The sequence below is a fragment of the Rhineura floridana genome, chromosome 20 (assembly GCF_030035675.1).
Source record: "Rhineura floridana isolate rRhiFlo1 chromosome 20, rRhiFlo1.hap2, whole genome shotgun sequence".
In the NCBI taxonomy this organism is placed as follows: domain Eukaryota; kingdom Metazoa; phylum Chordata; class Lepidosauria; order Squamata; family Rhineuridae; genus Rhineura; species Rhineura floridana.
The window spans coordinates 2,506,358-2,560,837 of NC_084499.1; the positions used below are offsets into that span (position 1 = coordinate 2,506,358).

Consider the following 54,480-nt stretch of genomic DNA (forward strand, 5'->3'; position numbering starts at 1 on the left):
ACCTGCTGTGCCCTCCAGATGGCTCAGGTTACCAGTTCTATCAGCCTCAGCACCACACAGCTGTGCCAGTTCAGGCTGATTAGTAGTCCGAAACATCTGGAGGGCACGTCAGATCACAGGAGGTTGGCTCCTAGTCTGTTCCAGGACGCAGTACAAGCTGCTCATTTGGACTTGTAAAGCTTTACGCCACCTGGCTCCTCCTCACCTCTTCGCTCTTATTCCTTCTAGCCCTGCTCAGGATCTCCCCTCCTCAAACTCTGGGCTTCTTACCTGTCCCAGCGTCGCTTCCTTTGTAGCTCGACTTGGCCCATTTTCTCTCGCTGGTCTGTATTCCTGGAATTGTCTCCCAGAGCGCTTGTGGACGGCTCCCTCAATGCCAGTGTTTGAGTCTTATTTAAAAGCCTTTCCCCCCCCCAAAGCTTTGGGAGTTTCAACTTACTTTATATATATATATATATATTATATATATATATTTGTAGACCTCGAGTATGTGTATTTGAAGCCCTCGCTTTGTCCTGTTTCCTTCCTTTGTTGTTCTTGTTTAATTTTATTTAGATTGTACACCTTTGGGGGCTAAGCGAGAGCCAGTGTGGCATAGTGGTTAGAGTGCTGGACTAGGACCTGGGAGACAAGGGTTCGAATCCCTGCACAGCTGTGAAGCTCACTGGGTGACCTTGGGCCAGGCACTGCCTCTCAACCTCAGAGGAAGACAATGGTAAGCCACCTCTGAATACCACTTACCATAAAAATCTTATTCATAGGGTTGCCATAGGTTGAAATCAACTTGAAAGCAGTCCATTTCCGTTTTTACACCTTTGGGGGCAGGGACTTGTTTTCATTGCTTTATTTGATATACAGTGCCATGCATCTGATGGTGCTATATAAACAGATGATGACGATAACAATAAAAACGCTGGCTTACTGGGGTAGCTTGCCCATGATGGCTGGCCGCAGATCCTGATTCTCAGAGCAGACTGCCTTTGGATGTGGATGACCGTCTTCTCCCATATGCAGCCTCCGCATCTGCTCTGTTCAGCAGCTGAGCCTTGTCCCAAAGTTCAGCCTGTGACCATCCAGAGCAGCAGGGCCTTGTCCACAGTGGCAGCAGCTGCAGAATCCTCCCCAGGGAAGCCTGCCTTGCTCCATCCCAGTGCAGCATGACTTCATATGCTAGGCCAAAACCTGGCTCTTTAAGAAGGCCTTTGTGGAATGTAGAGAGCTGCCTCATCCTGAGTCATTGCTTCTTTTGGCTCATTATCGGGGGAGAGCATCTGCTTTGGATGCAGAAGGTTCAATCCCCAACAGCATCTCAGGTAGGACTGGGAATGTCCCCTGCCTGAAACCCTCCAGAGCAGCTGCCAGTCAGTGTAGGCAATACTGAGCTAGATGGACCAGTGGCCTGACTTGGTATAAGGCAGCTTCCTATGTCTACACTGACTGGCAGCAGCTCTCCAAGGTTTTGGGCAGGAGATTCCCCCTAGTCCTCTCTGGAGATGCCAGGGATTAAATATGGAACTTTGTGCATGCAAAGCATGCTGTCCTCCAAGGGGTGGAAGGCCCTCCCTTAAAGACAAAGCAAGATTCCGGTCTACAAGGGCAGATTTAAATAGGAACAGAGGATTTTAGAGAGGAGTCGTTCCAAGCGGCACTTGGAGACTGATACCTGGGAGGACCTTCTGACCTCAAAGCAGGCACTCTGTCCTGTTTTGTTAATTAACACTGGTATTTTGAGTTTTCTGCCAACATGAGCACATCATTTATGCGTTTTCTATCCTGCTGATGCACTTTTGTTATCGTCCTGCTTTGTATTTATTGTGTTGTGCTGTAGTTTGATGTTTTTTGTTTCCATCGCTTTGCTGTTAGGCACTTTGAATTGTTTAGAAGATAAATCGGGCTCAGTGGTTTCACAAAATTAAACAAACCAACTGAGGCTTTGTTCATGGTTAATGGCTGTGGACAGACTTCTTTCTGTCTATTTAATGCCATTTAATAAGAATGACAGGAGCCTCAATCTAGACAGAGGTAGACTGCCCCTAAATGTGGAAGCTCCATTTATCGAGCATAGCAACATAAGAATAGCTTGGCTGCTATTGGGTCCATCTAGTCCAGCATCTTGTTTCCTAACCAGATGCTTCTGGGAAGTTCTGAAGGAGGTTGTGAAGTCAAGTAGCCCACACCCACTGATGTTTCCCAGCAACTGGTACTAAGAGGTAGACTGTGTCTGAACCAGGAGGTTCCATCAAGCAACCATGGCTCATGGCTGTTGCTATTGTCCTCTCCTCTGTGATTTTGTCTCACCCCCAAAAGACAGCTGGCTCCCCTGCTATACTGATCTGGCCCTGCAGTCCCATTACAGCCATAGAACTGAAGAGTTGGAAGAGGTCCCTAACCCTCTCATTCAATGCAGGGTCCAGGTACAGCACCTCTGACAGGTGGTTGTTTGAGGAAAGTGTTGGGTGTGTTGTAGGGTGCGATCTCAGTCCCCCCCTTGCATGAATTCAGAGTTCCCTAAAAAGCTCCCCTGCAAAATTCACTGCTCCATACAGCAGCGGCAGCAGCTGGGTTCCTTAAAGGCATGAAGTTTGACAGTCATAACGCTGGGTCTCAAAGCACAGGATTTGAACCCATGACCCCAAGGGCACAACCAGAAGGAGAGCACCTGACTAAACCAAGGAGCCATGCAATCAGGCTGCATGCATTCCAAAAGACCTTAATTCTTTCACTGCTAGAGAATGGCGACTCGCCTTGTGCTTCTTTCCCAAAGCAAGTTCCTTCCCCTGATTGAGTTGTGCCCCTTAGCTCAGTTAAAATCAGAGCTTGGAAAAGTTACTTTTTTGAACTACAACTCCCGTCAGCCCCACCCAGCATGGCCACTGGATTAGGCTGATGGGAGCTGCAGTTCAAAAAAGCAACTTTTCCAAGCTCTTGCGTAGCCTTTTGCTCCGGGCCTGATCCTGCTGGCCCAGCCCTACCCGGTGATGCTATTGGGGACTGAATCTGGGACCTTCTGCGTGCAAGGCAAATGCTCCAACACTGAGCTACGGGCCCTCCCCCTAATCCCATCCATCTCATCCCCCTGCAGCTCTGGCTGCAAGAAAGTCGCAATGATTGGTTGCTTGTATTGCTGAACATTTTTGGCACCAGAGGTGACGCTCCGGGATGGGCCAGAAGCCCAGATCTCCTGTCCTGTCCTAAGGTTTTTTGTGGGGGTAACACCTTGCAAAGTGCAGTGCTTGTGAAACCACAGCCTCCAGCCATCTTAATTTACCCATTCAAAGGACTTGACTCCCCCCCCCAAAAGAATCCTGGGAACTGTAGTTTCCCCACAGCACTACAATTCCCAGCATCCTTAACAACGACAGTTCCCAGGATTCTTTGGAGGAAGTCATGCACTTCACATGTATGGTGTGGGTTTAGCAATGTGCCTGTTTGGCACCTATCTGGGATGGGGCGTGTGTGTTTGCAGACATGTTGGGTTTACCTTGGGAAGAGGCCATCCCTTCCACTGTTGACACCTCTGTTTCCATCCATTTCCTTCTCAACTTTCCATTCTTTAACTCAACAGACACTCCTCTGAGAATCCAGCACTCTCTCTGTCTCCTGAAGGACCCTAATTCAGGGAAGGAGAACAAGACAATGGAACGGAATGTCCTTTGGACTGTAAATAAAAAATCTGCTGCTGTAAGTATGGGAAGAAAGCCAGGAGAATGTGTACAGTTTGGCTGTAGAATTTATCTCACCCTTCTCACCAACTACGAATTGATACTCTGGATTGACAAAGCCAAGATCACTTCACTTGTATTCATTTGTTTGCAAAAATAATTCCATAGCACCAACGTTAAAAAATACTATGGTGGTAAACAGCATAAAATCAACCATAACATTACATTTATAAAAACAAGTACAAAATACATCACAAATAAAAAATGAAAGAGGTAAGGATAAACATCTGGATTTTTGTGCTAAAATAAGGTTCTCCAGCCTGGATAACAAACAGGGCAAAAAGGAGAGCTATATGCTGGCTTTTCTCACATTGCTAGAACTTGGGTCCACCCAATAAAATCAAAAGGCAGCAGACTCACGGCAGGCAAAGTTTCCCCAAAGCAGTTTTCCCAAAGTTCCCAGAGATCTACAGTAGGAGCCCTTTAGCTCTTTCACAGTTGTGTCATAAAAAATCTGGCAGCAACCAGCAAAAATCTAACCAAATCAGCGTTCACCAACCTGGTGCCCTACAGATGCTCTGGACCACAACACCCACCAAGTCATAGTCCAAAACATCTGGACTGGAGGGCTCCAGGTTGGCAAACGTTGACTTAAATACTGTGTTTTCCACCACCACCACATCAACTGGTGAAAGCAGCATTAATTTTGGTATTTTGACAATGGTTTGCCCACTCACTGCTCACTACCTGTGGGCACTTCCATCATAGGTGAATGTGAGTCCCCACACTGAACCTAACCTCTCCAACAGTCTGGGGACACTCTACCCAAGTGTATGTGTCAATGTCACTGGGCTATAATGCCATCTGCGGATTGTTTTTAATGCATTTTCTCAGATATATGCAGAAACAGAGTCTTTTAAGTTCTTAACAACACCTCTGCTGAGTCAGACATAAATAGTCTGACCTGGAATAAAGCAGCTTCCTACATCTCTGGCATTTTCTGCCTCAGATCAAAACACCCTTCTTTGCCAAGCCCAACAGTGGGAAGTGATGAGTTAGAGGCTTATCGCAGTGCAGCAAGTAAGAGATCTTAACAGACATGGGGGATGTTTGGAAAGAGAACGTGCAGAATGTTTTGCACATGCTGGAGCTGGCCGGAGTTCCGTCTGTCCTTCCACACAGGGCTCGTGCCTTCATCACACAGGCGTTTTTGTAAGTTGTTTCCTTTTCAGCTAGCTATAAGGAAGCCCCTGGCAAGCAAAGCCCTCCGCATCTGACAAAATAGCTGGTGCTTGCTCTTCTGATCTCTTGACTTTCTGCTACCATTGCAGAGCCCACCGAGAAGTGGAGTTGTAACTGGGTGGTAAAGCACCTGATTTGTACACAGTCAGATCCACAGTGCCTCACAGATAGAGCCCACTGGCCATCAAAAATCCACGGATTGTGTTCAACTAAGCCCTCCTCGGGAGACTCACTAAATTGAAGGAACCTAAGTCAGCCATGTCTATTAATTTCAGTGGGTCTACTCAGAGAGCAGGACTAGCACTGAATACTACTTCATGTCTCTCCAGCCCCATTGTTGGCAGTACGCCGTTGTTTTTGCATCCACCAGCAGCAGTGATTCAACCTTCCTTACAGATGAGAATGAAAAAGAGAGAAGTGGGGGGGGGGAGGATAAGAAGAAAAAGAAAAAGATTAGCTAGAAAACTCTGGATTAGGAACATTCCTAGAGTCTTGTGGTGAGGACACATCATCAAGGAAAGATTCTCTTGAAGAGCTTTTCCCCACTGTGGAAAAGATTGTGATTTTGAACCATTTTCTCACTGCCCTTTCAAACACATGGTTCTAGACCTTCACAAAGGCTAACCTGCTGGTTTTCTCCCCGGTGCAGCTGACCTGGAAACAACGCACTTTGATGCTCGGCTCCAGAACATTTCCCCAGAGCCATGATGCACAAGGCATAACGATCAACAGTTACTGAAAAAAATCTGCAGGCTTTCAAGTCACACCACATTCTTCATCAGGCAAGAGACAGGTCAAAGGACGGGCTGTCTTGCCTTGGGACGGCTCACGGCTTGGGACCACAATGCCTGATGGAATGGCTCTCCTGACACGAACCCACCCATACACTATGCTCAGCATAAAAGGCCCTCCTCCGGGTGCCTACTCCAAGGGAAGCTCAGTGGTGGCCCCCAAATTATGGAATGATCTCTCTGATGAAGTGCTCCTGGCACCCACACTGTTATCTTTTTGATACCAGGTCAAGACTTTCCTGTTCTCCCAGGCATTTTAGCATGTGTTTTTAAATTGCTTTTTAAAAAATGTGTTTTTTAAATTTGTATATTTGTTTTTAATTGTAAACCGCCCAGAGAGCTTCGGCTATGGAGCAGTATATAAATGCAACAACAACAACAACAACAACAACTTGTAGCTCTCCAGTTCAGTTCAGTTCGAGGGCCAGACAGACTGTTGCTTATGCTGGTTTTATTTGTGTGTATTTATGGGTTAAAAGCCACTTTTGATACTTCTTGGCACAAAAGTGGAATAGAAAGATTTTGCATTGTTCAAAAAAGTGGCCTGACTTGCTGCAGAACTGTCTGGCACCACCATTAACCATAAATAAATAAACACTCAAATGGAGTCTCTTTAGACAAACTCACCAATTAAAATATGCCCCCAATCAAAACTGAATCGAACAGATTTCCTGTCCCTCTTGAAACAATTTTATCCTCTTGGTTTCTGAGGCAGCTTGCAACCAAATTAAGAAATAGCGCAGAAAAAAATGTGGGATGCTAAACCCCATGAAAAGGCCTTATGAATAGCTGTGTTTTAAGTGGCATCTAAAAATCATGAAGATGATGTTGAGCAAATGAATGGGGAGGGGAGTATTGTGTAATCAAAGTCACCACAGCCAAGAAGTCCCTGTTCCATTCACCACCACACCATCAGTTGGAGGGGTGTGTGCGCTATTCTGAGCAGGGCCTCTGGGGAAAAAAATAGTAATAATCAGACATGCTTGTAGGGATCAGAAAAACCTCAAGATACTCTGATGCAAAGCTGTGTAGGGTTTGAAAGTTTAAAGCCAGCACAGTGCTTGAATTATACTCAGAAACCAACCTGGGCACCAGGGATGCTCTTTACAACATTTGGGACTTTTTAACTGTGAGAAAAGGGGGACAAGTTAGAGTTGTATAAACTTATGCATGGTGTGGAGATGGGGAACTTTTTCTTCTCCATAGTACTAGAACTGAGTGGGGACATCCAATGGAGCTGAACGTTTAATGATTTTGGGACAGAAAGAAGGAAGTCCTCCTTCACACATAATTAAGCTATGGAACTCGCTTCCACTAGAGGCAGTGATGGCCACCAACTTGGGCTTTAAAAGAGGATTAGACAAATGCATAGAGGATAAAGCCATTAGCCATGATGGCTATGCTCTGAATATCAGCCCACCTCTGAATATCAGTTTCTGGAAGCCTCAGGAGGGTTGCACAAGTTCTGCTTGTGGGCTTCCCATAATGGGCACCTGGCTGGCAAAGGTGAGAACAGGAGGGTGGACTAGATAGGCACTCTTTGCCCTAATCCAGCAGCCAGGCTCTTGTTACGTTCTTTAACAGCTAGATGCGTTCCCTCCTATCAAAGCAGGAGACCATCTAGGGAGACAATTGGACCCTTGGATGATAAGGGAGTCAAAGGTGTACTAAAGAACGATAAAGAGATTGCAGAGAAGCTAAATGAATTCTTTGCATCTGTCTTCACAGTGGAAGATATAGGGCAGATCCCTGAACCTGAACTAACATTTGCAGGAAGGGATTCTGAGGAACTGAGACAAATAGTGGTAACGAGAGAGGAAGTTCTAAGCTTAATGGACAATATAAAAACTGACAAATCACCGGGCCCGGATGGCATCCACCCGAGAGTTCTCAAAGAACTCAAATGTGAAATTGCTGATCTGCTAACTAAAATATGTAACTTGTCCCTTGGGACCTCCTCCGTGCCTGAGGACTGGAAAGTGGCAAATGTAACGCCAATCTTCAAAAAGGGATCCAGAGGGGATCCCGGAAATTACAGGCCAGTTAGCTTAACTTCTGTCCCTGGGAAACTGGTAGAAAGTATTATTAAAGCTAGATTAACTAAGCACATAGAAGAACAAGCCTTGCTGAAGCAGAGCCAGCATGGCTTCTGCAAGGGAAAGTCCTGTCTCAGTAACCTATTAGAATTCTTTGAGAGTGTCAACAAGCATATAGATAGAGGTGATCCAGTGGACATAGCGTACTTAGACTTTCAAAAAGCGTTTGACAAGGTACCTCACCAAAGGCTTCTGAGGAAGCTTAGCAGTCATGGAATAAGAGGAGAGGTCCTCTTGTGGATAAGGAATTGGTTAAGAAGCAGAAAGCAGAGAGTAGGAATAAACGGACAGTTCTCCCAATGGAGGGCTGTAGAAAGTGGAGTCCCTCAAGGATCGGTATTGGGACCTGTACTTTTCAACTTGTTCATTAATGACCTAGAATTAGGAGTGAGCAGTGAAGTGGCCAAGTTTGCTGATGACACTAAATTGTTCAGGGTTGTTAAAACAAAAAGGGATTACGAAGAGCTCCAAAAAGACCTCTCCAAACTGAGTGAATGGGCAGAAAAATGGCAAATGCAATTCAATATAAACAAGTGTAAAATTATGCATATTGGAGCAAAAAATCTGAATTTCACATATATGCTCATGGGGTCTGAACTGGCGGTGACCAACCAGGAGAGAGACCTCGGGGTTGTAGTGGACAGCACGATGAAAATGTCGACCCAGTGTGCGGCAGCTGTGAAAAAGGCAAATTCCATGCTAGCGATAATTAGGAAAGGTATTGAAAATAAAACAGCCGATATCATAATGCCGTTGTATAAATCTATGGTGCGGCCGCATTTGGAATACTGTGTACAGTTCTGGTCGCCTCATCTCAAAAAGGATATTATAGAGTTGGAAAAGGTTCAGAAGAGGGCAACCAGAATGATCAAGGGGATGGAGCGACTCCCTTACGAGGAAAGGTTGCAGCATTTGGGGCTTTTTAGTTTAGAGAAAAGGCGGGTCAGAGGAGACATGATAGAAGTGTATAAAATTATGCATGGCATTGAGAAAGTGGATAGAGAAAAGTTCTTCTCCCTCTCTCATAATACTAGAACTCGGGGACATTCAAAGAAGCTGAATGTTGGAAGATTCAGGACAGACAAAAGGAAGTACTTCTTTACTCAGCGCATAGTTAAACTATGGAATTTGCTCCCACAAGATGCAGTAATGGCCACCAGCTTGGACGGCTTTAAAAGAAGATTAGACAAATTCATGGAGGACAGGGCTATCAATGGCTACTAGCCATGATGGCTGTGCTCTGCCACCCTAGTCAGAGGTAGCATGCTTCTGAAAACCAGTTGCCGGAAGCCTCAGGAGGGGAGAGTGTTCTTGCACTCGGGTCCTGCTTGCGGGCTTCCCCCAGGCACCTGGTTGGCCACTGTGAGAACAGGATGCTGGACTAGATGTGCCACTGGCCTGATCCAGCAGGCTCTTCTTATGTTCTTATGTTCTTAGTACTTTGGTTGATTCATCTTCATAACAAACAGATTAAAAGATTGCAGTACTGTACTACTAAAAGCAATTAATTTCTTTTTAAAAAATACAAAAGTTCTTATTGCTTTTGCAAACACATTAAATGCTCAAGACACTTGTACAGCTGAGCAGAGAGTGGATATAGAGGTTTGGCCATGCCACACCCAGCTTTTCTGGAAGGACAAAATGATCTGTTCTTGCAAGGCAGACGAGGCTGTTGTGTTTCGCTGAGTGCTTTGTGGAGAGAAGGGCAGGATTCTGGAACGCTTACAAAGGCAATGTCCATGCCTTCAACATCGTGATTCTCGGTCAGGAATAAAGAATAAAGAACAAGAAAAAAACACATAGAAATGAAAAGAGCCATTGACAGGACAGCTCTACTGATCTTCGATATTCTGTGTGCTGTTTTTGGATTAACCAGATCTTTTTCCCCAAGAAGCTGCCTTGCTTTAAGAGATAAAAGTTCACCTGGGGACAGACTTTGTGGAGGGTGAGGAGAAAGGTGAGCCACAGGTAACTACGTTCACCGACGTAGGCTGGGGCTTTGTTTTTGTGGTTTTTTTAAAAGATAATTATTCATCTATGAACTTAAAAAAAAGAAGCAGCACCAAACAGCAGTGATTCACATCATAGAAAACTCTTATCCAGGTTGGGATCCAAATGATATCGCACCTTCAGGAAATGAATATTGGCAGAATGGATGCATCTGAAAGAAAGTTGGCAACAGTACCGAAGCTTCGTCCACAAAGTCTCCAAATCTGGGGTGGGGAGCACTCAAGATGCAGGGGGGGGGAGCTGAATAGAGCTCTCTAAAAAGGTAAAGGTGTCCCCACACTTGTAGTGCGAGTCGTTTCCGACTCTTAGGGTGACGTCTTGCGACGTCTACTAGGCAGACCGTATATATGGGGTGGGATTGCCAGTTCCGTCCCTGGCCTTTCTTTACCCCCCAGCATATGCCGGGGACTCATTTTACCAACCACGGATGGATGGAAGGCTGAGTGGACCTTGACCCCTTTTACCAGAGATTCGACTTCCTCCTTCCGTTGGAATCGAACTCCGGCCCTGAGCAGAGCTTCGGCTGTGTTACCGCCGCTTACCACTCTGTGCCTCTCTTAAGTGGCCCTCAGGACTCTTTCTTAGTCATATTCCCTTCTCCAGCCTGGTCTCCTCAATGGCCCTGTTCTGTGCTCTCCTCAGGTAGATTTTCTACATGAGATACAGAGAGCGTTTATTTATTTATTTATTAGATTTATATCCCACCTTTCCTCCCAGTGGGAGCCCAGGGCAGTGAACAGCAGCACTAAAAACACTTTAAAATATCATAAAAATGGACTATGTATATATATATATATACACACAGACAAAGGTAAGGATCTCACCTGTTGCTTCACCCACTTTTGCCTCTGGACCTGGCCCACCATTTTCAAGACAGAAAAAAGAAAGTCCTTTTTCACACAACACATAGTTAAACTGTGGAATTCCCTCCCACAAGAGGCAGTGATGGCCACCAACTCAGACACCAACTTTAAAAGAGGTTTAGACACATTCATGGAGGAGAAGGCTCTCAGTGGCTACTAGCCATTATGGCCATGCTCTGCCTCCATGGTCAGAGGTAGCATGTTTCCAAATACCAGTTGCCGGAAGTCGCAGGAGGGGAGAGTTGCTGTTGCGCTCAGGTCCTCCTTGCTGGCTTCCCACAATGGGCATTGGTTGGCCACTGCGAGGATGCTGGACTAGATGGGTCACTGGCCTGATCCAGCAGGTTCGTCTTATGTTCACTGTTGGCATCTGGGCCCCAGAAGGTTGCCCACAAGAGAATGTGGCCCTTGATCTGAAAAAGGTCCCCTGCTCCTGATCTAAGCGTTCACTACTTTCTCTCAGACACATCATATGTGCTCCATTTGCCTTCAGATCCAGCTACTCCCATTCCAATCATCCAGCTCAGCCTCCCACATGGCCTGGTGCCCTCCACATGTTTTGCTATGTATGGATGTGAAAGTTGGACAGTGAAAAAAGCGGGTAAGAGAAAAATCTCATTTGAAATGTGGTGGAGGAGAGCTTTGCGCATACCATGGACTGCAAAAAAGACAAATAATTGGGTGTTAGAACAAATTAAACCAGAACTGTCACTAGAAGCTAAAATGATGAAACTGACGTTATCACTGACCACAGTATCCTTTTACATCGCCTGGAGGAATCGGGAATAGGAGGCACTGTATTACGGTGGTTCCGTTCCTTTCTTTCCGACAGGCATCAACAGGTAGCATTGGGGGAGGAGATTTCAGACCCTTGGCCTCTCAATTGTGGTGTGCCACAGGGCTCTATCCTCTCTCCCATGCTATTTAATATCTATATGAAGCCGCTGGGGACAATCATCAGGAGATTTGGGCTGCAGTGTCACCAATATGCGGATGACACTCAGCTCTATCTCTCGTTTAAAACTTCACCAGAGTCTGCTGTGGAGACCATGTCCAAGTGCCTGGAATCCGTGAGTGGATGGATGGGAAGGAACAGGCTGAAGTTGAATCCTGATAAGACTGAGGTGCTACTCGTGGGAGACAAGGGAAGGCTGGGAGATGTTGACCTGGTGTTCGACGGGGTGAAATTGCCCCTGAAGGACCAGGTCCGCAGCCTTGGGGTTGTTCTTGATTCCAAGCTGTCCATGGAGGCTCAGATTTCGGCAGTGAGCCGGGCAGCTTGGTATCAATTACACCTCATTTGTAGACTGCAGCCCTACCTTCCTGCTCATCAGCTCCTACTGGTGGTACATGCCCTGGTCACCTCTCGGTTGGATTACTGTAATGCGCTGTACGTGGGGTTACCCTTGAAAACGGTCTGGAAGCTGCAACTGGTACAGAATGCGGTGGCTCGACTACTTACAAACTGTCGCCGCCGGGAACACATCACCCCAGTGTTGTTCGACCTACACTGGCTCCCAGTTATTTTCCGGGCCCAATTCAAGGTGTTGGTATTAACCTTTAAATCCCTATACGGTCTCGGCCCAGTTTATCTGATGGAGCGCCTCCAGCGCCACCAACCATGCCGCCCAACAAGATCAGCCACACAGGACCTTCTCTCAATCCCGCCAACTAAAACAGCTGGGTTGGCGGGGACAAGAGAGAGGGCATTTTCAGTGGCGGCCCCCACTCTCTGGAACTCCCTCCCGTATGACCTTCGACATGCCCCTTCCCTGAATGTATTCCGCCAAGCTTTGGAGAGCTGGCTCTTCAGACAGGCCTTTGGGACTTACGGGGAGGGTTAAATTTTTACGACGAATAGCCTACTACTCTGTACTGGAACTGTTTTATTGTTTTATTGTTATATTGTATTTTATGATGTATTTTATTATGATGTAATGTATTGTTGTTAAATTGTACGTCGCCTAGAGTGGCCATTGGCCAGATAGGCGACCCACAAATTAAATTATTATTATTATTATTATTATTATCATACATTGGACACATCATGAGAAGACATGATAGAAAAGACAATAATGCTGGGAAAAACAGAAGGGAGTAGAAAAAGAGGAAGGCCAAGCAAGAGATGGGTTGATTCCATAAAGGAAGCCACAGACCTGAACTTACAAGATCTGAAGAGGGTGGTTCATGACAGATGCTCTTGGAGGTCGCTGATTCAGAGGGTCACCATGAGTCGTAGTCGACTTGGAGGCACATAACAACAACAAGGTCTAGATTGTTTTTAACTGTTTTCAATTATGTGTTTTTAAATAACAACAACAACAACAACATTAATACACTTGCACTGGAAACTGTAGGATGACAATGGCTGGACCTGTTGTTGTATAACATCCCTGCAAACAAATCCGAGAATGAATGCTCATCAAACGGCCAGCATTGTATAACTTCCTGCAAACTTTGCACAAAGGAATCAAGATGAATGTTCAACAAACAGGTAAACTGGAAGTGAGCATACAGAGGGGGAAGGGGAGATTTCCAAAGATATAGGGAACAGAAACTCAAATTTTGGGAAGCAAATTCTAGAGAGGTTTGAGGCTCTTCCTTCCCAGATGCGCTTCCACTGAAGTGCATGGTTGAGCCACAGATATAGAAAGTACTTGTGGTGAGACCCAAAAGGGCATCCACAGAGGAAGTGAAAGTGTGGGAGTGAGAGAGACTCAAAATTCAGCACTGAGGAGGGGGAGAGAGTTGAAAACCCAGAAGACGGAAAGCAAGCTGAGATTTGGAGAGGAAGAGAGAGAGAAATTGCTACTGGAGTAAACTAAAAACAAAGGAGCTGCATACCAGGCCATCATGCAGAAAAGGATGCTTTAAGTCTCACACTGACTCATTTCCCGCCATGGGGCTCACAGCACTTTCAGGGACACAATTTAGAACAAGGAAATAGTGCAAGGGGAAGGTTTAAGCACTTCTCCCCCTCTGCTGCTGCCGCCGCCCTGGTCAACGACCCACCCACCCCCAATTTCTCCATTAGCCGCTTCTTAGTTCAAATGAAAACATTGGGAGATCCAGTGGCATAGCTCCCTCACCTGTCTGGGCCCTCGCTCACTCAGTCAGAGAGGAATCCAAAACTGCTCTTCAACAGCTGGAAAACGGAGATCCAGGGCTCAGGCCACGGATGTCCATGATGAAGGTGTGCAGAATGAGAGCCTGCTAGCCACCTTCAGCAACAAGTGGTCCAGACCGAAGGTTGTGTGGGATTTGTATATCAAGCAGTGGCCTGGGATTGGCTCTGTGCTGTCACCTGACACCCTACCACCCAGGCCAGGAGGATTCTGGCCTGTTGCGGCCAGTGCCCCCAACTCCATCTGTCTGCACCTCCCTTCTGCATTCAGCAATCATAGTTAGCTCAAAGTGCAGGAGACAATTACCCAGCGGCGGCTGGTGGCTCTATATCAGTGGGGCAGTAGAATCCGCTCCGGGTTTTAGTCCAAACCTTCAAGGAGCTGTCCAAGGTGCCTGACCAATGACTTGGGGGGGGTGGACTCTCCTCTTGCTGGAGATCTTCAAACAGGGGCTGGGCTGCCATCTTTTAGGGGTGCTCTAAGCCTCAGGTGGGGAACCTGAGGCCTAGGGTCCAAATGTGGCTCTTGAGGTCTCTCCATCTGGCCCTCAGAACTCTCGACAAGCCACACCCCTCACTGGCTTTGCTTCACAGCCTCTTTCCGGGTTTTTGCCCATCTGGGACTGATAATGAACTCCGATAATGCCTCTTGTAGGAACCAGCCTACTGTAACAACGACAACATTGCCTTTTGTTGCATACGGCCCTTGGAAGGTTGCCCGGAAGGGAATGCAGCCCTTGGCCAAAAAGCCTCCCCGCCTCTGTCCTAAGCTGACCGAGGGGCTGGCCCACTAGGGTGGCCCAACAGGCCCCTCCAACTCTGCCCTTCTAATGTGGCTGGTTTTGCCGGCATGCCTGGGCAAATATCACATTCCTTCAGCAGCTCTCAGTTGGTCTGGAAAGTCCCACAAGGCACAGAACTTCCCGGGTGGCCCAGAGTTTGGGCAGCGAGAGTGAACGGGTCATATCCTTGCCAGCATGCCTGTACTGGCTGTTAGAGCAGGTGTATTTACATGGTGGCACGCAGGGCAGTCGCTCAGTGGCAGAGCATCCACTTTGAAGGGGGAAAGTCCCAGGTTCAATCCCTGGCAGATTCTCTGCCCGAAATCCTGGCAAGCTGCTGCCAGTCAGTGTAGGCAATACTGAGCTGGGTGGACCAGTTTTCTGACTCAGTATAAGGCAGCTTCCTAGGATCCTGTGAAGTGGTCCCCGGATTCAGTCCCCAGCTGCATCTCTACATAGGGCTGGGAAAGACCCCTGCATGAAGTCTTGGAGAGCCACTGCCAGTCAGAGTCGGTCATACTGAGCTAGATGGATCGAGGATATAAATGCTGCCTCCCATGTCCTAAACTGAGAACCGTTTCTCTTTTTACAGGATGAAAAATGCTGGATGTTGCAGCAGACCAGATTGTTGTTCTAGCTGCAACTCAAATGCTTTCGGCAACGTTTACTCCCCAAGGAGGTAGTTTCAACAAAGCTTTTTCAGCTGAGACCTTATCCCAGTCTGCGTCTGTGTTGGAATGGTTTTCAAGATGTTTTGCTTTTGAAATGGTTTGAAAGCTTTGTTTCTAATGTGTTTTTAGCGTTTTATCGCATGTGTCCTTAAGGAGGCGAGACTCCCCAGCAGAAACACAAGTGATGGCATCACAAGGGCCACCTCCAGGGTCAATCTGAAGTACGAGTCCAGAGTCTTCCTCAAAACCAAGGGGGTCAGACAAGAATCAGGGTTGGAAGCCAAGCAGTCTGCAAGCAAAGCAGGTAAGCGGCAAGGCAAGAGATGGGTCTGGGGTCCACAGGTAATCTTTTGACAGGGCAAGCAGAGTTGGTATAGATGTTCCAGCAGCTGTTCCAGCCCAGCACTGGAGTCGTTATGCTGGAGTTGCTGAACCACACACCTTTATTCCCAAGGAGTCTGGGCTTGTAAGTCAGGCACTCCTCTGGATGGGCCAGGTCTCCATCTGGCGTTGGAGACGCCTCTCCCTTGGGCTTGGGGACTGTTCAGCCTCGATGTCAGAGGCTGAATTTGCCCAGGTACAGACGGCCTGTTCCGGGCCTCGGCACAGCATCCTGGCCGCTCCCTCTTAGATGGAGCTTGAACCAGGGCTAGGTCCAAGACCAGAGCCTCCTGGTCTTCCTCCAGTGAAGACTCCTCTGCCTGGGACCTGACACTTGTTTGCTGCCCTGGGCTCCGTCCGGGGTGAAGGGTGGAATATAAATTGAATAAACAAATAACTAAACAAGTAATAGTTACAGGAAACAGTAGAGAAATTAAGGCACAAGCATTATTTAAAATAATACTAATATCACTTAAAATCTTAAAAGGCAAAAGAGGACAGGGCATTTAACAGGGACAGAGACCAGAAAATCCTAGGACCTGCCTGCATTAAAGAGGGACACTTGCATCGTGTGGCAGCCGGCCCTCCTCACCTGGGCCAAGTGCTGGTTGAGGCAAGCTGGCTGCCAGCAGGCGACTCAGCGGGCCATGAAGTTTTGACAAACAGCCCAGCAAGAGGAGCCGGGCCTGACTCAGCAGCTGTGCAGGACCAGCCAGAAGGCTCTGGAACCGTTTTTCTCCCTCGTTGCCCCATACGAGTACAGGGTCCTGATAGGTTCATAGCGAAAGAGACAGTACTTAAGGCACTGAGGTCCTAACGTTTAATTTTATTACATTTTTATATAGCTATACACAACTTCAGTGGCTTCAGGCTGTGAAGCAGTTTATGAACTTCTGAAATAAAATGTTTCACCTGCCCCCGGTAGCCTGTGTCCTGATGTTACTCTGCAAAACTTGTTTCTCCCTGGAACAAGGGCTCCCTCGTGTGGACCAAAGCAAGAAACACGTGCAGCAACTTCAGCTGTCGACTGCAAGCCGCACCAAAGGATAGCTGCTCTTAGGCGGGAACTCACACAGCCCAGACTGATCTCTTGCTGCCTTGGACGTTTTAGATGGTAAACCCCTTGGGGCAGAGACCTTCCATTTCATATTTTTCATAAAACACCATGCATGTGGATGATGTAGTAGTTGTTTTAGGCTCATTTCAGCTTTTATTTTGGGATTGAAAGAGAACACTTCTCCACGGTCACAAAACATTTTAACAAGTATAAAAGAACTTCAGGCAACAGTTACAAATGCTACATACAAGACCAAAATGACATACAGATGTAAACATGTTTGGGGAGGGGGACTCAACGCCCGTAGCAGCTGGAGAAAGGAGAGGCATCTCTACAAAGCACCTTAGCCACATTACGGCACAAAATGACTGTTTGCAGAGACATCCTAAATCAAAATGGAAATGGACTGCCTTCAAGTCGATCCTGACTTATGGCGACCCTATGAATAGGATTTTCAAGGTAAGCGATATTCAGAGGGGGTTTCCCATTGCCTCCCTCTGAGGCTGAGAGGCAGTGACTGGCCCAAGGTCACCCAGTGAGCTTCATGGCTGGGTGGGGATTCAAACCCTGGTCTCCCAGGTCGTAGTCCAGCACCTTAACGGCTAAACCACACCAGCATGGCATAGTGGTTAGAGTGACAGAAAAGGAAGGGGGATAAGCCAAGACCAAGGGTGAAAAGCATCAGAATTGAGGAACAGGTGGGTGGAGGAGGCAAAATGCTGAGAAATGAGGGTGGCAAGAAGGAAACCCCTCAAAGAGGTCAAAGAGAAAGTACGTACCATTGGAAGGAAGGGGACTGTTAAGGCCAGGGAGCTTTGGAAGATGGCGGGCACACCTACATATGAGAAGGGGATGCTGAATTTTACATACTGCTTTGAACCAGCCAGCTCCATATTCAGCCACAAGGCTCTGGCAGAAATAATTTGATTCCGTTTGCCTTTAAAGGCGAAGCTACCTAATCCACACTTTCCAAAAATGCTACATGAACTGAAACGCAGCCACCGTTTGAAATTTGCACTTCTCTGAATTTTGCAGTAATTCTTAGTTCTCCAGCTAAGTTATGTGGCCCCCGAACTGTGGAACAGCCTACCTGAGGAGATACGCCTGGCGCCTACGGTCCTTTCCTTTAGGCGCCAGGTTAAGACCTGGCTATACTCCCAGGCATTTTAATGTTCAATGTTTTATGTTTTTAGTTTAACTTGCTGCTATTTGTTATTGATTTTATTGTAATATTGTATTTTAATCCTGTTTTGTACACCGCCCAGAGAGCTACTAGCTATGGGCGGTTTATAAATGAAATGAAAATAAAATAAAAAAATAAATGTGTACAAAACTTCACATACTGTGGTTAAAAACAATGCATATATTAAGTGAAAATGATATGCAAAAAATGTATTATATTTGGGAAAAATCCTCTGCAAAAATGTGTATCGTAGGCAAAATCACATACAAAAATGTGTACATTAGGAGAAGTTTGCACTGGAATGCGGATGAATTTTCATAGGAATTTTTTTTTTTAATTGTCAACTGATGTGGAAAACTGAACTTAAGACTGGAAAAGTGAGAAAGAGAGAGAACCCAAAATGGACAGACTGGCCCTGATTTATTTACACATGTCAGCTATAGTTTCAAACAGCACGTAAAGGCACCTGCACAGTAGTGGTGTAAAAAAACAAAACACCATACGTCCACCTGGCAAGGGCTACTGTGGCTAGACCAGGCCTAGCTGATCTAGGGGTGTCTCGACACCACTCCAAGAGACGTACTCCACATATAGCTGTAAGAAGGCCCAGGTGAAGCGCTCTTGTGTCCAGTAAGTTGTTTTGAAAGTTGTTTCATGGTGCCCGTTGTTGGCAATCAGACAGAAAAAAGGACAGCCAAGTTAAGCACACACCTGTACAAGATTGTGTGCTCATTTGAGCCCTGATAAATACCCCTCTATACAGGTCTGCACCAACCATAGGAAGGAGTCACGCAACCTTTGCAGGGGGCTGGCTAGCGCTATTCCGTACCTACTAATTGCTACAATGCCAAACGAAAAAGCTCTCATGCAAACACCTCACCTAACCCCTATTAACACCAGTCCAATTTGGATCAACAGTGCATGGCACCCAGTATCCTGTCTTCAAACAGTGGAGGGTACCACATGTTTTGCACAATGCCAGAAGGGGAGATGGGGGTTAACATTTGAAAGACAGCAACCCAGCTCATCCCTGAGTTCTTGGCATTTTAGTTCCAGGGTTTGTAAAAATGATGCATGGTGCAGAGTGAGAGAGAGAGTGACAGCGAGAGAGGTTTTTCTCCCTCGCTCCTAATGCTAGACCTCAGGGTCATCCGCTGAAACCGATTGGCAGTTGATTTAAGCACAGGCGTTAAGAAAGGAATTCTTTGCACAGTGCAGAGCTAAACTTGTGGGACTCACTGCCACAAGATGCAGCAATAACTGCTAGCTTAGATGGTTTTAGCCATCTCTTCCTCCATGAATTGGTCTGGGTATCAGCGGCTCTTAGTAATGGCATCTAAATTTTGAGACAGGTGGCTGGTAAGTCTTTTTAGAGGTAGAGGATAAAATAAGGGCACATGGGGGAATGCAAAGGGATGCTTGACCTCATGCTGCACTCCCACAGCCTGGCAGGGCATGAGGTTGCAGAAGAGAGAGGTTTTGTATTGTGGGCCTGGTGCTGTCTGTTGGGCACTGGTTAGCCACTTTTAACTTAGTTGGTTAAAAAATATCAAGCATCACAAGATAAGCCTACACCAACTATGTCCAAGAGATATCCAAGCTTGCTTGAAAACCTCCAACCACTTGATACAAAATGAGAAGTCTCTTAATCATGATAGCTAAAAAAGACTCTCCAGTACCAGAGGCAATATACCTCCAAAAGTCATCTGGTTGGCCTTTGGTGTGACCCAGCAGAGGTGCTTTTATGCAAACCGACAGGAAAAAAAAGGGCACACATTTGGGAATGGGGTTCAAATTAGCCTGAAGCCCAGCTGCAGTAAAGGAGTCCTGTGGAAACAGCACTCTGCATGTACTCAGAAGTACTCTCCTCTTAAGCCAGAGAGAAAAACCACTCCTGACAATTAAATACTTCATTTTCAGGGCCTGAATCTCACTTCTAGAACAGCTTTCAGCGTTCAACATAGAGCACACGCCCTTCTCGAAATTTGGAGTGTTTGTCAGCGAGTCACAGATATTCTAGAGAGAAACGCCATTAAGTTTGCTTCTTGCGTCAAAGAGAAGACTTCTGGCCATGGCAAATGGGAGTTTCATCGCCAAGGCTGGAGTGTCAACATCAGGGTGAAGGACCCAACTCTGCATCCATGCTCAGTGGAATGGCGTCAAAGGACAGGAAGTAAAAATCCAAAACATCTGTTGCATTTTCGGGGGGGAAACACCAGCTGAACCAAACTTGGATCCAGGAGAGGGTTGACTGGAGGGGGGCAGGCTGGCACTCCAACCCTCCTTTACCAACGGCCAGGAAAACTAAATGGTGTCCGTTGTCCTGAATTCAGGCCTTTGTCGAAAAGCAACCAGAGATCCAAGAGCAGATGGGTCTACAGGAGAGGTGTAAATCACCGCCTTGTTCACACCTACACAAGAGCCTGCAAGTGGCTTGTAGCCAGAGCGGGGCTGGGGGTTGTCCACTGCATTCAAAAGCTGATCCCCCTCCACTAGTGCCAAGCCAAGGGTGGACTTAGATGAAGGTGGAGTCCAGCTGGTTGGAGTCATGATTGCTCTGGGCACGGGCTTCAAAGAGCTGCTTGATCAGGGCTGACTTTTCCTGCTCCAGTTGGGTGATCCGTTCGCTTTTGTCCGTCACCTCCTGGGAAACAAAGGCAGAGCGGCCTGAACAACACTGTGTGGCTGGGGACCCCCCCCTCCCTGGAAGACAGGTGGGCTTGCAGAGGCTCAAAGAGGAGGCAGGGGCCAGCTGGCTCTCAATGCTCACTCACCTTGGTGAGGAGACGGTTCTGATCCTTCAGCATATTGGTGGCCTGCTGAGGCCCGGCTAGAGGAGGGGAGGCTGTGAGAGTAGGGGCTGGCCCATTCCCCATCACAACACTGGGCTGGTGCAAAGGCTAGGGAGAGAGAAAACGGAGATTATCCCACACACACTCACAGAAAAAAATTATCACCACCCCCAGTGGCAGTGTTAGTTAAGCTGTTGTACGGTCACAGACCCATTAAAATAAATAAAAACACACAATCGCCAAAACATTAAAAAAAAGATAGGCCGTGAAAGGAATCGCAATTATGAAAAAAAAGAATCCTCTTGAGAGTCCTTTGGGCAGAGAAGAGGAACTTGGCCACTGACTCTGTTGAGAAACTGGCCGGTGCATCATTTTGTTTGCAAAGCACCTCAGGCAGCTCCTTGAAAGTTTGGACTAAAACCTGGAATGGATTCCGCTGCCCCACTGACATGGAGCCACTAAATAAAAACACACAATCGCCAAAACATTAAAAAAAAGATAGGCCGTGAAAGGAATCGCAATTATGAAAAAAAAGAATCCTCTTGAGAGTCCTTTGGGCAGAGAAGAGGAACTTGGCCACTGACTCTGTTGAGAAACTGGCCGGTGCATCATTTTGTTTGCAAAGCACCTCAGGCAGCTCCTTGAAAGTTTGGACTAAAACCTGGAATGGATTCCGCTGCCCCACTGACATGGAGCCACCAGCCGCCACTGCCACCATCCCTCTTTATTCGGTTTATCCCTCGCCTGACACAGGGAAGTCTGTCTAGGTGACTTACAACAGGATGAAATGCAACAAAATTTAAAACAAAGCAGCCGTTACTAATTAACAATCAAAACCCAAGCCCACACAGGAGAGCACAATACTGCAACAGTGTTAAAACATCAACAGTGCATGCGCCACGGATCATAGGAACACGGGAGTCAGACGGGCCCATCTGGGTCAGCTTGCCTACACTGACCCCAGGGTTCCAGGGAGGGGACATTCCCAGCCCTAGCTGGTGATTGAACATGGCGCCTTCAGCACGTAAAAGTGATGCTCTGCCTCTGACCTATGGCCTTTCCCCATCACACTGAATACCATCCAAGGCCTAGGAAAAAGAGGCAGGTCTCAGCCTGGCACTGGAAATATATCAGCATTGGCACTTGGCGGGCCTGGCTGAGGAGAGCGTTCCCCAGACGGAGGGCCACCACAGAAAAGGCCCTCTCCTTTGCCACCACTCTCCAAACCTTTCTCGGGAGTGGCACTAGGATGAGGCCCTCAGATCATGACTGCAAGATCTGGAAAAGTTCATAAGCACTGTGGTCCGAAGCCATATAGAGCTTTGTAGGTTAAAATGTGGTACTGGACAGTGTATCCTGAGAAGCCTAGCTTTATTTGCTTTTTAAAAAAAAACCAAATCTGTCATGTCCCTCACGTATGCAAAGAGAGCATTGCCTGCTGAAGACTCAAGACGGTATGGCTGATATGGGGGGAGGGGGTGTGCGGCGGGCTGGTGCAAATCACTGGGGCCAGTCTTGCTTGGCGGTCTACTGCAAATCACCCAGAGATATATCACTACAACAGAGGTGAGGAACTGGATCCGGTCAGTGGGTGCAAATGGACTACAAAGGGGCTCCCTTCTGGCGCCCATCAGCTGATAGTGCTGACAGCAGTCACATCAGCTGCACCAGCCATCATGAGCCTTGGGGAGAATTTGTGGCCAGCCTGGCCTGAGGAAGAGGAGGACCCAGGAGATCTGCGTATTGACAGCTCAGGTGTGGAGGCGCCGCCTGACACGGTTGAGGGGGCTGATGCGTCAGCATCTTCCCATTTCCTGCTTTCGATGGTGGGTCTACCTCCTAGCCTGCCTCCAGCGCAGGAAAAGAAGCCAGAGGTGGAGCAGGGGGAGGGCCTGGCCGAGTCGTCCCCACCTCCTTCGCCATGGACGTGGCAGAGGACACACTCAGGCATGGGCAGACTGAACCTGTCAACCAGCCAACTTGTAGAACGGCCCACTTGCTTGCCCAGTCCCGAGCTGGGAGACAAATCCTGCACACGTAGTTGTGCCCACCTGGCCCTACTCAAGGGGGATACAGGAGGCGTGCCAAGTGGCATGACAGCTTCTTTGCCTGTGTAGCCATGCCGAGTAGTGCCTTGCTGTGATCTGAATGCTGTGTGATCTGTCACCTGATGTCTGTTCCAATCCTGTGTTAAGCTGCAGATTAAAACCGAGAGTCCTGAGTCTGAGTTGGTTCCTGGGAGCCAGGACATTCTCAGTGGGAAGCTGATCCCAGACCCATCTTTACCTGCCCCACACTTGACACCCTGTATGACATCAGGTGCAGTTTAGGGAAAAGCAGCCTCGTGGGGCTTAATTCCTCCCTGCAGAGCGCCATCTGATCTGGCATTCTCCCTGCCGCTGTCTAAGGCCCCTGAAATCCCACCCCTGGGAACTGGCCCCTGCCTAGGAATTTGCCCCCCTCCACCCATCGTACAGTTCCCACCTTTGCCGAGAGACACAGCAGCTCACAGAGACAGCGATTCAGCTCTTGCAATCTGGGCAGGAGGTGGCTCAGGTGACTTGGAGTTTCCTCTGCAAACGAGTCCTGTGAGAGCGGAAAAAGGGTATTGGAGGGGGGGAGAGAGAAATATAACTGAGTAACCAGGTAAGCTGTCAATCCACAGGAGTGCTCCAACATAGCAATTCCATTCAACCAGCTACACCAGAGGAGAAATACATTTTAAAATGTGCATAAATTACATGGCTGACAGAATCCTGTTGGTTGCACAGCCCTTGTTCTGCCCTGGTGCAAACATTTCATTTTATTTTATTTAAAAACCTGAAATGGAATAGTCTTGGTTGAATCTTTAGCTGTTTTGCTGGCTGTTCCATTGTTTGATATAAATGACCAACTAGCGATTGAATAGAATAGCACTCTAACCCCGCCTATTTTCAGCAACAGGCTCTGCCCATCCAGGGCAGGGAACTAGGTGGAGCTATGGTGGCAAGAACAGCCCACCCCCTATTGACCTTTGAACTGCACAGCCTGATGAAGTCATCCTGACCCTGCAGCTGCGTGCTGAACTGGCAACCCTGCAGTGGCGGCTGGTGACTCCATGTCAGCAGGGCAGTAGAATCCACTCTGGGTTTTAGTCCAAGCTTTCAAGGAGCTGTCTGACCTTGCACAGCTCCTTGGAAGTTCGGACTAAAACCCGGAGCAGATTCCACTGCCCCACTGACATGGAGTTGCCAGCTACCACTGTAGCAGAACGATGCATCTGCCTTTTTTTTTTGCCCTCTCCAGGTTCCCAGTAACAAGGCTTCAAAAAGCATGGTGGCCTTTGGGCCACCAAAGCTTATTATCTTTCCCTCTGTTGCTGATGTTCAGGCTGAGAGTGCCGTTATGTAGCCAAATTGACATCAGCCACACACAAGAGGGTGATGCTAACAGTCTTCAGGAAACTCAAGAAGTGCAAAAAACCATCAGAAGAAAACCCTAAAAGGGGAAGGGAACCTTATAAACAACAGTGAGGACTATGCATGCTCCATGGCCATGGGATGTGGAGTGACCGGGGGTGGGCAGGCAGAGAATGGAATGGAGTCTCCTTGAGAGGGCAGGGCGAGCTGGCACACACACTAAACAGCAGCATTCTGTTCTGCAACATTTTGTTGCAGGTCCCATTTATTATTATTATTATTTAAGGAATTTATACCCTGATCTTCTCTGCCAAAGGTGGCTCAGCAAAAAAGCAACCCACCCCACCCCAACCCCCTGCCACTCACACTCTGAGCTTTGCCTTTGCCTAGCCGCTTCTGATGCTCTTGGAGGACGTGGATTTGTTGGTGGTACCACGCCCGGGCTCGCTCCACCATCTCCAGCCCCTGCAGCAGGAAATCCTTCTCCCTTTCCAGCTCTTTCATCTGCTTCAGCTGCCAAGACACAAACCCCAAGCACATTCAACATGTCCTTACCCGCAAAAGCGCCCATCATAGCAGCACGCACAGGGGAACACCGTGTGCGTTTGTGCATTAAAAGGGGAGAGGTTCCTTTTCCATCTCTCTATCTCTCCTCCTTCCAATTCCAGAATTAATTCCAAGGTGAAAAGCTTCTCTGAGCCTCATGTCAGAACTCCGGGCTTGTTACCTCTGCAGATTTTTTGCACCAGCAAGCAGCCCACAGCAATTCCTAGCTTTTTTCACATTTGTCCCCCCCCCGGGGCAAGTTTCTAGTCCCTGCCATTCTGGAGAAAATAGAAATGCAAACCGCACAATAGCAGCCATGCTGATCTTATGCGCAAAGCCCAACTTTCAACTAGAAACTCTGTCTGTTCTGGGTTATACGTGACTTCTCAGACCCTATTCCTGACTTCTAATCACGTACCAAAGACTCAAGTTGAGCAGAGGTTGTGTCAAAACTAATAGCACAAGAAAAGCACACCTCTGCACATGTTCAAAGTGCTTTTCTTCCAACAGAGTTCATAGAGGCCTGCCTTCTACATATTCAACTTAACAGTTTGCAAACATGAGGACCAGAAACTTAAAAACATACACAAAACAGCGACAGCACCCAAAAGAACTCTGAAAGCTGAAATTTTTAGGAAGCACTGCACTGAACACCTGCACTATGATGTTTCCTTCCATGTGCTGTTACCTCACATTGCATGCACCCAGGCACAATGACATCTAGAAAGCTATTTTTTAGAGATTAGCCTGCCTTTGCACACATGGGTGTTGTCGCCCAAAACATCTGGAAAGTACCACACTGATGAAGGCTAGATCAGCCACTGCACAGTCCCATGGCCGGATCCAACAGCTCAGTAGCAGAGCGCATCCTTTGGCAAGCAGAAGGTGCCAAGTTCAATAAGGATGCAATAGACAGTGATGGGAGGCGCCTCTTCTCTCCTTGAGACCCTGGAAAGTGCCAGTGCCAGTCAAGAGAGCCTGGAACTAGATGGGCAAATCACGCCTGACCCGGCATAAAACAACTGCCTGCATCCCTCTGCCCACAGACTCCCTTCTGCCCACTGCCAGCTACCATCTTGTGCTTCTGCCCCAAATCCAGAGCAGATACAGGAGAACCCTCCAAACCGCAAGTCCCGATGCATTAATTTTTTTAAAGCATGCAATTCAAGCACAGCTAGGGCGATGCCAGCCTTTCCGCTCCCATGAGGAGGACATACCGACAGGAAAAAATTCAGCGCTTTGGGGCTGTGGATGCTGTTGGCCGAGGCACAAGTAAGGTGCTGTATACCACAAGGACCCCCATCCCAGCTCGGTCGGCCATCCACAACAGAATGACCCCTCCTGGCAAGGTCTAGACTCTAGACAGTTTCCATGGTGGCCGGAAGAGAAAAGGCATCCCTGAAGTGGGCAGTTCCCGTACATGGAATGAGGGAGCATCCAGTCTGCAGCTGATCGAAAACCCCCAGGGTGGAGGGAAGGAGAAGAGAGTGGGGGAAGGTAGCCCGGGGGGTAGAGAATTGGCCACCTAAGCGAGCAACCCCCAATACGCACACACAGCCTTATCTTAGCTGTAACAAGCCATGAGTGACCACCCTAGGCGGATCAATCTGGATCAGCGAGGGATGACTGACTACACTTCCTGCTCTCTGAGAGCAAACAGACATAACAAGAGGTGATCTCTAGATGGGGAGGCTTTGAGGCGGGGGGGGGGCTCAGATCCTGGGGCAAAGAGAAGCCTCCAATTTTTATTTCATTTTAATTCCCAGCCTTCCTCATTGAGAGCATCAATATTGTTCCCTTTTAAAGAAAATCTACCCACGACTGAACAACCCCCCCCCCGGGGGGGCAGTTGAATAGAAAATACAAAAACTACAATTATCTCACTCCAACTTAATCCCAGCTGGCCAAAATGTCAGCCCCAAAAGATCATAGAGCGAAATTGGCCCTGTGCCTGAGTTGGATTCTGGCAAGCCTCCAGCAGAAGAGAGTTCCGCAGTTCTGAGGATGTCATGTGCTTGGTTGGCTAGAGGCCTTTTCACCTATCTGGGCACCCTCCTGAGGGCCACATGCCAGTGGTGGAAGAGGCCAGGGACATAAAAGCAGACAGAGCACAGAATGCAAATTTTTCCTTTTGCAGTAGGTTCGTTTCTTCACCCACTGACACACCTTTCCACATGGGTTAGAGGACACATTCCAGCCAGGACAAAGCACTTGAGGATGCAAAGGCAGGCCAGTGAGAGGGTGGCCTGGAAAAGGTGGAGAGAGTGCTGAGGGCCAGAGAAGAGAGGCTGGGAGGTCCGCATTCGGGCTCCTGGCCTGAGGCTCCCCCTCCTTTATGCTACCAGCTGCAGATTTATTGCGACTGCTTAGTTTGAATCATCTTTAGTGTCCTGCATATGCAATTTTTTAAATTGTCATTCAATGATGCGCTGGTGTCAGGCCCAGGATGGGACTCAGGAATCAGACTGGTGGTTGAAAGCAATTCAGTTTTTATTAAGGTAATATCCAAACAGAGACTGCGCCTTCTCATGAAGCAACACAGAGTTACAGGTCCTGCGGCGTAGAAAGAGAGTTGACAGAGCAAGGAACTGCTTTCTCGCCTGTCTCTTAAGAAGGGGGCAAACGGGCGCGGAGCCTTTCGCTCCTCCTTACCGGACCCTCAGTCACCACCCTCCTTCCCCCCCTCCTTTCTTGTCTTTTCAACTGTCTTCGAGGAAGCACGGCCCCTCCTCTTCTGAAGTCTCCGACTCCGGTATGGGGGAAAGGGGGGGCAGTTTCAAAACTGTCTTGCGGCTTTTCTGCCTTGGGCAGCCCTCCCTCTTCCCCCGCCTGTTCTGAACTTCGGAGCAGAGGAGGCGTGAGAACTTCAAGGGAAGACTCTGAAACTGCAAAGCCTTCCAGGTCCCCATTACTAGGTAACTCTATCTCTGGAATTTCCTCTGTTTCGTCTTCACTCCACTCCGGCGAAGTGACCCCCTCCCTTCTCTCCAGTTCTTCTGAATCCAGTTCTCCTGGATACCCGGGACCCCAACCCTGCACCTGGACAGCTGGTTTTTAAATGTGTAAGACCCCTTGGGATCCTTCCTAGAAGACTGAGACATGGAGCAAAAACACCCGAAGAAGCAAAAACAAACCCAGCTAGACACACCTCAAGGCTGGCCGGCCTGGGGAATTTGGGCTGGAGCTGTAACGTAGTGGCAGACCACAAGCTTTGCATGCTAGAAGTCAGGGGTTCAAAACCCGCCAGTCTGAGATCAAGATATTCAGGTGAGAGGGCCCATCTCTGCCAGTATACCCCAGGAACTGTTGCCGGTCAGAGTAGACAGACATTGGGGTGGCTGGAGGGGGGGGGGCAATGACACAACAGGATAAAACAGCCTGTCTTCAAAAGTCTCACCTAGCTCAGCAGCAGAGCACCTGTTTTGTGCATGCAATGTATCACAGTGCCAACTCCCGGCCAAAGGGGGGAGGCGGGGAACATCTGTGGCCTTCCAGATGTTGCTGGACTCCAACTCCCATCAGCCTCCAGCCAGCACGGCAAGTGGAACAACATCTGGAGGGCCACAGATGTCCCCCCCCCCTCAAGACATTACATGGGGGAAGGAGTGTCCCGCTCATACCACGCCATAGTCCACCCCGTTGGTGATGGTGTGCCTTCTCTGCTCGCCACGGCCTCTCGGCTGCCTCCGGACATCCACTGCCACTTTAGAGGTGCTCTCGTACTGGGACTGCCCGGCAAGCTTTCGGACACCACTGCCATCCACGGCTGTAGATGGGGGAGAATTGTTAAAAGGGAAAGTGATCTAATTAAAGTGATCATGGATTGTCCCCACCCCACAAAGTGAAGAAATAAACAAGAACTAGCTGTTTCTAGTTTGTTTTTGCCTCTTTCAAATGCTCTCTAAAATGAAGTAACTATGGCTGCAATCCTGTACCTACTTTTTGTTTGTTTCTCATTTTTTTAGTCACCTTAGAGAGACAGAGAGAGAGAGAGAGACAGACAGACAGAGACTCCCAGGATGATGTTCCATTAAAATGCAGTTGTGCAAGGGTTTCCAAACTGTGGTCCGTGACCTCAATTCAGGTGGTCCACACTGTGTTTATGGATTTGTTGTTGAAGATGGGAGACAACACATATGCATCGCATTACATATTCATATTGATTTTTAATGGTATTTTACTTGCTTCTTTTATTTTTATTATTGCATTTCATTGTATTGCAATTTGAATTCTATGGAATATAGTAATACCTCAGTTAACAAATCCTCCAGGAACCAAGCTCCTTTTAAGGAAGGGTTTTTTAAGGTGAAACTGACCAGATTTCCTTTGCTATCCAGAAACTTTCAAGCCTGTGCTTTTGCTTTAAGGTGAAACTGACTAACCTGTGCCTTTAAGGTGAAACTGACTAGCCTTTGCCTTAGCTTTACTATTAATATACAGACAGTCCTATGCCTTTGCTTTAAGGCAGCCTTTCCCAACTGGTGTGCCTCCAGATGTTGTTGGACCACAACTCCCATCAGCCTCAGCCATTGGCAATGCTGGCTGAGGCTGATGGGAGTTGTGGTCCAACAACATCTGGAGGCACACTGGTTGGGAAAGGCTGCTTTAAGGTGATTAAGGTGGAACTGATCAGTAAGTCTTTGCTTTGCTATGGATCAACTTTCAAGCCTCTGCCTTGCTTTGCTAGGGTGAAACTGACAAGCCTGTGTGTGCCTTGCATTAAAGCCATCTCTTGCTTTCTCTCAGGGTTGGGGCGGGAAGGATCCAATATTACTCAGAGGAGAAGGAGGAGAGGGGAGTGGGAATGGGTGGGTGCCAGACAGGCACCCTAAAGCCTCTGTTGAAGCTGCCCCCACCATCCACGAGCAGGTGTAGGAACCTATCTTTATTCTTCCCACGCTATTCCTACCTCTGGTATCAAAATTTCTGTTAAAGAAAGAATGTCCATGTACTTTGTTAACAGAGGTATTACTGTACTTAAAGTGCAATATATAAGAAACAAAAGATGCAATAAAATGTAATTAAAAATCATACTGGGTCCAGCACAGTGCATTGCAATTGTTACAACATGCAGAAAAATCATTAAGTGGTCTGGGGAGGGGAACTGAGAACCGGTGCAACAAAAACAACATACAGGAGGGCCCCGCTTTTCGGCATTCCGCTAATACAGCGGCTTTCAATGAGAGTAAGGCCCCACTCATCCAGCGCTTGTTCTGCTTTTACAGCCTTTTTTGGGCGCCAGGCACCATTCTATGGAATGAGTTCCACTTTTTGGCGGGTTTCGCTTTTAGGTGGGGGTCTGGAACGTAACCCGCCGTATGAGTGGGGCCCTACTGTAATTAAAAACCCATGAAAATAAACCACAAACATCCTGCCCCCAAAATGGGTCTTCCTAAACACCTGTCATGCTGAGGCTTGTTGGAGCACAGTTGGCATAGCGCTCCAGAGATATGGGGCAGCAGCACACAACACTTAATGGGACTTACTTCTGAGCAGAAATCTACCAGATTGCCCTGCACTTCTTCCAGCCTCTAGTCTGCAACACCACTTCTTTGATTATGGTGCGCACGGGAATTGAAGGGCATTAACAAGCAACTAGTCCCTAGTTAATTGATCCCACTGAAGCTTCCTGAGATCAGTTTCTAAGGAATTCACTGCCAGAGGACCGGAAACACACTCTCTCTCAAAGAAGATCAGAACCTGGGAAGCTGGAAGGTAAGAGCCTAGTCAGGCTCTTGGTCCATCTACCTCAGTACTATCTACACTGACAGGCAGCGGCTCTCTGAGGTTTCAGGCGGGGGTCTCTCCCAGACGTAAATGGAGGTGCCGTTGCGGACTGAACCCAGGACCTCCCACATGCCAAGCAGAAGCTCTGCCACTGAGCTACGATGGCCCTTCCCTGAACAATAACACTGCGCTGCTCAGATGAGATTCTCCATCATGAAGGTTTCTGTACTCCAAGTGTTCATTTTGTTTTTTAGCGTTTACTCCCGTCTTAGTCTTTGCAAGCTGCTTTGAGATCCCCCATGTAGGGTTGAAAAGCAGCACATTACATTAAACAGAAGAAGAGCCAACGGACATCAATGGCCATTAATCATAATGGCTAAACTGAACCTCCAGGTTCAGAGGCAGTCTACTTTCAAATACCTGGTCCTGGGGACAAACAGGGAAGGACTGTTGCCTTCATGCCCTGCTTAGGGGATCTCTAGAGGCCTATATGGGATACTGGACCAGATGGAACTTTGGTCTGTCCCAAGCATGGCACATTTGATGTTCTTATGGCGGGTAAATGGAGACTCCATATTCAGGAGCAGTCTACCCCTGAATGCCAGCTGTTGGAGACCAACAACCAGAGAGGGCTACTACACTCTGTCTGTGGACTCCCAAGAGGCATAGTGCTGCATAGTGGTTAGGGTGTCGGACTAGGACCTGGGAGACCAGGGTTCAATCCCCGCTCAGCCATGAAACTGACTGGGTGACCTTGGTTGTCGCTGACTCTCAGCCTAACCTACCTCATAGGGTTGTTGTGAAGATAAAATGGGGAGGGGAGAGCCATGTACGTTGAGCTATTTGGGGAAAAGGTAAAATATAAATGTAATCATCATCATCATCATCATCAGGATGAAGGACTAGAGGAGCCCAATCCCACAGAGCCCTTCTTAGGTATGTTCTTATGCAAATATTCTTGGGGCGCAAGGCTAAAGAGCCCCATCCACCCAGTGGGGAATTTCTATGCAAAGGTTCTAGACCTCATGATCCTTTTGATTCCAAACCTGTGGGGAGGGGACTCAGGATGCAATCCTATTCCCATTGACCTCGGACCAAGCCCAACTTGCTCTGTGAGACATACTTCCAAAGCGGCAAGTCTAAGAACACTTAAGCGGCAGTCTTAAAAATACATACCTGCAAGTATCTTTGGACCCTGAGACAATTACTGCTGAGTAAACATGCTGAGGATTGCATTGTTAATTAAATTATTTATTCTTAATCTACATTTATATCCCTTTATTTCTCCAAGGACTTCAAAGCAATATATATAGTACTTTCTTGCTGCCACTTCTATTTTGTCCTCACAACAGCCCTGTAAGGTGGGTAAGCTAGGCTGAGAGACAGGGACGGGCCCAAAGACACCCATGGCCAAGTGGAGATTTGAACACAGGCCTTAGCCCAGCACTCTAACCGCTACACCACACTGGTTCTCCGTTAGGGCAGTTCCTCCAAGGTGAGGGGGACGAGGATTCCACACATGCTCAGAGGCACCCTCCCCCCCCAGCAGGAAACGCCCGCGAATTCCAAGCAGGAATCCTGGGTCAGACATCTCCCGGGGCATGCCAAGGGGGCTCCGATCACTCACCGGCTCGCTTGCGCTGGCTCTGCTCCGCCTGCCCACTGGGCATCTTCTCCAGGCTCCAAGAAGCGGGGCCGCCGGCGCCCCGCCCGCAAGTCTTTTCCGACCCGGCGGGAGCCTCGGCTTCCGCTCGGCTGCTTTTCGGAGGGGCGGCGGGGCGCGGCGGGGCCTGCTTGCCGGCGGGACTGCTGCCGCCTTTCTCCGGGCTGAAGAGCGAGGCTCTCAGCCCCAGCACGAAGCGCTCGAAGGTGAGGTAGCCGCTGGCCGGTGCGGCCCGGCGCAGCCCTTGCAAGACGCCCCGGGGCAGCTCCTTGGCTTCGCCGCCCTGCTGCAGCCACCGGGACTCGATCTCCCGCAGGTGCACGTAGCCGCGCCGGCGGTCGTCCAGGATGTCGAAGAGGGTCCGCAGGCTCTGCAGGAAAGCCGGGGGGAGCCCCTCGGTGGCGGCGGGGCCGCCGTCGCGCACCGGCGCCATTGCTGCCCCCGCGGCCGAAATCTCTACAAAGTCCCGACAGGAAACAAAAGTTGCCCTCCGAACGTTCCAAAGGGCCGGGCGGGGACAGCCCCGTCCGTGACGTCGGCGCCGCCAGCACCCGCTCATTGGCCGGCGGCTCGGGGCCCTCAGAGCGGATTGGCTGAGGCGCGCGGCGAGCTGGTTTGATTTCCTCGCCTCCGCGCGGTCGACGGGAAAGAATCTTTTTTATAAGATTCCCCATAAAGAAGGGGAAGGGGCCCCTTAGCAACCCCAGGACTGGCCGGAGCTGGCTTTTCCTGACGCGCAGGCGCAGGGCTTAATTCCCCCTCCCTCGCGACTCTCCTCAAAAGCTGCATTTCAGCCTTTGGTGGGATTGCATTATAATAACATTTATATGATGATTGACAACGACGTTGAGCTTGTCAAGGATTATCAATAGCTCGGCACGGTCATTAACTAAAATGGAGACACTAGTCAAGGATCAGGGTGCAATCCTGGGCAGGCTTTACCGGGAAGTCCCTCCGCCCTCCCCCCAACTCAAGAGACTTCTAAATAGACACGCACAGGATCGCGCTGGATCACACAAGCAAGCTCCACCGACTCCTACCCCCCTACTACCAATACTATCAATAGGTAGTTATTAACTGCCCCCTTTGCATCCTCGAGGAAAACAGGATGCGGAAGGAGAGCGTTTCTCAGGCCCGGGGGTGGGCCGGTGGGTCAGCTACCTATTCCCCGCCTTTCCTCTCCCTCCTGGGCCGGCCCCTACCAGTTGCTTGCTTAGCTGCGGGTTGGCTGCAACTTTCTTTTTCCCGGCCAAGGTTCGGGGAGGGGGGAGCGGTGAAGGTGCTGCAGTGAGCGAGCAAAAGCGCCCTCCGCCTCCTGCAGGCGGGACGAGCTTGAGGTGGCGTCCCGTTTTTTCTCGGGGAACGTTCCACGGCGTGGCGCGCGCTCCCCGTCCACCTTCCATCTGCGTTGGCTTGCGGGGGTCGCGCTCCCCCCCGCGAAAGTTATTTCTCGCAAATTGCAGGAAGGCTCCCTCTTTGCAGAACCGCCGCGATGGCGCCCCGGGAAGAGGAGATCCGGGCGCTGCTGGAGCGCGCCGGCCAGTCCCACTTGTTGCGCTTCTGGGGCGAGCTGGGACAGGCCCAGCGAGACGCGCTGCTGGAGGAGCTGGCGCTGCTGGACGCCGAGGAGCTGGGCGCGCATTGCCGGAGGGCGGCGGAGGCCTGCGCGCGGGAGCAAGGGCCGTGCCCAGAAAGGCTGGACGGCCGGATGGAGCCCATCCCGCCCGAGTTCTTAGGCAGCGTCCGCAGGAGCGACCGGGGCACTCTGGAGCGGTGGGAGGCAGAAGGCAAGACCCGGAGAGGCTGGACTTTCGGTGGCCCCTTTGGCCGTTTGGGGTTTTAGAGGAGGGAGGATTAACGAGCGGCTGGAAAGGTGTGGGTAAGATGCTAGCGGTTTCCTATGGAGCCTCCATGCGCCAGGGCAGTCTACCCCAGAATGCCCGATGCGGGGGCAAGCAGCCGCCCTTGTGCCTGCCTTCATGCGCTTCCCAGAAGCGGCTGGCTGCACTTAAGGATGGACCTTTGCCCCGATCCAGTAGGGCTCTTACGTTTTTATTTTCAGAGAGTGGGTGTTCCAACTTCCATTCGCCCGAGAAGCAGCGGAGAAAATCATCCACAATCGCGCTGTGCTGTTGGCTTTGTTCTTGTAGCCCCGCCTTTCCTCGTTGATTCCCCCCCCCCGCTTAATATTAAGACCGCCCCTCCCATCTTTGGCCACGCCCCCCTTAAGGCAGCCCGGGCACGATCCGGCCAGGAAACTTCTTCAGCCTTTGTGCGAGGCAAAGGTGTGGAAGCAGCCCGAACAAGGAATGGAAGTTTGCACGACTTTATACCCCCAAATAAGTTTTGGGCCACCCCAAATTGTGCACCAGGAGACTGCCCCTTATTAGATTGGCTGTTGGGAGTTGTAGTCCAACAGCATCTGGAGGGCACCAGGTTGGCAAAGTCTTAACGAGGCTTGCATTCCCAAAATATATTTTGGCAAGGGGGCATGCTTTCTGGGTGATCCAGAGCTTGTCTTGGGGTGCAGTGTTCAGTTCTTTATTCCAAGTGCTTCTCCCCCTGGGTTGTATAACTTCTTTATTTAACAAAATATTTATAGTGCTTTTTTGACAGAAAATCTCTTTAAGTTTACAAAGAAACGTAGGAACTAGGATCCAACTACCCTCATAGAAAATGAAAGCTCCTCTGGGCATGTATAGATCAACTGGCGGATTGGATCAAAGGTCCCTGTGGTCTTTTTAGGATGCTTCTGTGAAGCCCACGAGCAGGACATGACGGCAGGAGCCCTCCCCAGTTTTAAGTTCCTGGTGTCGTGTTTTGCGGTAGACTGTCTCTGAACATGGAGGGTTGTCCATTGAAATTAATGAACCTCAGAATATGGGATGCATGCCCATCTATTTGAATGTGTCTACTTTGAGTAGGACAAGCGTTTACAACCCTTCATTCTTTACTATCAGAACATCAAAAGGGTCCATCTAGTCCTGCTTGCCAGAAACCTCCCGAAACTCCACAAGCAGACCTTTGGAGGCTGTAGTGCTCCCTGAGCTGTGCCATTTTGACTGTAAGCCTGAGGGAAGAAATTGTTGTTGTTGTTATGTGCCTTCAAGTCGATCTCGACTTATGGCGACCCTGTGAAGAGTATCTGTCGTGAATCACCCTGTTTAGATCTTGTAAGTTCAGGTCTTCCTTTATGGAATCAATCCATCTCTTGTTTGGCCTTCCTCTTTTTCTACTCTCTTCTGTTTTTCCCAGCATTATTGTCTTTTCTAGCAAATCAGGTCTTCTCATTATGTGTCCAAAGTATGATAGCCTCAGTTTCATCATTCTAGCTTCTAGCGATAGTTCTGGTTTAATTTGTTCCAACACCCAATTATTTCTCTTTCTTGTGGTCCATGGTATGCGCAAAGCTCTCCTCCAACACCACATTTCAAATGACTTGATTTTTCTCTTACCTGTGTTTTTCACTGTCCAACTTTCACATCTGTACTGCGAGTCTTTTCTTTTGGCTGAAAAGTGGCGCATACCAACAATATATAGACTTTTGGGTGTTGCCTGTGTTCTTCAAGCTTTCCTCCATGAGTGTGATATATTTGTTCTGATGACCTTTCTCTTTCCCCTTCAAGGGCTCCATCAGATCTCCCGGAACAAGGTGGGGGTGCTACTTCTGGCCGGAGGGCAAGGGACACGCCTCGGAGTGCCGTACCCCAAGGGCATGTATGACGTCGGGCTGCCGAGTCGTAAGACCCTCTATCAGATCCAGGCAGAGAGGATCTGCAGAGTGGAACAGCTGGCTGGAGAGAAGTTTGGAACTCGTTGTACGGTCCCATGGTGAGCAGCGTGGCTCTTGGGGGCTTAGGCAAGCAACAGAGAATTGGGAGGTGCCCCCCCTTGTAGACCCAGAGTTCTTTGCTGCTGTTTTCTTTTTCCAGGTTATGGGATGGTTTTAGACACATGTTTCCCAACCCATGGGTTGGTCATGAAGCCTGAGTAAGCAGGTCATGGGCTTTGTAAGCAAACCCAAGCTTGTGATCCTGAATGGGATGGTGATATATGGTCTTACAACTTTTTGTTTCGTTGGCACATAATGCTGTGCTGACACTTGTAACCGGACGTCAGAAAGCCTAGAGTCTTGCATTTTGACACTCGGGAACTACTCTCTGGTGGCAGAGCCCCAAAATTCATGTGACAATGCATCAGTGGGTCATCATACCAAATAAATTTGGACTTGTGGGTCGCCATACCAAAAAGGTTGGGAATCACTAGTTAGACCAACCTGATGCCCTCCAGATGGTTTGGACTACAATTACCATCAGCCGCAGCCAGATACTAGGATATTTCCACACAGCCTAAAATATCAGGACTGTTTCCCAAATTAAAAAAATCTTTCTCAGATAGTCAAAATGGAAATGGACTGCCTTCAAGTCAATTTCAACTTATGGCGACCCTACAAATAAGGTTTTCATGGTAAGTGGTATTCAGAGGAGGTTTACCATTGCCTTCCTCTGAGGCTGAGAGGCAGTGACTGGCCCAAGGTCACCACTGAGCTTCGTGGCTGTGTGGGGATTCGAACCCTGGTCTCCCAGGTCCTAGTCCAACACCTTAAACACTACACCACACTGGCTCTAGCCAGACAGTCAAGTGAATGCCAATTAATTGATTACTTCTGCATAAATTTACATATGGCCAGAACAATTTTGAAGAGGAGAAGAGGGGCTGTCCCTGAAGTTGGACCAGAAGCCACAGCTAGAGCAAAATGCAGCGGCGTGACATCTCACTGGGGCAGGACATCGCCAACATGTCACCCCACTGCTGAAAGAATTCCACTGGCTGCCCATTAGCTACCGGGCTAAGTTCAAGGTTCTAGTTTTGGTGTACAAAGCCCTACGCAGCTTGGGAGGGATATGCTCATGGGGTCTGAACTGGCGGTGACCAACCAGGAGAGAGACCTTGGGGTTGTAGTGGACAGCACGATGAAAATGTCGACCCAGTGTGCGGCAGCTGTGAAAAAGGCAAATTCCATGCTAGCGATAATTAGGAAAGGTATTGAAAATAAAACAGCCGATATCATAATGCCGTTGTATAAATCTATGGTGCGGCCGCATTTGGAATACTGTGTACAGTTCTGGTCGCCTCATCTCAAAAAGGATATTATAGAGTTGGAAAAGGTTCAGAAGAGGGCAACCAGAATGATCAAGGGGATGGAGCGACTCCCTTATGAGGAAAGGTTGCAGCATTTGGGACTTTTTAGTTTAGAGAAAAGGCGGGTCAGAGGAGACATGATAGAAGTGTATAAAATGATGCATGGCATTGAGAAAGTGGATAGAGAAAAGTTCTTCTCCCTCTCTCATAATACTAGAACTCATGGACATTGAAAGAAGCTGAATGTTGGAAGATTCAGGACAGACAAAAGGAAGTACTTCTTTACTTAGCGCATAGTTAAACTATGGAATTTGCTCCCACAAGATGCAGTAATGGCCACCAGCTTGGATGGCTTTAAAAGAAGATTAGACAAATTCATGGAGGACAGGGCTATCAATGGCTACTAGCCGTGATGGCTGTGCTCTGCCACCCTAGTCAGAGGCAGCATGCTTCTGAAAACCAGTTGCTGGAAGCCTCAGGAGGGGAGAGTGTTCTGCACTCGGGTCCTGCTTGCGGGCTTCCCCCAGGCACCTGGTTGGCCACTGTGAGAACAGGATGCTGGACTAGATGGGCCACTGGCCTGATCCAGCAGGCTCTTCTTATGTTCTTATGATACCTGAAAGACCGTCTTACCCCTTATATGCCCAGTCAATTACTATGCTCTGCAGGTGAGGGCCTTGTGCAGATACCACCTTATCAGGAGGTCTGTTCTGCACAACATAGGAAGCAGACCTTTAGTGTAGTGGCACTGACCCTTTGGAATTCCTTCCCCTTAAATATTAGAGAGGAGCCATCTCTGTTATCTTTTTGGCACATACTGAACACCTTCCTCTGTCAACAAGCCTTGTAAATAGAGACCTTATCCCAGAATGCATCTGTGTTGGAATTGCTATTTTACATGTTTTTATTTTTACTTTTCAAAAAAGATGTTTTGTTTTTAAGATCTTCTACAATGTTTTTAGTGTTTTGTCACTTGTTTGCCACTCTGGGCTTCTGCAATGAAGGGTGGGATAGAAGTTTAATTGTTATTATTATTACTACTACTACTAGTAGTAGTAATAATAATGATAATAATAATGTTTGTTTTCTGTAGTTCAAATGTATGTTGCAGCAGGTGTCATCATAGAAGAGGCTTTCCCTTATGAGTGGTGGTGGATTAATAAATAATATAATAATAATAGAATTTTATTTTTAGGCCGCCTATCTGGCCGAATGAACGGCCACAATTAATGCTTCTTTTAAGGCTGCGGATGCCACTTGCCACTTATGTAGTAAAAACGATTATTTTTTTTAAAAGGGGGGAGAGGAAATGGTTCCCCCTTAACAGGGGATGCCTTTTTAATTGATTAAAAAAGTTTTAAAAAATTGTTTTTAATAAATGATTCGTTCAAGACTGCAGATCTATATTGTGTGTGTGTGATTTTCAGAAGGCTAAAATAGCTTACCTTCTGTGAAGAAGCAGGAAGAGGACAGACTTGTTCAAAAGCTGAATGTTGGAAGTTTCAGGAGAGAGAAAAGGGAGGATTTTTTGCCACTCAGCGCGTAGCTGAACAGTGGAATTCACTCCCACAAGGCGTAATGATGGCCACCAAGTTGGACAGCTTTAAAAGAGGATTAGATAAATTCACAGAGGAAAAGTCTATCAATGGTTACTAGCCGTCACGGCTATGCATTGCCTCGAGTGTCAGTGGTGTTATGCCTCTGAATGCCAATTGCTGGGAATTGTTGAGAGTGCAGTTGCACTTAGGTCCTGCTTGTAGATGTCTCCTTTGGGCATCTGGTTGTCCTACGTGCGAACATGATGCTGAACTAGGTGGGCCTTTAGCCTGATCCAGCATCAAGGCTCTTCTTAGGTTCTTATTGACAGCAACAACTCCCACAGGGAAGGCTGGTTTAGGATACAGGAAGCTGCCCTCTGATGAGTCAAACCATTGATCCACCTAGCTCAGGATTGCCTCTGGCTACCAGTAGCTGAGGGTCCCGAGTATGGAGAGTGTTGCGCTTGTGGGCCTCCCACCTGGTTGTCCAATGTGGGGAACAGGACACAGGACTACGTGACCCCTCTTTGGCCTGACCCAGCTGTAGGCCTCTCCTGATCCCCTTCTTGGGAGTTGAAACACACCTAGACGAGCTTTCACGTCAAGAAAGAAAAGATTTTGGAGGGAGAAGCTGATGAGAAGATACACTTTTTGAAAGTAGAGATGTTTTTAGGGTAAGAGTTTCAGACAAAGGGGGAGCAGAAGTGAGGAGGGAGGTGTTTGGATAAGAGATCTTAAGCAAGCTCTTGGGGATCAGGTCTAGTTTTTTGCATTTTTGAATCTTTAAAAGAGTGACACTTGCCTCTCTCCTGCATGCTCTGGGTGTGCAGACATGGAGTCCTGGGCTTGATTTGGTTGTGTGATCCCATCCTCTTCCCCACCCCCAAACTGGGTATTTTGGTGTCTTCACTGACACACCACTGAATGTGCCTCCCTTGCAGGTACATTATGACCAGCGAGTTCACGCTGGGGCCGACAGAGAAATTCTTCCAGGAGCACAACTATTTTAACCTGGAGAAGTCGAACGTCGTCATGTTTGAGCAGCGGATGTTGCCGGCCGTCACGTTTGACGGGAAGGTGATCTTGGAAGAGAAGGCCAAGATTGCCATGGCACCAGGTATGCAGCAGCAGTCTTCTGCCAACGGGCCTGTTGTGGTCCAGAAGCAGCAGGGTGCCAGTTTTCCTCCGCTTGACGAAAGGTTGTGCCCTGCTAGAGGGCTTCTGAAGGCATCTCACTGATGCAGTTCTGAATATTTGGGTGTAAATGAGCATCGCATTCAGCTGGTCCTTCACCTGTGGCAGATACTGAGCTTCCTCCTACCTGTGCAGATGTATTGTATTATTATTATTATTATTATTATTATTATTATTATTATTATTATTATTATTATTATATTCCACCATGAAGTCCTAGGGTGGGTTACAGCAATTACAAACGTATTAAAAACAATGTAAACAGATAACAATTGAGAGAATATGGTGTGTCCTAAATATATATACATATCAGGTGTCAAAGGACAGGGTGAAAAATGGAAATGGACTGCCTTCAAGTCGATTCCGACTTATGGGCGACCCTTTGAATCGGGTTTTCATGGTAAATGGTATTCAGAGGTGGTTTTACCATTGCCTCCTCTGAGGCTGAGAGGCAGTGACCGGCCCAAGGTCACCCAGTGTGTGGGGATTTGAACCCTGGTCTCCCAGGTCCTAGTCCAATACCTGAACCACTACACCACACTGGCTCTCTAAAACAGCGTTACCCAACCTTTTTCGACCCAACACCCCTTTGCAAAATCTTTTTGTGCCCAACGCCCCCCTCAGATTAAGTATATGCCAATGCTTCCTATTATACTTAATATACTTAACAACAAACTGATTCAGTTTACCGGCATTGTTTCGTTAAACAAGTTCATTTAAACATCACGGAAACAACGGGTAGCAAGCTTGTCCCATTCCTGAAGAAAACCAGCAAATAACTGACTGTCTGCATCACCCGTTTGCACACGGCACTCATCCGTTGGAAGAATGCGCCCTCCACCAATACACTCAGCTTATCAAACACTCTCTCATGATTGGTTCCAACATCCCTCAAGACAGCATCAGAACATTACCTCGTGCCAGGACGTGGCTAATATCCCCATTCCTTGATATGACACTGGGTGCTATTCAGAATTTCTTTACTAAAGAGCACACACTATTTATAGTGTTATTTCCATGAATTGAGACTATTAAATACATTCTAACTGGGGACAAAACAGTTTAAAAATTAATGATTTGTGTATTAAATAAAATTAAACTTAAATGCTTCAACTGTCGCATCAGACCGCCAAATGTCAACGCCCCCCTAATAAACCCAAACGCCCCCCTAATAAACCCAAACGCCCCCCTAAAGTTTGTAGTCACGCCAACGCCCCCCTGAAAGGCTGTAACGCCCCCCAGAGGGGTGCTACCGCCCACGTTGGGAATCGCTGCTCTAAAAGGACGGTAAGGCCACGTAAATGTTATCAAGTCAAAAGATCAAAGATCCATCTCCCTCCCTCATCTGTGCCCATGAAGGTGGGCTGCCTGTCTTCCTGAAATTGCAAGTGCCATGTGTACGTTTATTTGTATATGCATTCATCCATCACCTTTTACAAGAAGTTCTAAAACTGGCTCCTGAGATTGCAGCTGAGAGGTAAAGGTGGCTTGGTGGCCTCATGGGCACTAGCCAGTTGGTACTGTCCAAAGTCAGCTTTGCAGAGTTACTCACTTCTTGTGTGTTACAGATGGCAACGGTGGTTTGTACCGTGCCTTGAGGGACAGCAAGATCTTGGAAGACATGGAACGGCGCGGCGTCCAATACGTCCATGTCTATTGCGTGGACAACATCCTTGTCAAAATGGCAGACCCTGTCTTCATCGGCTTTTGCGTAGTGAAAGGGGCTGATTGTGGTGCTAAGGTAAAATGGAATTGGATATTGGGAAGAGGGGAATTTGTGCAATTCCTTGTGGGCAGCGCAGGGGGTTGGAATGGCTAAAGGTGTAGTGTGTGTGTGTGTGTGTGTGTGTGTGTGTGTGTGTGTGTGTGTGTGTGTGTGTGTGTGTGTGTGTGTGAGAGAGAGAGAGAGAGAGAATGAGAGAGAGAAAGAAGACATACCTCTCTGCTGATAGTGACTCATTTGTTCTGATGACAAATATATCTTGTTAACCATAGTAATGCCCTTTGCTACCTAGACTCAAAAGGTGGGATATAAATATCTTAAATAAATTTAGTAAATAAAACTTGTAGATTTTGGTAAAAAGTGCATTGCAGTTTGGTCCTCCCATATGTTCTCGCCAAAATCTTTGGCTGCTGTTTTGCTAAAAACAAAAAACCAAGAAAACACTGTTTAGGTCTGCCAGGTTGTGAATGGAATACAGTTAACAATCCCTTCTGGCTTAAATAAACTTTTTTTTTTAAGCACCAGATCCCTGATAGGGATCTGCTTTTGCGCTCGGGTAATGAGTTCCGTTTTACCTGTTCCTGGTGGTACCACACATATATAGAATGTAACACCTGAGGTACATAGGTAATGGAATTCTAAGAAACTTAAAAGAAAGTCTTCAAAACATGGAAAGTAAGGTTCTAACCCTTATGGAAATGAAGGTAATCTTGAAAACCTATGGGCAATGTCTGTGTGAAATCTTAGAAGGGTGATGTGGGTGATTGACAAAGATCCTTCCCTTCTCCCTGGGCTTGCAACAGTATAAACTGAAACATTTTGTGCCTCATAAGCAAATATAGTTAATTAAGCTGGTGAATTTCAGAATCCAGTATCCTCTGTGTGGAATTTGATTTGATCTGTAGTATCAAGAATTATCCAGCCTCTCTGCCCTCTAGGACCACCCTTTTCTTTCTAAATCTCTAATCTGCTTCCCTGACTCTGCCCCCAAATTTTTGTTTTTTCACTCAAGGTAGTGGAAAAAGCCTACCCCACAGAACCTGTTGGGGTGGTGTGCTGTGTGGATGGGGTGTATCAGGTAGTGGAATACAGCGAGATCTCCTTGGAAACGGCGCAGATGCGAAACCCCGATGGCTGCTTGAGATACAGCGCCGGAAATATCTGCAATCATTTCTTTACTCTTGGCTTCCTTCAGGCTGTTGCAGAGTAAGTCCTGCAAGTTGTGCATTCACTTTTTCAGCAACCATTTCAGAGCTTATGAATGTGGAATGCACACCCTGAAAACTGAAAGTGACATAAAGCCGGGGGAGAAATTGTATACTTTTCTGAGCTTCAGATCAAAAAAGGGTCTTGATAAATTTAGAATGTCGCTGTCTGGTTAGACGCTTTTAGCTGTGCCTTTTAAGTCGATTAAATGTCGACCTGTACAGCAGGCATCTTTAAAATAGACTTGTAAAGTGAATTTTATTCAGGAATATGCAGAAAATAAGATACACAGCCTCCCAAAATCTGTGTTTAGATGAACTCTAATGCAAGGGAATTAATGCTATAATTGCAAAATGCAAAAACTTTACACCATGTGGCTGTTGTCCAGACTGCGGAAAGAGAGGTAGATTACCTACCTGTTCACATGGCAGTGGTCCTGTTAAACTGCTATAGTAGGGCAAAGCTTTGCTTCATGTTTGAAAGGCAGATCTGAAAAGATCCACAGAAACAATCCAAAAATAGCTTTAAATCATTATCAGAAGATTTTCAGGAACTGTCCAGCTAGTTGCCAAAAATAACATGTGCAGAGTTGGCTTGTAAGAGTCACAGCAAAGAAAAATTCCCTTCCCCTGTCAGAACAGCTAAATAGAAAGGCTGCTGAAGGCAGATTGTATAACATGCTTCCAAGCCTTTGGTGATATTTACAACCCCACCTCTGTACTGCAGAAAAGGGCTAGCCAAAAAATAAAAATCAAGGGAGTGGATCTTCCCTACTGCACGGGAAAGCTAAAGCCAATCAAGAGGGGCCTTGATAAAAGCTTTTTTATGAAACTTGCAGATAGTGTGGAGAAAGCGGACTGAAGCTGTTCCTCCATTTCTCATGACACTAAAACTTGGGGTCATCCAAGGAAGATCCATTGATGTGGCAGTAAATTCAGGGTAGGCAAACAGGCAGGACTTCTTCACACAACACAGAACTAAATTTGTGGATTTGCTGCTGTGAGAGGCGATGTGATGGCCACTGGGTGACCTTGGTAGCTTTGAAAGGGGATTAAACAAATCCATGTTCTGTTTGGAACCTCCCATGTTTAGGAGCAGTCTATCTCTGAATACCAGATTCTTGGGAGGGGGGAGGTATCAGCCAAGGAGGGCTATGCTTTTCCTCCTCTGTTTCCCAGCCAAAGGCATCCTTCTGGCTGCTGTTGGTAGCAGGATGCTGGACTAGGTGGACTCTGGCATGATCCAGCAGGGCTACTCTTTTTCTGGTTGGCCTTGATAGATCAGAATGGAACCTCATGTTCAGGGGCAGTCTACCTTGGAAAACCAGCAGCTGGAGGAAGGCAGCAGTGTTGGACCTCCCAGCTTCTGGTTTTCCAAGGTAGCCTTCAAATCCTGCCTGTGGACTATATTGATTTAATACATTTATATACCACCCAGTAGCATAGTGGCAAATTCAGAAGTGCAGGATCTCTTCATTATAGTCACTGCCATGCCCTCTCCCCCCTTTTTTTGCAGCTAGGTTGAGAATGAGATCCTTGTTAATGCCTTTACCCACAACAACAGACATCCACAGGAGCCAATAGTCATGAAAGGGGAGATTGTTAGCTACTGAGAAGAGGCTGACTCACCTCGTTTCACTCCGATTGGCTCCAATCGGCAGGAAAGGACAAGGAAGCATGCTAGAAGACTCTCAGTGGCTAACACACTCCCCTTTCATGATGATTGGCTTGTAGGATGCTGGAGACATAGAGACCCTGTTGGGACCCCAGTCAAAAAAAAAGTGAGGGGTCTATGACCCCCAAGATCCCGGACAACTGCACCCCTGATACCACCCTTCCTCCACCAAAGGGTGCCCAGGGCCGCTAACAATAAAAAATCTGGTGAACCCATATCCAATACTTATAAAAGCTAAAGGGCCTGCGTGTACTTGTCTCCTGCACCAAAAAGCCTGGACAAATAAAAACGATTTCAAATTTCATGTGAAGATGCCCTGGAAAGGGAATTGCCAGCTCTGAACTCTCAATTGTAAACTGCCTGTTTTGGGACTTCTCAGAATAACGGGATTGGCTTCTGTGGGAAGCAAGAGGGACCTTCGGGCTGATGCAAGAGGACCCCCTTCGTATCCTTGGAGAGCCTTTTCGCACCAGATTGTCTACCCAGGCACCCCACATACATCTGTCATGACCTCCCCCGGTGCACTGCAAAGGATTCTGGGACATGTGCTGTGCTCCTGGGTTTTTTTTGGGGGGGGTGCTTCAGGCATGCCTAGAAAGCGCTGGTCCTTCCCCTCCATCTGTGCAGCACAGGGACTGCTCCAGGGTCATTTCAGGGCAGCTTCTCTCCTTCTGCCATGGAATATGGAGTTTGCGGAGAGCTCCTATTTGCTCATGGCTCCATCCTTCCCTCCTGCTAGGACGTTCGAGCCCCAGCTGAAGCTCCATGTGGCTGTCAAGAAAGTGCCGTTTGTCGATGAGGAGGGCAAGCCTGTAAAGCCGTTGAAGCCCAACGGGATCAAGCTGGAAAAGTTTGTGTTTGATGTGTTCCGGTTTTCTAAGTTAGTGGCAGACACCTTCTCTTTATTATTATTGTTATTTGTTACATTTGTATACCACCCCATAGACCCTCCGTGGCGCAGAGTGGTAAGCAGTGGTAACGCAGCCAAAGCTCTGCTCACGGCCGGAGTTCGATTCCAACGGAAGGAGGAAGTTGCATCTCCGGTAAAAGGTGTCAAGGTCCATCCATCCGTGGTCGGTAAAATGAGTACCCAGCATATGCTGGGGGGTAGAGAAAGGCCGGGGAAGGAACTGGCAATCCCACCCCATATATACGGTCTGCCTAGCAAACGTCGCAAGCCATCACCCTAAGAGTTGGAAACGACTTGCACTATAAGTGTGGGGACACCTTTACCTTTACCTTATACCACCCAATAGCCAAAGCTCTCTGGGCAGTTTACAACAATTGAAAGCATTAAAAACAAATATACAAATATACACATTTAAAAACACATTTTTAAAAAACAATTTAAAAACACATGCTAAAATGCCTTTCTCTGTCTGTAATCTGATTTTTTTGGAGGGTGGAGGTGGGCGCTCTGATCGGCCCTCACTAACCTGGCACCCTCCAAGTGTTTGGGACTGCAGCTTCGATCGGTCCTGAGGGGTGCTGCAGTCCAAAACATCCGGAGGTCACCAGGTTGGCGAAGGCTGCTCTGAATAGTAATGGAACCAGCAGCTGCAGAGTTGGGGGTCATGGCAAGGCGTGTTTGTTTGTTTATTTATTTATTTAATTTATATCCCGCCCTTCCTCCCAGCAGAGCCCAGGGTGGCAAACAAAGCACTAAAACACTTTAAAACATCATAAAAACAGATCTTAAAATACATTAAAACAAAACAGGATTAAAAACATTTTTTTAAAAAAAACACAACAATTTTAAAGAAGGGTTAAAAACATTATTAAAAAACGTATTAAACAATACTGACACAGATGCAGAATGGGATAGGTCTCAACTTAAAAAGCTTGTTGAAAGAGGAAAGTCTTCAAAAGGCGCCGAAAAGATAGCAAAGATGGCTTGTTTCCCAAACATCTGATAGCTGGCAAATTTGCTTTCTGAATTAAAATGGCAGGCACACTTTGCTATCGCTTCCTAAAGCATTTTGTTTTTTGAATGATTGCAGTCCATAAGTCAGAATGAAACACAGTACAGGTGCAGCTATAATTACTGTAAAAGAGCAGAATGCAAATGTTAAACAGCAGCAGTAACTCCGACAAGGTCCGTTTCCAGGACAGTCATCAGAGATGGGGAACCTCTGATCCTCAAGATGTTGCTGGAAGCTCAGACAAGTCCCGTCTTCCAGAGAACTTGCCATGTTGATAGAATTGCAACCTCAACCCCCTTTTTAATACCGCTGTTAAAGGTGGAGAAGAGATACTTGCTTCAGTACAGCTTTTGCAGGTGTTTGTTTTCTTATGATTTATGACTGACTGCACTCTGCTAGAATCCAGAGCCAGCCTGAATACAGAATGTTTTCCACATCACCTATCTAGAAATACCCAGAAGTTGTTTTAGACTCCCAATTTATAGCAGTTGATCCTAATGAGGTGTCCGGAGCACAGTCTTGTCATGTTTTATTGGATGAGTTCCAGTTGGTTCAGCTCGAGGACGTGGACAAGGTACTTGGACAGGTACGTGCAACCACTTCGATACTGGATCCTTGCCCCTCCTGGCTAATAAAAACTAGCAGGGATGGAACAGTTGGCTGGGCCAAGGAAGTGATAAATGCCTCTTTACGAGAGGGAGTGGTCCCTGGCTGTCTGAAAGAGGCGGTGGTGAGACCACTTCTGAAAAAACCTTCCTTGGACCCAGAAAATTTCAGCAGCTACAGACCAGTAGCGAATGTTCCATTCCTGGGCAAGATCTTGGAACGAGTGGTTGCGGGCCAGCTCCAGGCGCTATTGGATGAAACTGATTATTTAGATCCATTTCAATCGGGTTTTAGGCCTGGTGTTGGCACTGAGACGGCCTTGGTCGCCCTGTTTGATGACCTATGTCGGGAGAGATTCAGAGGGAGTGTAACTCTGTTGATTCTCCTTGATCTCTCAGCGGCTTTTGATACCATCGACCATGGTATCCTTCTGGAGAGGCTCGCGGAGTTGGGAGTTGGAGGTACTGCTTGGCAGTGGTTCCACTCCTACTTGGTGGGCCGTCTCCAGAAGGTAGTGCTTGGGGAACATTGCTCGACACCATGGGCCCTCCAGTGTGGGGTCCCGCAGGGGTCGGTTTTGTCTCCCATGCTTTTTAACATCTACATGAAGCCGTTGGGAGCGGTCATCAGGAGTTTTGGAGTGCGTTGTCATCAGTACGCTGATGACACGCAGCTCTACTTCTCCTTTTCATCCTCTTCAGGTGAGGCTGTCGATGTGTTGAACCGTTGCCTGGCCGCGACAATGGACTGGATGAGAGCTAACAAACTGAGGCTCAATCCTGACAAGACTGAGATGCTGTTGGTGGATGGTTTCTCTGATCCGATGGTGGATATATACCCTGTCCTGGATGGGGTTACACTCCCCCTAAAGGAGCAGGTTCGTAGACTCTTCCCTTTCACTTGAGGCTCAAGTAGCCTCGGTGGCACGGAATGCGTTCTACCAACTTCGGTTGGTAGTCCAGCTACGTCCCTATTTGAGTAAGGAGGACCTTACATCAGTTGTTCATGCTCTGGTAACCTCGCGTTTGGACTACTGCAACGCGCTCTACGTAGGGCTGCCTTTGAAGACAGTTCAGAAGCTACAGCTAGTGCAAAATGCAGCGGCCAGATTGTTAACAAGGACCAAGCGGTCCGAGCATATAACATCTGTTCTGGCTCGCCTGCACTGGCTACCAATATGCTTCCGGGCCAGATTCAAAGTGTTGGTATTAACCTATAAAGCCTTATACGGCGCGGGACCACGATACTTGTCGGAACGCCTCTCCCGATACGAACCGGCCCGTACTCTACGTTCTACTACGAAGGCCCTCCTCCGGGTTCCGACTCATAGGGAAGCCCGGAGGGTGGTGACAAGATCTAGGGCCTTCTCAGTGGTGGCCCCCGAACTGTGGAATAGTCTCCCCGAGGAGGTCCGCTTGGCGCCGACATTGTTATCCTTTCGGCGCCAAGTTTAAACCTTCCTCTTTTCCGAGGCATACTAATTTAAGTTAACTTAATTTTAAAATCTGCTGTGATTGATTTTAGATTATTTTATTTTTATATGTTTTTGTTGTATTATACTATGTGATTTTATTGTATTTCTCGTGTTCACCGCCCAGAGAGCTATTGCTAGTCGGGCGGTATAAAAGTCTAATAAATAAATAAAATAAAAATAAATAAATTTAAAACCCAATTTAGTAGGAATTGGCAGCTCGCGGCACAGGTGCAAGATCCAGATGGCAGATGTCCCTACTTCCCCCTACCCCAAATGTATTTCCGGTTTGGTATTCTCATGTTAACTTTTCCTGTATTCTGCAACGTGCTGTTGCTTTGACAATTCCTCCTTGTATGTACAGGACGTGTGCACAGTTGGAACTCCCATCTTAAGCCTCCAGTTTCTCCCTTTGTTGATAGGAAATTTGTAGCCTTTGAAGTCCAGAGGGAAGAGGAATTCTCGCCTTTGAAGAATGCCAACATCGCTGAGAAAGACACGCCCACCACAGCACGGCGGTCACTCCTCTCCCAGCACTGCCGCTGGGCCTTGAAGGCAGGAGCCAGATTTGTCAATAGCAGAGGCCAAAGGATACCTGAGAAACAAAGGTAGGTGTATCTGTGGAGGCTCCTCCCTTTTATCCTCCCCAAGGGGGTGTGGAAACTATAGTTTGGCCAAGGGACCAGGAAGGTCTAGATGAATTTGTGATGTGCAATGCCATTGCAGTGAAACTGTGTGTTAGTGCGTGTGTTTCTAGAATTCATTTTCCTCTGGGGAAGAATCCTATAGGACAGTGTTTTCCAACCTGGTTCCCCCCCAGGTTGGACTCCAGCTACCGTCAGTCACAGCCACCGAGATGGGAGTAGCAGTTCGGCAATATTTGGAGAGCACTGTATGAGGAAAGGTGATAAGGTCCGGTGCTGTGACTAAACTCTACTGCGGCCTAGGGAAGCTTTGTTTTGTTAGGTGGTCTATAAATAAATCAAAGGAAAATAAATAATAAAGCATAGAGGTTCTGGGGTTCACAGCTTATTGGGGTCACCCTGTCTGGTCCCGGATGCCTTTCTCCCAGTCCCAGGTGCGTAAGGTCCAGTTACACTTATTTGGGTAGCACTGGAAAGCACCCTACACATGGTGTGGTGCTTCTGTTACTGATTTGTTGCATTTATATATGTCCTTTCTGCCAAGTCACCCAAAGTAGTTTACAATTTATACTGTAGCAGGCCCTGATATTGTTTTTGTCTGCCTGCCTGCCTGCCTGCCTGCCTGCCTGCCTGCCTCCCTCTCTTCTGTTGCACTTAGTATGTCTGCAAAGAGACATTAATTTATTTTTTCTTTCTTTCCAGTTTATCAGAAGATGAAGAACCACCCGCCGTGTGTGAGATTTCACCACTGGTCTCTTACTTTGGGGAGGTGAGGGTAGCATTTTATGTGAACCCCTGTAAGGTCTCAGTATCTGTTTTTAAGGGAGATGAGTTCATATTTCCGAGCCAGTGCAACAAATGCATGGAGTAGAGTCCTCAGGTTCAAGAAACTTCAGCTGTGCTTCTGGCAGATAAGAGAAGGACTGTTGCTCATTGGTAGAGCACTTCACCTTGCAGGCAGAAAATCCCTGGTTCACACCTGGCATCTCCAGGTAGAGTTGGAAGAGACCCTTGCCTGAAACCTTGGACAGTCACTTCCCATCAGTGTAGGCAGCACTGAGCTAGATTGATGAAGGGTTTGATTCTAGATAAAGGAGCTTCATAAATAGGGCAAAGAGCAAGATATTTTGTTTGCTTTTGAAAATTTAATTTCAGTCAGAATTGCATTCTTTGAAGAGTGGCTTAAGCAGCATAAACAAATGAACTCAACAAAATGTACCATGAGAGTCTCTTTAAATTAAAACCATGGGGGTGAAATAATCACATGAAACGTTGGGGGAAAAAGACCGCTATATCAGATTTTTTTAAAAGCTAAGAATCCTTGCCTTTCTTTAATGTTTTAAAAGCTTTTTGATTATTGATAACACGCACTTATGGCACTTCTAGAGTTACATATGCAACCTAGACAGGTCCCTTCCTGTAGAGGTTTCAAATTTAAAATAGACAGTGGAGGAAATAATGGAGAGAAGGAAGTGAGTACAGACTGAACCAATGTGGGTAAATCTCAATCCATGTACTCAAAAGGCTGGTTTCTTGGTTGTACCTCAGTGGCAGAGCACCTGTTTTGCACGCAGAAGGTCCCGGGTTCAGTCCTTGCTCGTAGCTCCAGGTAGGGCTCAGAATGTCGCCTGCCTGAAACCCTGGAGAGCTGCTGCCAGTCAGTGTAAACAATATTGAGCTAGCTGGGCCAATGGTCTGACTTGGGATAAGGTAGTTCCTCAGTTCCTACATTTGAGGTCTGGATTAACAAGATCAGTCAAGGGCCACATGGAGGAAGTGTGCTTCGAGGAGGGAACGGAAGGGAAGGAGGAGAGCTGGCACCGTGGGCATCTTTCTGGAGGCTGTGAGCAAGAATGGGCAGAGCTGTGTAAGGGAGCAGGAGCCCTGAAGGCGGAAGAGCTGGAGGGGTGAAGGGCACAGTTTAGCAATGAAAGGGAACCCAATGTGGAAAGATGGGGTAGGGCGGCAGAAGGAAACCTGTGGCCCCAGCAGCAACCGGTGGCTCCGTGTCAGCAGGGCAGTGGAATCCGCTCCGAGTCTTCCAAGCAGCTGTCCAAGGTGCTTCAGCATGGTGACACGGAGCCACCAGCTGCCACTGTCTGGCCCTTTGCCCAACTCCAGCTCCCATCATCTGTGACCATTGGCCGTACTGACCGGGGCTGGTGGGAGTTGCAGTCCAACATCTGGAGGGGGGGCACAGATGTTCCCCACCCCCGAGGGTAGGGGCAAAGTTGTGCTTAGATTGTATTTCCTTTTGTTTTTGCCATATTGCCAAGAGGTGTAACGTGGCCTGCTAAAGAATGTAACGTTATAGTATTGAAAAGGTTTTTTTGTTTACTGTGACATTTGTCACTGTTTTTTTACAGCTCTTGTAGTATTTTATTATGACATTGTTTTTGTAATTGTTGTCTGCTTTTGTTGGAAGCCACTTTGAGCACAATTTTTTTTGGGTAAGTCACTTTGAGTTCCATTTATTATAATATAATAATTATAATATAATAATAATAGATTTAAAACAGGAGCGGGGAACCTCAGGGCCTGGGGATTGAATGTGGCCTTTGAGGCCTCTCTGTCTGGCCCTTAGGACTCTTCTCAGGTCCCACCCATCACTGGCCTGGCTGCCTTGGGAGCTGTTCCCTGGCTGGAGTGTATCGCTGAACTGTGATGATGCCTCTTGCAGGGGTTTCTCTCTGTCTGTATCAAAACCTCTGACTTTGTAACGCACAGCCTAGTGTACAAAGAGCAAGAGTCGCGTCTTTTCTTCCCCCATTCTGCCCTCTGATCCTGACCACCACAGTCATGCGGGCCCCAGAAGAAAGGTTGCCCGCCAGGGAATGCTGCCTTGAGTTCAAAAAGCTTTGAAAAGCGAAGAGAACAAATGTTGTGCTGGGTACCAACGTGGGGGAGGATGGGATACCTAGACAGATGTTTCACCATCCCTAGTGCATGTGACCATGGCAGGGCAAGGATGTCAAACAAACTGAAATTATCTGCCCCTCCTTCTTTTGCAGGGACTAGAAAAGTATCTGAAAGCCAGAGATCTCCAGTCACCTTTTCTTCTTGACGAATGCCGAGCAGAAGCATTAACAAAGCCTGAATGAAGAAGACCCAACTTGGAAGACGGTGCTCTGTGACCATCCTTTCCTTGAATGTTGCTTATTTTTAGAATTTAAAAAAAAAATCTGAGAAGTGATCAAGAGCGATGAGCTAATTACGTATACAATAATCTAAAGGCAAAGCCTTAAGGTCACACTGTGTCTGGAGCAGGATGAAGTCTTCTCCTTCCGACCTCGACTGTCCAGACAGCATTTTTTACATCCCAAAGGTGTGCTGGTGAAACTGGAAAGAGACGGTCGAGATAGGATCCGTCATCTTTGCAATGGCCGAGAGGCCTCTCCTGTGTGAAGTTGAAATTGGGGTGGCCTTGGGGCGGAGTCTTGGCAGCGTTGACATTCAAAAGATGTTGCCTACGAGACCAGGGGGGTGGGAGAGTAGCCAAGAGAAGAGAGTCTCCAAATAATGCTGAATGTCTTCCAAACTTTACTAGTGACGGGCGGTGGTTGTTCTTTTGTGTAGTCAGCGGGCATTATATTCTCTCAACGGACCGGAGCTCAGTGACAGAGCAAACAGGAAGGCCCAGGTTCTGTTTTGGACATCTCCAAATAAATGGATCTTAGGTTAGATCTGGAGAAAGATCTCTCTCTGCTTGAGACCCTGGAGATCTGCTGGTCTGAGTAGACCGCACTCAGCTAAACATGCCAATGCTCTGATTCTGTAGAGAGGAGCTTTACATAATCAAAGTTAAAAGCACCACCTTGGGGGATTGCCCTTGGCTGTCTTGTGGCCATATCTCTGGCCTCATCTTGGAAGCACTGTCCTGATTGAAGAAGAGACAGTCTCTGAATTGTGGAGGGGGAGAAAACTGATGCCCCCTAGGACCTCCCCACCTGTAAACTGTTTCAACAGTGCCCTTGGAACTGAAGCTTCCCTCTTCATAAATATTTTGTCGTGCACTGAAGAGCTTAGTTTCTGTGCCTTTTGACACTGATAATGCCTTCTCCAACCTGGTGCCCTCTAGATGTTGGACTACAATTACCATAATCACTGTCTGGCTGAACTGATGGAAGTTGGAGTCCAACAACATTTGAAGGCACCAGGCTGAGGAAAGTATATGCTCTGGAGGGAGGTGATGAAAATATTATACTGTATGTTTTGTAATTTTTGCATATTAAAGTGCTTCTGAAAGTAGGTTTTGCCTTTAAACTTTTAAATTGTGTTTTAAATTGTTTTTAAAAGATGTGTTTTAAATTTGTATATCTGTTTTCAATGTTTTTAGTTAATGTAAACCACCCAGAGAGCTTCGGCTATGGGGCGGTATATAAATACAATAAATAAAAATAAATAAAATAAATAAATAAATTTTGTAAACTGACCTTACTCCTGCACAGAAATTGCAGCATCAGAAAATGCAGCAGAACGGGCTGGAATGCCAGTGGTAGCAACCACACACATCAGCTGGCCTGTGCACAGCTTACTGGCCAGGGAGTTTCCTTCGGCAAACACTGATGCAATGTATGTGTGTGGAAGCTACTATGTACAGGGCTGCTTGTCCTCTGTGCTACAAAAAACCCTGCAGCCAGGCAATCCAGATCTGCACCTGTATAAACAGTGTCAATTATGCCACCTTGCATACCTTACCTATTTTTGGATTCTGCTCCTGCTAGTAATCAAAAGGACGAGGCTCCTGATTGTTCCTGCCCACTGGAAATCTTAATTACCACCTCTCCCTTCAGAGATAAGCTGATACTGCTCACATTTACAACCCTATTTTGTAAAAGTGTAGACAATATCATCTGATCTCTTAAATAGGGAGCTGAGATTCTCACAAGGCGTAATGCTGAAAACCATGCCACATTCTGAGCTGTGCTGTTACTGATTTGTGACACCCACCCAGGGGTGTCGTCATCAGGGGTCTCGGGGGGGGGTTACTCCCCTTATTTGGGGGGAGCAGGGTCCCAATGTCTCCAGCACCCTACAAGCCAATCGGCATGAAATGGCCATGCTTGCTGGAGCTGATGGGAGTTGTAGTCCAACAACATCTGGAGGGCTTAGATTAGCCACGAGTGGTTTATTCTGAAAGATGGAGTGTATATATAAACCGATTGGACCCAAAGGACCGCCTGACTCCCTCTCCTCCATCTCGATCACAGATCTTCTGATGGGGCACTTTTGGTGGTTCCCCACATGGCCCCTGAGGTGTGGTTGGCCTCCACCAGGGACCGAGCCTTCAGTGTGGCAGGCCATGGCCTGTAGAACTCCCTGCCAATAGAAGTTCTTTCAGGTGTCTTTTGCAAACCAAACTTTTTAGATAG

The 54,480-nt window shown here is 47.7% G+C and overlaps 2 protein-coding genes across 4 annotated transcripts; one reads left to right on the forward strand and one right to left on the reverse strand.

The window, feature by feature from the left end:
* Window positions 1–16,793: 16,793 nt before the first annotated feature.
* SAPCD2 (suppressor APC domain containing 2) lies at window positions 16,794–34,029 on the reverse strand. Its single transcript, XM_061603856.1, has 6 exons — window positions 31,953–34,029; window positions 28,219–28,364; window positions 24,419–24,565; window positions 23,139–23,240; window positions 20,637–20,762; window positions 16,794–20,506 (listed from the first exon to the last, which is right to left on the reverse strand). Exons 1-6 carry the CDS (start codon window positions 32,545–32,547, stop codon window positions 20,378–20,380), a joined length of 1,245 nt encoding a protein of 414 aa, XP_061459840.1. The 5' UTR covers window positions 32,548–34,029; the 3' UTR covers window positions 16,794–20,377.
* Window positions 33,125–54,027, forward strand: UAP1L1 (UDP-N-acetylglucosamine pyrophosphorylase 1 like 1). 3 transcript variants are annotated; one of them, XM_061603855.1, is made up of 9 exons: window positions 33,125–33,867; window positions 35,615–35,819; window positions 39,610–39,785; window positions 41,431–41,603; window positions 42,598–42,791; window positions 45,205–45,345; window positions 48,887–49,072; window positions 49,811–49,877; window positions 52,120–54,027. In XM_061603855.1, the coding sequence occupies exons 2-9, from the start codon at window positions 35,704–35,706 to the stop codon at window positions 52,207–52,209; spliced, it is 1,143 nt and encodes a 380-aa protein (XP_061459839.1). In that variant the 5' UTR covers window positions 33,125–33,867; window positions 35,615–35,703; the 3' UTR covers window positions 52,210–54,027. The 3 variants fall into 3 exon arrangements, with proteins under 3 accessions (XP_061459839.1, XP_061459837.1, XP_061459838.1); XM_061603853.1 differs by having other exon boundaries at window positions 33,398–33,775; XM_061603854.1 differs by having other exon boundaries at window positions 33,398–33,775; window positions 45,205–45,315.
* The last annotated feature ends 453 nt before the right edge of the window (window positions 54,028–54,480 follow it).

Bases quoted from the DNA above. Each gene is read 5' to 3' on its own strand.
- SAPCD2 (XM_061603856.1), bottom strand. From the start codon at position 32,547: ATGAGCGGGTGCTGGCGGCGCCGACGTCACGGACGGGGCTGTCCCCGC. The intron at 24,566-28,218 runs GTATGAGCGGGA...GTGTCTTGGCAG, and splicing joins ACGGGGTGGACTATGGCGTG to CTGAAGCAGATGAAAGAGCT. The intron at 20,507-20,636 runs GTGAGTGAGCAT...TTTGTTTCCCAG, and splicing joins AGAACCGTCTCCTCACCAAG to GAGGTGACGGACAAAAGCGA.
- UAP1L1 (XM_061603853.1), top strand. From the start codon at position 33,481: ATGGCGCCCCGGGAAGAGGAGATCCGGGCGCTGCTGGAGCGCGCCGGC. The intron at 33,776-35,614 runs GCAAGACCCGGA...TTCCCCTTCAAG, and splicing joins GGAGCGGTGGGAGGCAGAAG to GGCTCCATCAGATCTCCCGG. The intron at 49,878-52,119 runs GTGAGGGTAGCA...CTTCTTTTGCAG, and splicing joins TGGTCTCTTACTTTGGGGAG to GGACTAGAAAAGTATCTGAA.